This window comes from Pinus tabuliformis, chromosome 6 (assembly GCF_031772625.1).
Source record: "Pinus tabuliformis cultivar Carrire ecotype Pingquan chromosome 6, CPIR1, whole genome shotgun sequence".
NCBI lineage: Eukaryota > Viridiplantae > Streptophyta > Pinopsida > Pinales > Pinaceae > Pinus > Pinus tabuliformis.
In genome coordinates this window covers 1,521,055,149-1,521,127,237 of record NC_142292.1, presented here as the reverse complement: position 1 = coordinate 1,521,127,237, position 72,089 = coordinate 1,521,055,149, and the positions used below count along the sequence as shown (strand labels likewise).

Genomic DNA, 72,089 nt, shown 5'->3' with positions numbered 1-72,089 from the left:
GATGACTATATTCAATCAGGTAGTTTGGAATTTCCTAATATCACCAGTCACATGTGCGATAAATTAGGTTTCCATAATATTGTGAGGTGTGCTAATGATTATATGTTGGATGAGATGGAATTCTCTATGCATGACGTCTTTATCCACTGTGCTAAGGACAATGGAATCTAATGTAGGAATCTGAGCTTTTATAGAGTTTTTCTTTATTGGCTTGATTAAATTATTATCTTCTTAAATATTGATTTCTTCCTTTATCTACAATTCCATTATTTAGCCGATATGCTTGCTTTCTTAATAGATAATTTCTAGTGGTGGTGTTGTTGAAGCAACTTAACGGTGCATAGAGAACTTGGTAACCATAACTCATGGAATATTTCTCACACATTTAACTCATAGTTAACACATTGGATATAGATGCAAGTGTCCAATTTATAAAGCATCATTTATAAAGTTGTGATGCAATTTTAAATGTGGAAATACAACCATCACATTTTTCATGATGTTATTTCTCTTTATTTACCTCATCCATTATAATCTACTATTTGTAATTTTTTATGGAAACTTAAAAAACATCTTAGAAGATCAAGAGCCAATCTTTGTTACAAGCATTATACTAGCTAAAAATTTCAGATAATGTAAATCATATGTAATTTTCTTTATTAATTCTTATTTTCAATGACCATCTACATTTATGACTTACGGCGTTTTCTTTGCAACATTTGGTGCAAATGCTAGTCATACTCCGTTACAAGGAGAACGTCACATCATGTGACCTATTGGAGGTGACAACTTATGTCAAGTATGACGTATAAAATGAGGATTTCGAATATCTAAAGTCACATGTATTGTTGGACAATCCAAATTGAATGTTTTTTTTACTTAAATAAAATAATTTCAAAATTTTGATGCAGTATTTATTGGGGTTATTTTTGTTGCGTCTTTTTTTTAATTTTCTAATTGATTTTACTTTAAGGAGAAAATTAATAATTTCAAAAGAGAAAATTAATCATTTTAAGTGGTTATGTTTATACAATTTTAGTATTTGAGAATTTTTCATAGGGTTAAATTTATTTTTTATTTAAAAATATAATTTAAATAATAAAATATTACAATTTCATTAAAAATTATTTCATCTATTTTTTATAAAAAATACAAAAGGGATACTCTTATAATAATACACAAATCAGTCTTCTATATAAAATAAAAAAAGTAATCTCATTCTTATATATTAACATTTTTTATTTATATGAAATTTTAAATGATACCATGAATACTTCCTATTAGGAAAAATATTCATGCATAACTAAACTAATAAGTGGCTTTAAAATATAACAAAAAAACTCTCACGATATTCTATGCATAAATAGGATTCCCTACTGCAAATTTTTCCTTTAAATTTATAACAGAATGCAAGTCATGTAAATTTTATATATTGTTTGCATTTGTTGGCTGATAAATGTCTCCCCTATCGAACTTTCACACATTAATCTTTCTATTAATTACAAATCTTGATCACATGATCTACAATTAAATATGCTAGCATATTCTAGTCATCTATTTTACATCAATGGATCATATTAGTCATACTAACTTATTTATATGTATTAATCCATGGTTTAATATTTCCCTTTACAAAACATGTTTAAAAAATTACTTGCTTACCTTAATATGATGCTTTTTGGGAAGTAGAATACCACACATCACATTGTTGTGGGAAATAGACAATATAAACAAATATTATCCCTAATTAGGCTTGAGGGTTGAGAAGTGGAATTACTACAACTCATTGTTATCCCTGATTAGGCCAAGTATCAGAGTGATGGAAAGTGGATTTACTACGCCTCATTTATACCCCTAATCATTTCACATGGTGGGAAGTGAAATTACTATGCCTCATTGATATCCCTAATTAGGCCCGATTGGGCCTAATTAGGGAAGTAGAATGGGAACATTGGGTCATGGAGTATGGAGGTTGCACGACACATTGTGCCACCTTGACCTAGCTATCCATTTGAAATTATTGTAAAACCATAAATAACATTCATGTTATTGAATATTAATTTCTTTTTTAACCATGTTGATAAATTTTATATTAAATCAGTGTTAGAAACATAGTTGATCACCTTGAATTACATCATTATTTATCCAATTTTTCTAACATTTTCCTCTTATTTGTCTTAAATAACGCAATTTCTTCATAGACTTCATAAGAAAAATAAAAAAAGGGCTTTCTGTAGGCATATACCCTGCATAATTGGCCCCATAAGACACAAAATTTACAACTCACTTTCCCACTAATCAGAAATGAAGGTGAGACTTCCCATGTGCTGGGCAGGCTCATTCAAAGCTAACATCTTATCAGGCGATGGAGAACTAGAGCTGGTGGATGCATTATGACAATCCTCCATTGTACTTAGTTTTACCTATAGCTCCATGAAATTCAACTGTAATTCCTCATTTTTTTAATGCAAAATCGCCATTTCATTATCTTGATTTGCTAAATGAGGCTCCATTTTTTATTGCTTATCAATTAAGGATGCAATTGTAGCTATTTTCTCACTAATATTCAAGTTCAAATCCAAAAAATTAGTTCGCATTGTGTCCATTCTCTTTGTCAACTGTTCCACTAATACCTCCTTCTTGTATTATTATTTTTATGTGTTAACTTCCAAATTGCTCCATCTTTACCACTTTCAGAGTCCATTAAAGTAGAACTCCAACTCACTCTCCAAATCTAGTTCCTTCCTTGCCTTACATTGTATTTTTCGTGCTTTCCTAACTACAACTTGGTGCTCTAAAAAAATAGGAGAATGGGGAGGTCTCTTTCCACAATTGAAACTAAACTTGTCATCCCCTGACACTATTATGCTTGAGGGGATTCCATGGGATGGATTTTTACTGGTTTAGCTTAGAGAATTAGTTTAGGGTAGTTGTGTCTACACAATGGAGGAGCTAGCGATGATGACCTTGAGTGTAACTATGTGACCAATGTAATGAAACTCTAAAATGATCTACTTTCATGACCACTTATATGTTTGTTGCCATTCCTTTTGAGTTGGGGGCGGGGGGGGGGAGAGATCCTGCCAATTCATGCCAAAGTTGCAAGGGAGGTGATCTATCTTTGTCATTGATGCAATCTGGAAACTTGCTTTATTTTTTCAAATGTCTGCCCCATATGACATTTTACTGTAGTTCAATTTTCTATTTGCCGAAAAAATGAAGTGTAGGAAGCCTAGGGGAAAAATACCACACTAGGCATGCCTTCCAACTTCCTTATATTTCATCAACAACTTGCCCATCAGGATGATGCAGAGACGCCAAGTTGAAATTCCTACAAGCCTACGACTGCCCAAGATTATGTCATTATTTTATTACTCTTGTTGTGAAATCGCAGTGTGCGGTGTGGGGGGCAATGGAATATGATCCCGCATTAGGCGAAATTTCCATTCTCATCTTCATAAAAAAATGATTTTTTAGTCTATGTAATGCAAAGCCACCTAAATGTGGAGGCATTTCGGATTTGCTCTGTACATTTGATTTGTCTCATGCTTGGAGTTTTGATTGATTTTTCCTCAGTCTTATTGTGGGGTATTCACCTCTGTCAATTGATAGATTTGATTGGGGAGGCCACAAAGGTTTGGTTCCTCCTTAAAAAAAAATTCTTCCATTATATCTTCTCTTATGGTAGATGCCCAAATGGGATATTTCCTTTTTGATTACGCTACATAATAACTCAAGGAATTTTAGAAAATATGGTTTTCCCATTGACAACCAAATTACTCATTTCAACATGACATCCTTCATTTGCACACTTATTTACCTCCTTGTTGAACTCCCTAAACACATGGAATAATGTTCATGAGTCCATATCATTATCATAGTCCCAAATTATTTTCATTGTATGATTCAATGCCTCATATTTTAAGTTCCTTTTGTTAGGTGATGCATTAATAAGAGTGAAGCTCCCAACATCGAGAGTGAGGATACTTCATGATCTATTAATATTTGGATCCCTTGTAGTAGAGCACACGCTTCAACATCCCTCCCCCTCCTGCCACCCATTTGAATATGAATTTTATTGCAAAAGCATCACCAAATATGAGTCCATAGTTAGTAAAAACAAAAATAACATTCTTGTTATCCCTAATAAATAACACTAATCTTATCCCTACATGGAAGGGATAAGCTGAATGAGATTACATGCTTTAAGAATAAATGGGTTAAATTGTCTCAATATTTAGTTGATCTTACATTTTTTCACAATGTTGATAAGCTAAATGAGAATTCAAAATTATTTTGTAGATATCCTCATGATGAGTTGTGATACTTAGCCCAAAATGTCGATAAAAATAATTTACCATGCAGGAATCCAAACCTTTCTCCAACGTTCATGTTATTTGTTATGAATGTTACTGAAAATACATAAACCCATATATGAGTCCACCAGAATAAACGGTAGTTTGGGTAAGAGGACATTCATCAAGAAAGTGGGGAAAGAAGATTTTTTTTTGTATATGATTATAAAATTCTGTAAATACATTATTTAATTCTCTTGATATATTCTCTAATCCTCTATTGCTAAACAAAATTTGCAAATCTAAAACATAAAAGCAAGGAATTCAACAAAAAAAGAAAGAATTACATGTCCTTTATCAACATTTAATGATGATGATGATGATGATTATGATGATTAATATAAAAATTTGATGATGATGAATCTATGGATACATCACTAAAGGTGGTTGGAATCCGGGCAAAAAAAGATCAAATTTTTTTGTAGATGTAGTGTTTGATTCCTGTTTTTGATGGTGGAAATGGATTCAACACCATCAAAAACATCTATAGCACCTAAAATTATGAATTTTAACAACTTTTACTTGGATTTACAAAAATCCCTACCAAAATTTTTCAAAATATGACCAGAATTTCCATAACGTTCAAAGAAAAAAACATAATTTTTAGACTACGACATTCCATTGTATTGGTGATGTAACGTGACATACGTGGTTAGGTAATGATGATGAATCAACAGATACATTTGTATTCCATTGTATTGGTGACATCATGTGACATACGTGGTAAAGTAATGACACGTATGTAGGACAACCCAAATTGAATGCAGTCCCTATTTACATAAATAAAAGTTAACTAAATTTTAAGAAGTCCCATGTGAAAGAGGAAATAAACGCTTTCAAAATTATGAATATTATCTACTTACACTAAACCATTAGTTTTCAAACATAAAATAATAATAAAAATAAAAATAATAAGCTACATAAAATATTTGCATAATATTTTTATATACAAATAACACTCCCTCACATTTTATTCAATGTATGCCTCTATTAGTTTGTATTTATTTATACTTATTTATACGAGATTCATAGTCTAAAGTCCACAAAATATTCATTACTTCAATAATTTGTGTTAGTGGGAGCTTATTAACTCCCAATTAAAGATCTCGAATGGAATTCCATCTACACTACTTGTAAAATTCACCCATACCTCCTAAATGATGTATGATTTCTTATTGTAGTCAATATATGCAAACAATTTCATTTAGATATTCAAGGCACAAACAATTGAGTAATTGCATTCCTCTTCTATTTGGGTTATAGGAGTATGAACATAACATGAGAATATTGTTATGGAAAACTAAATTTTCGGGCCTGGAGTTCACATATCCATTTATGGTTTTCATATTCCCCATGGGTATTCAATAGTATTGTAGATTTGGCATTTTTTTATGCTAAAACTCAATATGCGACACATACACATGAATAAAGTGTACAAGTAGAAGAAATATTTAAAAATGTATTTAATAATAGGAAACAAAAAAAAAGTAAGATATTCAAAGGTAGTTTCCAACTCCTTGTTTTTGTCAATTATTCTCCATTAGCTCCTATTCGTTTGTGCTTGTTTGGAAGTTACAAGTGAAATATGCACTCAACAAATCCCCAAGTTTAAGGCCATTTTCCTTGATTCACAAAATGTGCACTCTATAATCCCAATATGCACTCTACAATTTAAAACTTTACGTATGTCCCAAAGGAAATTTTCCTTGAGTCACCAAATATGCACCCAATATTAACAATATGCAAGCCAAAATGTGATTCTGTTTGGTCATCAATAATTTCCCAATGAGTATTATGTGGATTTTTTCTATACAAACTTGATTTAAGGGAAGTTATTCTTCCTCACTCTTTTTTCCCCCCCTCCCCCATGATCATGTAACCAATCCATCTCAGGGTAAATCAATCCTTAGAGGATAGCATTCGACTATGCTTAGTGCTTTCATAGTTATTGATTACTCAATTGAGGAACATGTATTGTAGTCCCGTCGATTTCCCTTGCTAGCCAACTCCAACTCTTGCTGGGATTGAGATCCTTTCTTTTGTTTTACACCAAAACACATCAGTTTTTGGCAGCTTTGTTGCACTTAAAACTTATTTTATATCTTCTCTTAGTTATATATTTAACTTTTATTTAGACATATAATTCTTTATCTCTATCTTTTCATGCTTTTAGTATTGATTTAGAAAATTCTTTAGTACTCCTTTGTACCTAGATTTCATGTAGTATTTTTGTCCCATTGGCCTACTTTTATAATCATTTGTTGGACATTAATAACATTATCTTATCTTATATGAAAATTTATAGTTTCAATTACACTAGTTTTTCCTCTTACTCTTCCATCAAATGTAGTTATCCCTCATCACATGGAAGTTGCTACCCTAATTATGCAAACCACCCTCAATGATCCCTTCAAAAAGAATATATGTAGTTGTTATGAAAAAATAAAGGTCTCTCACTTCACATCATTTTTTTCGTTGGAAATGCTTTCAAAATTACACCCTGAGGGGTTGCATTACAAAACAAACTTCCTTAATTTTAGTATCTAAGTATGAGGATTATATTATTTTCCAAATTCGCATGGGACTTGCACTTGAAATTAGTGTCTTTAAAGGTCTAGATGAATCTGGAACTGACAATTATAATCCACTAATATAAAAGTACTACATGCCTTTAGGCATGAAGGAACAAGCTTCTAGGTTATTGGTTTTGCTGGTGACTTGATGTCTAATTCTTTCATCCATATACTTAGGCTTTTGTGGATCAGAGTCTTCTTCAGAGGATTGTTATACTAGAGGATTGTTACATATGGTATCCGAGCACAAAGAACCTAGTGACTTGTATATGGCATATTGAGGCTAGATTTCATCAAGATGTTCAAATTCTAACTTGGAGGGGATGAATCAGGACTACCCTTAGGAGTTACTTGACATCATAATGAAAGAGATCTTTAATATTTAGCTTTGCATTGATTTCTGGTGGAATGACTACTCGGTGACACTTGATATATACTTTAAATTAGATAATCTTTGTCCCATTTCTATAAATATGTATTCATGTATTCATTAAGATCATGGAAAACATGATGGGGCTCTTGATCCTACACTTTTGTGTTGCCATTAGTTGAATCTTGTGACCAAGATTGAAAACAAACTTCTTTAAATGACATGACTTATTTTATTGGTGTGTTAGTGCTCATTCTTGTTAAGAAGTAAAGATATGCAAGAGAGATATATCATTCATTAATGAAGGATTCATCATTAAAGTACATTTATACACTTTTATTTGTAGTTTAGTTAGTTGATCTACTGAATCATCCCTAACTACCAATACTAAGGACTGTGATTAATATTTTTGGTCACTTAGCCCACATGACCTTTTAATTATCACTTTGAAATACTTTTTGTTTCAACCCATGAATACAACTGTCAACTTTTTTCTGACAACATTATTCAAGAATAATTTTACATAAATATGATATTGACTTCCAAACTTTATTTGATAGTTTCTCTTCTCCTTCAAAGGTTTTCAGCTCTTGTAGATATTTCGTCATGTTGTTGTCACCTTTGTAAAAGCATAATTTCTGAATTTTGGGATTCGCCTAAACCACCAACCATGTCGAGCAAACTTTCCATGATTCCCTCTGTCATGGAGATCAAACCACTCAAAATAAGAAATCATCATCATCATTTTTGTCTCCATCCTTTTTGGTCTCCATGTCAGTGGTATTTTTAATTAAAATATGGCCCATTTCTTCCATTTTCTATCTTTAACTTTTCCTTTTAGAAGTTCAATGGCTCTTAGTTTTAAATTGCGGGTTGTGCGGCCTCATTTTTTGAAATAATAACACTGAGGTCTTAATATTTGTTGTTGACCTTGCTTTTCCAGTATTCTTGCCTTTTTTTTAACATCAAGGTGATCAATGAGGGGGGATCCTAATGCCCACAAAATTTCCTACGAGGGGGGCTCCTAATGCCCCAAAACACTCCTACAAGAGGGGTTCTAAACCCCCCTCCTATGTTTCTACAAAGGGGGCTCCTAATTCCCCCAAAATATGCTACGAGGGGGGATCTTAATGCCCCCAAAGTTCTTATGAGGGGGGTTCATATCTCTTCAAATACGACCACTAATTTATTTATTTTTATTGTAGTGTCACAATATAATATGAAGAGCACTTGGGTATTGACTTCATATGCATTGAAAAAGTCTTCTACTACTTATTATGTGAATTACAAGTGTAATCTTATTTGGATTTCCAATATATCTTAAACCATATTTTCATTTTTTTTTAGTACTATTGGATGTTATTATATCTTACCTCATTTTATGGCTAGCAATGGAACAAAAATATGAATTGTGCTATGAAATTAATACTAACATGTAATATTTTTTATTTTTCCAAAATGCTATAGGTGATGACCGTAGAGATGATGATCCAGAATATGTTGAACATACATCAAATAATAGGAGATGATGATGATGAAGTGAATGAGATTTATCAGGATGGTCACAATGATGATCATGCAATGATCACGAGGATGATCTTGACTATGATCTTCTGGTGCTAGCTAGCCATGCATTGTTTTTTATATTTATTTGTGATGTATTAATATGGTAATAATACATTTGAATTTTAGTTGATTTGAATAAATATGATGATATATACTATCTATGCTATATTTTTCCCTTATGAATACGTTGAAAATTGTCAATATTTTTTTGATGAAGAATTATTATGTGTGATGAGATTCCTGTTTTTAGATGGATGTTGTGAATTTACCATAGAATAATGATATCTATGAAACATTTTAATTTGGTAATCATACATTGCATTTTAGTTGATTTGAATAAAGATGATGATGATATTATCATTATTATCTTGTTATTTTGTGCATATATTGAAAATTATCAACATTATTTTGATGGAAAATTATTGTGTATGATGATATTACTATCTTTAGATGTATGTTGTGAATTTACCTTAGAATTATGATATTCATGAAGTATTTTGATATGGTAATCACACATTTGAATTTTAGTTGATTTGATTAAAGAATATGATGATATTATTGGACTTATCTTGTTACTTCATATATGTGTTGAATTTTGCCATTTTTTTTTTAGGAATCATTATGTACGATGATATTACTATTTTTTATGGATGTTGTGAATTTACCTTGGAATAATGAAATTTGCAATAGGTGTTGACTTGGTAGTCATATATGTATATTTAAAATTGTCAATGATTTTTTTATGCAAAATTATTATATATGATGATACTGCTATTTTTTGGATGGATTTTGGGTGAAAATGTGAAGTTGGGCTACACTTTTGTGTGAATATCTTTAAAAAAAAATCTTGATCGCACAATTTCAGCCGAACTATTTAATTTTTTCAGTTGAGATAATTGATTTTTTCAGCTGAACTATTATTTTTTTCAGTTGAATGGTTAAATATAACTTGCGGCTGGAAGGTTGGACATTTAAGTTAACGACAACCTCGAATATCATGCAACAAATTTTTGTCTTGGGGGGGGGATCTAACGGCTTGTGTTTTCCGCCAACAAAAGAAGTTCGACCACAACTTTTTTAGACAAAAAAGTGTTTATATATAATATATGTGGGTCATGAGGCCCTGGAAAATATTTTGCACTATATACAATTCTTTCGAATTGTCGTTGTGGTCATGTTGTGAGTTACAGTTCTTCAGAATTGTTGTTGTGTCCCTATTGGGAATTCGTTATTGTTGAGTTAGATAATTCATTTTTCATTCTTTTTAAGTTGTTAATTGTTTTTGTTGAGTTTTGATAGGTCTAATTTTTTTTCGTTAATTTAAAAGTGTTGGGCGCTAGAGGAATTTTCTCTGATGCCTCATCCTCCTGTGAACCTGACCCCACAACATAAACCCAACCTCCTAGTTACAATTATTTCGAATTGTTGTTGTGATCTTGTTGTGAATTTTTTATTGTTGGGTTAGATATTTCGTTTTTCCTTTTTTTTGAGTTGTTAGTTGTTTTTTTTATAGTTTTGATGGGTCTATTTTTTTTTAGCTGATTTGCAGTTGTTGGGCACTGTAGGAATTTTGTCAAGTGTCTCACCCTCCTATCAACGTGACCTTGTAGTTACAGTTATGGCCTTGTTGTGATAATCATGTAACTTTCTTGTTCTTGATTGTCGTTGCCATAAATAACTATGTATTGTTGTTGTTGTTGTTGTTGTTGGGGTTTGACTCGAATTTATGCCATTGCATATTTTATTTTGATTTCATCTCTTATTTCATCTCTCTATTGAAACACCACTTCTCAATTAAAAGTGAATGAAACACTAATTCAAATTCAATAGAAATAAAAATGCAAACCCACCTTAAAAAGCAGATGATGTACTTTAGAACCCACCAATGATGTCTTGATATTTTGGTTGTTTGAGGTAGATTTATCGATTTATTTTTTAATGTATTCCTTTGCACATATCTACAAGGCCACCATTGTGGTGGGGGTGGCGGGTGGGGGGGCGGTGTGTGCATTCCCTTGGTCCTAACCATAGCACTCAATAGGTCTAACCCAATATTTGTTTCTTTCAACTATCGCATATGGTATGGCTTAGGGAATTCATCATTTCCATACCTTACTAGGCCGACACACCATTGTTTGAGCCCTCATAGATAGTCTTTGACCCACCTAGGCAGGCCTTTAGGTGATACCTTTCATAACATCAACCTAATATGAACTAACTAACCATATGTATTATTTTTCAAAATGTATTGTATAATTTCCTAAAGACTCGTGAAGAAAGGAACCACCAATGTTTAGATTGTGCTCGATCTGTTGATGTTGTTATTGATGTTGCCAATTTTCCTTTGGTTCCATATGGAGAATATATATGCCTTGGAAACTATAGAAACAAAAGTTTTATTTCTCGAATGTGTGCTTGGTTTTTCTTTTACCGGCTCAAGGGCTTTGGGTCTTATTTTTCATATAACAATGCTCTTGGGATAGGCTTGGTTTTTATTGGTTACATTTTTCCTAAGTTGTCGAGAATTATTCTAACCTACTTATTACGGCGAATGTCAAGTTTTTTCTTGGTTTGGTGCTTTTGGCATGTGATTCCAATGGGCTGTCATGTGTCTATGGTTGTGGTTCTCTTCAACTTACTTCTTTCCCTTTTATTAATGTTGTTTTGGAGGCCTAGTTGTCTTATGGGACTTGATTCTCACTTGCATATCTTTCTATTTCAGTGATTCTGTTTAGTCAAGGAATGTTATGTATCTCCCAATTTCATATGGTTTTTTATTTTCTCTAGTGATAAATTTGGGACACCGGAGATTTCTGATGACATTTTTCTCCACTGCTGGAGTGTTTCTCTATTCCCGGGGGTGATTTTTACTGTTAACTGGGTTTTTTTTTAGTGATTCGAGTTCAATGGCATTCTTGTCAAGCTAATTTTGTAATCTCAAGTTTTTGGAATGATATATAAAATATTGTTATTTACAATAACAAAAAAGAACACATAGTTAAGCCTTTTAATGGGAAAGGATAAAAATGTAGCCTTTAAGAATATGATAGCACCATATAAAAAGGGAGGAGTAAGTATTTCTCATTTTTATATGCAAATTTTTAAGTATCTATTAGATTATGGATTTTAGATAGTTGAAGATTATATTTTCATGTATATTTATTTAAAATGAACCTAGAAAAAATTTATTGAACTCATGTATTGGATGAGTGTCGTTGAATCAATCAAAGTGGATAATTCTTTTATAAGTCAAAATTGGCATTGAATCAATCAAAGTGCGTCATGCTTTTATAAGTGAAAAGCATAAAATTTTACTATGTAAGATTCATTATAATAGGCTAACATTTTTGGTTTTTTTTATAGTTATATGATTATACTATAAAATTTATATAAATGTGACAACAATTCAATCGTAGTGGTGATATATACATATTAAAATGAAGTAGATGGAGGTTGTTGAAGTGGGGTGTGAGGCCAATCTTTCCCATTGTTACATTTTCACTTCATGAGTCTTCTTTTCCCATTGCCATTGTAGTGGTAACCATAGTTAGTATAACAACTTAACATAAAAACATCTTAATCTTTAAAGAGGCTTTACATTTCCAAATTAATTGATATCACCATTTCCTCTATACATCCTCATTAACTACAGTTAAGGACTCATATCCTAATTTAGTTGCTAACATCCCTAGAGAGCGATTCCAATACCAAAATAGAGTAACAACCACATCCAACAACGAGAGTCCAAATCCCGTAAGCACACTAACAAAATCCTTCCATTATGAAACCAACACACCTACTAGCCCAATTTCTTCTGCTTGAATCCAAACCTATGAACCATCATTCCACACTCCTTTGACTCCAATATATGTCGAAGTATACAACCCATAATCTACTCTAGATGTTGTTTCATATTTGGAGAGAGCACCCACAATCACCCTTGTTCAATTTGTAGGACATATGGTTATTACATCTAGGTAATTTTATCACCAAAAATTTGCTTGAAATAGAGATCTAGCAAATTTGATAGTTTTTAGTACTATCTAACAAAATGGTTTTTAGTATAAATTTTATAATGATGCAAAAAATAAATTATTAAAACTCCATAATTTTGGTTTTTTAATGAAGGAACATTTGATTTTGAAGGAGCTTCCTTCTCACCATTTTGGAATCTTTATTCCATTAATATAATGTAGAAGATAAAACCTAAAATGTGGGGTTTTATTTTTAACATTATATTAAAATGATGGAATGAAGGTTCTAAAATGGTGTGAAAGAAGTTGGTGCAAAATCAAATGTCTAGTTAAAAAATTAAAATTGAGAGGTTTTATTGAAATAGAATGTTGAGGAAAAAAATAAAAATTGTGGGTTTTTATCAATTGGTTCTTTGCATGGTTATAAAAAAATTAAATTCAAAATTTATAGTACTAAAATTTGACAAGTTAGATCCCTCCACTTGAAACAAACAATTGGCAATAAAGTTTCCAAAGGAAGTAAAACTTGACTCCTCCTTGTTAAAGTTGAACTAATTTCTCATATGTATTGATACAAGAATAAACCAAAATCTAGGATTATAACAATCTCCTTGATGATGTTTCATATTTGGAGAGAGAAAGTAAATCTCCTCTCCATTGAGCCAGGGATCTTCCCCCAATCAAACCAAGAGCCTCTCCCCACTTTCTTTGATAACCATCTACCCAGCACTCAGAATGTTGTCCATGGTAGAATTCGATTTTAGATACTTATTTTTTCATCATTCTGCCCTAATGTTCTTGATCAAAATTTTAATGGCCAAGGCATTTGTAAAAAGTAAATATATTAGTCATTTTATTGAATCTGTGTTTTACAAGGTTTAGAAAACCGATTAAACATGGTTGAAAAATGGACATTATGCATAGAAGTTCCTTGTTATTCCAATCTAGGACAAGCATTGATTACATATGTGTTATACAATATTGTGACGAAAAAGTCCTCCAAAGGAAAATGGATGTGCCTTGAAGGAAAACAAACAATGAAGACTAATATATTGAACTTATAGAAGGCCTAGGAACAACTAGGGACTATGGATCGAATGGCATTGTAGTGTTCACCAATTTTGAACTTGTGTGCAACCAGATGAAAGGTGTGTACCATGTAAAAAAGGATAAGTTAAAACAATTACCTAGAGAAGCAAAAATTATTATTATTCAATTTCAATCAGTTAACACAAGTAATTGCACAAATTTAATAGGATGTCTAGTGGTCTATTGTATAGGGCAATGCCAACTCAATATTTGCGTGTGAAAGATGAATTGATATCAAGAACCACTCCATCAAAATTTATTGATAGACATTGTAAGATAAATTTGATATATGTGTGTGTGTGTGTTTTAATTATAAATTTGGTGATTTAATGACCATGTGTTTATTTAAATACTATTCTAAGTGTGCCCCCACCATGTAATCACTACCTGGTGAATTATTGGGGTGACAATTTTAAGAAAATTTTGTATTTAATTCTCAAGATGTGCACTTTAGCATTTGTGTTTTTAGTCTTTAGTATATTTGAATTGAACATTTAAATATTCAGTATTTACTTTTTGTTTATATTTATCTTGGGCTGAAGAGAAATACATGCCAAATAATTTTGAAGAAACCCTTAAATAGTTACATTTATCGGACTTATTAATGTTTTGAATTCTTTATTTTTTAAATAGAAATTTTAAAAACTTTTAAATGCATGAGGTAACTTGGGTTTTTTTTAAAGATCATATCACTATATCCATCCATACATATCAATCGAGGGTCAAGGTCATCGGATGAGTAGTCAACACCTGATTGTTCGAGGCGTAAATGGTATATAGCATAAAGTAAGTCTTGAGCATCAACTCAAGCACAAAATTCTATGGATTTCGATGAGATTGGTCGTGGATTGAGGAGGGTATCAAATGAATCAGAGGGGACACCTTCGTTTGTTACATCAGCATTTGGTTTATATATGTTTATGTGCAAACTTAAATGATATTGGTAGAATCATATGTACATACATATTGAATTGATTTTTGTCAATTTAAATTTATTAATTTATAAATTCCATCCGTTTTAGAAGCATCTCTAACTTGGTAGAGGTAAGCATCAGATCAATCAATGGAGGACCATCATTCATTACATAATCATCATGGTATATATATGTTTATGTGCATTTAATTCCTTAAATGATAAATTGGTAGAATCATATGTACATACATATTGAATTGATTTTTGTCAATTTAACTTTATTAATTTATAACTTTCATCTTTTTTGGAATGATCTCTCACTAGGTCATCATGTGAGGGTGTTGAACCTTCTCTTGGTGGTAAAAAATATCAATCAACTCATGGACCTATGCGTGGGAGTCCTCAACCATCTTTAGGTGGTCGTGAATCTAAATCAACTCATGTATCTCCATCCAGTAAATTATATCATTTTATTGATTTTAAAACAAATTTTTGTACATAAATAAAATGTATGTACATATACATGTATGTATATTTTTCACGTATATAAATTCATTGAAACGTTTTAATATTTAAGTTATTATATTGAAGAAAGGGGTGAAAATGTAGAAGAAATTCAAGGTAGGCCAAGGATGGTGTTTCAAGAAGAACAATATACACCATTAACCACCTATTCGCGAGATATTCCTGATGAGCTTCCTTGGGAGACAAATGTCCACAAGTGCACATTATAGAGGTATACATCTCATTATTCAAAATTGAAGAATGATCTTGGGAGGTTGGAGCTCCTTGCAAGGAGACAACGAAGATTAGAAATAGTTTTGCACTCTCTAAATACATTTATTGATATTTTTAAGAACCTTGGTCCAACAACTGATGTACTTATTGATGTAATGAGGCATCGTAAGGCAACAATGATGGGTCCTAATAAATGGGTTGAGGTGGATAGGACGGTTAGAAAACAACAAGCCAAATGTATGTTTAATTTTAAAGTAGGGTCGAAAATAAACATGATGAAGGTGCAATATTTCAAGCACCTTGAAATAGCCCACCATTTGTATGACAGGTTCCTTGCAGTGTATGGAAATTTTCCATGGAATAATGAGGTTCCAAATTCTTTTACCTGATTCTTTTATACAATTTTTTTTGAGGGTATGAAACCTAATTATATTGACCTTCCATCCAAATATTATGGTACTGGAAAAAGTTGAACATATGATTAGAAGGGTGAATTTATGGATACTTCATTACCTTGTCCTTTGCCTCCTTTGGTACCTCAACCAACACGTCCGGTAACTCTACGATCGAAGATGGATGACACTTCTCAGATTGGTCAAGAAGAAAGGGATGTTATTCTAGATAGCATACATACTGCATTGACTAGAATTGATGTCAGTTTAAATCAATAAGGAGCATGAGCTAATGCACATGCTAATTTTGTATATAAATCAAATGTGAAAATAGATAACATGAATATTGAAGAGGTTAGAGTGTATGCAAAGGCTTGTTGTGATGGATAGCAATACTTAATTGGTCATGAGGAAGAGGGTGTGGGATTAGTATGTTGTAATGTTTAGAAGAGGGAATTGGCTTCACATACATTTTGTAAAAAAAATCAGATATAATCTAACACAAACATTTCATATGTTCACTATTTGCAGTTATGTCAATTTTTTAGCGAAATTTTTTGTTACAACTGATGTATAATTTTTTTTTTATACATCAGTTGACTCATCTAATTTTTCCATAGTTAAATATCTAATTTTATCCATCAATTTTTCCATAGATATTTAACTATGGAAAAATTAGATGAGTCAACATTAATATCACATGGATCTTTTGATGAACTAGTAGTTGTACCTAAGCTATGGAAAAATTAGATGAGTCAACATTAATATCACATGGATCTTTTGATGAACTAGTAGTTGTACCTAAGCTAACCGCCTTCGAGTGAATGATTTGTTCACCCAACAAATCATTTATGCCAATTTTATCCATCAGTTGCAGCTGGAGAAAATTATCCATCAATTATGCCAATTTTATCCATCAATTTTTCCATAGATATTTAACTATGGAAAAATTAGATAAGTCAACATTAATATCACATGGATCTTTTGATGAACTAGTAGTTGTACCTAAGCTAACCTTAACTGACAACACCTACAAGTCATTACCAACTCACGTCTTTTATGATGCTAAAGAAGAATTTATAGCCTTATATGTTACAAAAATGCTTCTCCATCAACAAAAGGAGCATTCTACATCTGCAAGTGAATGGATTTCTTTGGATTACCATCACTCACAGTGAGGGGCCTGCAACAATCATAGTTGTTTTCCTCTTCAGAAAAATATACAAGATGAAGACAATTGCAAATTGATTAATTTTACAGATCCTTCTTTGAAAGTGACTTCAATTTTTTTGAATATAATGGAGTATTTTGATAAGAACCAGGATAATCAACCTGAAAATAATGGTCCAAAGCTCTCTGAAAGTGTTGGTATATCAGATATTCCGAGGTTCAAGTCTAAGACTGTTCTAGGTGGGGTACTTGACAACATTGACATGAAAACACAGGATAATCTGCAAAATGTACTTCAGTCAAGAACTAAGAAGGTCTCTTTATTGTTCAAGTCTATGTTTGTATCCACTGATTTGTCATTTTACTTAAATTTGAAAAGAAGTTCTGTAAGATGTGGAGATCCTTCAGCAAAAGAAACAAGTAGCATGCACAATTATTTGCATACCGATCTCAATGAATTCTCAAATACTATTTCAAAAGAACATGATACAACTTCATCATATTGACATATCCAAATCTGTCGTAGACATTATTGATTGCATTCGAACAGATTATGAAATGGTTTATGAGTTATATAATGAGCTAAAAAGAATAGTAGATACATTTCCAAACCTGAAAACGCTTTGTATTCTACATGTTAATCAGGTAGATCTAATGAGTTTGATCAAGGATAGGGTTTCCCAAATAGGTTCCTTGAAATATGATACAACTTTGAGAGGACTAGGCACTATGCATATATTATAGAAGACAACTTTTGATGTTTGTTTCTATGGTGTTCAGGTAGCATATCTGTATTTGATAGAGTTGGTTCAAAGCATAGAGTTTCTTGAAGATTCTATAAAACTGCCCTATTCTTTTCTTAAATATGCCTACCATAAATCTGAAAATGGGTTTGCTAAAGGGAATCCTATGTTATCATCACTTGAAAGAATACTTAAATCATATTTCTTGCCTCGAAGTGATCACGGGGTCTTGGTTGTGTCCAAGAAAAGTGCATTTTTTCATCTACACAAGAAAATATCTCTAATAGGATTGAAGCTTCACGACCTTGATTGGGATCAGGGAGAAAATTTGGACAAGTTTAATCAGGCAATTTTGGACACATTGTGACTTCCTGATGGTATCACACAAGTAAGTGAAATATTCCTATACTTGAAAGTATGATATGAAGTACTTGAAAGTTGAGAGTGATCAGTATTTGGTTTAAGCCATGTTGGGCACATGCACAAAGCATAGCTTTCCATCAGTCAACATGTCCAGGCAGATTCTATGCAGCAATGTGGGAGTCATTGCACACATGGTCTTTTTGAAAACCAGATGGTACTCCCTTCTTTCCTTCTTATGGAATATATGCCCCTCGCTTGAAAGGAACTTGTTTCTTACATTTGCACCATTTCCTGAAGCAGGCGGACCTTCAAGATTTCTGTAAGTCACCAAATCCAAGATCAAATGAATCCTACTTGCAAACTTGAATTCCTTATTATTCGCCCCCTTTGAGGCATTATGCTTTTCAAGATTATACCACCTATAGTTAACAATCCCGTGATCAAGAAGCCTCTTGACTGGGGTCAAAGAAATGTTGGTCCTGCCTAAGACTTCATCTTTATTAGGACCCAACCTGTCCTCCACCATAAGGATCATATGATATTCGAAGGGCTCTACAACTATAAAGACCATCTAAAGGCGATTGGTGGACCTATTCTGAGCAATCCTCATATTCAAAATATGGCTTTGCCTCCCTGTCATACGAAATGAATTCAGCAATGTACAATGTGTGCTATGAAACAATACAGATAAAAAAGGGACAACAATGCCATAACTGAAGGATAACCACGTTTAGCATCGACCATATGGAGGGAAACATAGACATGCCATCTATAGAATAGGACTCACACATGTGTCCTGGTCAGATAGAAAAAAATTGAAAATAATTTGAATATCCCATGGGGGGGGGGGTATGAACCCCCATGTGGAGCCAATTTTAGCACCCAGTTTTGCATGCAGTCTTGCTATTAACGTCAACATCAGCAATCCACTTTCCATTAGTATTATCTTCCAAGGTCTTATTAATCATTTTCAGTTACATGCATGATTGCATGCGTCCATCATTGGATCAGTTCTAGATACAAGTACACAGTTGTTTGACATGGAGAGCAGACATAGATTTCAGTTGCATGCATGCATGCAGTGTTTCCTACATGTGCTCTTCAGGACACCTACACTATGAGTTTGGGAGTGTGTCTATTTTTAATGATGTATGTTTATATGCATTACTATTTCAGTAAGTGTCATCATTGTTCATAATTGTATTTCCGAGGACTTCCTATTTTAGTAAAGCCTATTTTTAGATTTTGCTATTGATAACAAGTTTCTATTTTTAGCTGGGACCATTCATGCTTACTTCTTAGTGGCAGAACTTCAAGTTTTGATACTTCCTGTCTTTTTAGGAGGTCACTGATATTTTTAGCAGGTGCCATTCAGTTACCATGTGTCTTGGTCATTCCTTTGGCACTCCAGACTTTTCACTGGCAATGAGATGTTGTCTTGATTCGTAAAGTTTCCCTGTTGGGATGAAATGGAACTAGAGATCTAAATTTCCCTTCTTTAATCAGTGTCAGCAAAGAGTCTTTTCTTTGTCCATTATATCCGTAGGAAGATGAGCTTGTTGTGACAAAGAAACCACCATTTTAGAAGACTCCCCCGAGATTTTGTATGGCCCCAGAATGGTACCAGTTAGGGGATTTTTTTGCCATATTAAGTAGTATCAAGTGTTGGAGTTTGCCAAAACTGTCTGGTATAATTAAATGGGAATCAACTACTACAACACAAATAGAGTTCATTGAGGTGTCAGACATACTTGATGGCAGCTATATACAAACATTTGAAATCTTCTTAGAATTGATGGAAGCAATAGATGTTACTATGGAAAAATCAGACGAGTCCAAATTAATATCACATGGATCTTTTGATGAACTAGTAGTTGTACCTAAGCTAACCTTAACTGACAACACCTACATGTCATTACGAACTCTCGTGTTTTATGATGCTAAAGAAGAATTATAGCCTTATATGTTACAAAAATGCTTCTCCATCAACAAAAGGTGCATTCTACATCTACAAGTGAATGGATTTATTTGGATTTCCATCACTCATAGGGAGGGGCCTGCAACAATCATAGTTCTTTTCCTCTTTTGAAAAATATACAAGATGAAGACAATTGCAAATTGATTAATTTTACAGATCCTTCTTTGAAAGTGACTTCAATTTTTTTGAATATAATGGAGTATTTTGATAAGCACCAGGATAATCAACCTGAAAATAATGGTCCAGAGCTCTCCGAAAGTGTTGGTATATCAAATATTCCAAGGTTCAAGTCTGAGACTGTTCTGGGTGGGGTACCTGACAACATTGACATGAAAACATAAGATAATCTGCAAAATGCACTTCAGTCAAGAACTAAGAAGGTCTCTTTATTGTTCAACTCTATGTTTGTATCCACTGATCTATAATTTTACTTGAATGTGAAAAGAAGTTCTATAAGATGTGGATATCCTTCAGTAAAAGAAACAAGTAGCATGAAAAATTCTTTGCATACCGATCTCAATGAATTCTCAAATACTATTTCAAAAGAACATGATACAACTTCATCATATTGAGATGTCCAAATCTGTCGTACACATTATTGCTTTCATTCGAACGGATTATGAAATGGTTTATGAGTTAGATAATGCGCTAAAAAGAATAGTAGATACATTTCCAAACTTGAAAATTCTTTTTATTCTACATGTTAATTGGGTAGATCTAATGAGTTTGATCAAGGACAGGGTTTCCCAAATAGGTTCCTTGAAATATGATACAACTTTAAGAGGACTAGGCACTATGCATATATTATAGAAGACAACTTTTGATGTTTGTTTCTATGGTGTTCAGGTAGCATATCTGTATTTGATAGAGTTGGTTCAAAGCATAGTGTTTTTGGAAGATTCTATAAAACTGCCCTATTCTTTACTTAAATATGCCTACCATAAATCTGAAAATGGGTTCGCTGAAGGGCATCCTATGTTATCATCACTTGAAAGAATACTTAAATCATATTTCTTGCCTCGGAGTGATCACGAGGTCTTGGTTGTGTCTAGAAAAAGTGCATTTTTTCCTCTACACAAGAAAATATCTATAATAGGTTTGAAGCTTCATGACCTTGATTGGGATCAGGGAGAAAATTTGGACAAGTCTAATCAGGTAGTTTTGGACACATTGTGACTGCCTAATGGTATGACACAAGTAAGTGAAATATTCCTATACTTGAAGGTATGATATGAAGTACTTGAAAGTTGAGAGTGATCAGTATTCGGTTTAACCCATGCTGGGCACATGCACAAAGCATAGCTTTCCATCATTCGGCATGTTCAGGCAGATTCTAAACACGTTATAAGAGTTTTAGAAACATCGTTATAGTTTCTAGAAGGTTTAGACATGTACCTTACATACATAGCATGGAATTTACGTAAAACATTTTCAATATATGCCAAAACATGTTAAAAACTTTTGTTCTACAAGGTCAGGTTGTCTTTAATAGTGGTGTGAATGACAATTCACTTTCACATCTTGTGCCCTTATTATTGTTTCACCATCAAAAGTTAGCCTTGTTAGATTAGATTCCGCATTCACATCACATCTTTCTTTATTAGAATTTTGTGTTGTGGTGAATTTGATGAATTACAGGTACTACTATCACGAAAAAAAGAATCCCTCTATTAATATTATGGAGCCAACCTTGACTACGAACGCCATTCCTCTGTTGTTGAATGGTTCCACTGAGATTCAACCACTACTCCAAATAATCGATATTGGTTCTGTTACCTCATTAAAAACAACATCCTCACACTTCCACATTACTCTATCTGATGGAACACATCAACACAAGACTTTGCTACCATCTGCATATAGCCCACAAGTTGCATCTGAAGACATCCAAATTGGCTCAATAATTCTGCTTAAAAAATCAGCTTGCACGGTGCTTCAAAACTCTTCGTAAGGCCCAACATTTGAATTTACCCTCTTTTATTTTTTGTCTTTTATACTCTTCCTACATTACAAAAATAAAAAACAAAAATGGAATCTTCATTAATTCATTTCTCATTTGTTTACATAAGGTCCATCCGAGTGGTTGAGCTTGAAGTTGTGATGCGTACAGCAGCATTGACCAAGGACTCATCAACACTACTACATGCAAAGGCAGGTACATCCCAGTATAGCTCTTCATCAGCACAAGATAACTTGCCCTCTGTAGTTACTCCACTAATTACGGCGACAACTACAACTATTCCATTCAAGGCGCTCAATCCTTACTGAAAGTATTGGTCAATCCAAGGTAGAGCATCTGCAAAAACAGCATTGAAGACTTACAACAATGTGCGAGGCTCAGGAAAAGTTTTTTGATTTGACCTTATCAATCGTGATAAGGAAGAGATCCACCTTTCTGCATTTACTGAATTCGCTGAATCTCTTTACAGTCTAATTCAAGTTGGCCAGCTATACATTGTTTCAAATGGCACAGTTAAGGAAGCAAACTCAAACTACAACCACCTCAAGAACAAATAGGAAATTTACTTGTTTATTTCTTCCACTGTCAATCCATGTTCCATAGATGATCCAATGTTTCCTTATCAGAGCTTTCACTTCAAAACTATTGTTGAAATAAAAAATGCAAGTCCAAATATGAATGTGGATGTCATTGGTGTTGTTACCTCCACCTCACCTGCATCAACAATTCGACAAAAAGACGGAAGTGAAACATTAAGGAAAACACTCATATTAAAAGACAAGTTGGGTTTTAGCATTGATGTAACATTATGGGGAGACCATTGTGACTCTATAGGACAAAACCTTGCTGAATTCTACTCTTTTGACAACCCACCCATGCTTGCAATCAAGGGAGGTCGTGTATATGAATTTAATGGCACCACAATAGGGACGATATTAACGAGCACTCTGATCATAAATCCACAAGTTGAAGAAACTCATCAACTACATGCATGGTTCCGTGAAACAGGTTATAACTCTTCTTCTCCATCTTTGAGTAGAAACTATGGTGTTGCTTTGAAACGTGCCCTACCACAAAAGACGTTTCATGAAATTGCTTACATGAAAACCTCTAATAAAGCAATATGGGTTTCAGTTCGTGCAATGACAACCGCTCTTCACATGGACGACTTCTACTTTCTAGCATGTCCATTAGATTTCAATGGAAAACAATGCATGAAAAAGGTTGTGGAGCATTCTAACAATCTTTGGCATTGTACAAAATGTAACGGCGACTTCCCAGAATGTGACTACCATTACAAACTTAAAATTGAGCTACATGACCACACTGGGCACCTACAGAACGTCACAGCTTTCAATGACGCAGGAAATGAGCTCATGGGCATCATGGAAAAAGACTTGTTCCTTCTTTCTATCGAACCAACTGATCTGCAAGAAATTTGTGGCCGAATTTTAGGACGTCGCTTCCTGCTAACACTTTCCATTAAAACAGATTACTTCAACAGTGTTGAGCGCTTGCAACCAATACTGATAAATTCAGAAGAAATTCAATATGCCTCTGCATGCAAAGAAGCCCTCAATGACATTCAAGTAATGTCCACTTCAAAACGACCTGTTGTTCGTTGCCTTTGAATTTTTTTAGGGTTTCTTCAAAAACTATTGTCTGTACATAAACTGACATTTCTGCATAGCTCATTGTTCCTATTGTTGTAAACTACACCCATGTTGTTGTGATGCACACTTTCGCTGCAAATACTCTCTTTCAGTTATTCCAAAATATGTATGTTTACCCCTTTGCATTTTACATGATATAGATATCAACATTTGTAAAGACTTCCTACACGATTTTTTCGTTCATTGTTTACATGGTTATACATTGATCTCTTGCTTGCTAATCTATTCATGCTATCGTTCAATCTTGTTGGAAAAAAATGAAGAAGAAGAAAGCAAAATATTGGTTATCTTGCTCTTCTCCTCTCAATAATAGATGCCATAATAACATATGTTTTTGTAATACTCCTAATTGCATGTTTTTCCTTTTACCTATTCTACCTACACTTCACCGATGTTCAAATAAAAAAAATTAATTCTAAAACTTGTAATACATTCTCCAAACATGCAATACTCATTTATGAAAACTAACAATAATTATTTGTACTTGTTTAGATATGCCAAAAAACACTCAAAATGTGGATAAAAACGAGCGGCATCGTCTTCTTTATGCACAGCACAAGGATACAATAAATGCACGTTGATGACTTCTTTATAAAAACCGCAACAACCCTACTACTTCCTCTACATCCCTTCCCACCTCAAATGCTCTCCCAACTATACAAACCAACCCACCTCACCTTCATCAAATCCAATATAACCCTCCCCTTAATGAAGAACATCGTCGCTTTCGACAAAGGATAGATGAACTTTCTACCATGCATGTTTGCACAATATGCAAAGAATCATACCCAGGAATGAAAACAAAACTTTTACACGGTAGCCTTTCTTGTTTTCGTTGTGCATCATCTAATTCTACCAATCATTTTTTTGAACTAAACAACATGAACCTTGGTGAACAACCATATGTCCTTCAACATTTAACACAAGTTGAAGAAATTCTCATTGCATGTGTAAACCCCATTCTACAAGTCACTCATGCCCGTGGTGGTTAATACAAATATAGTGGCCATACAATTAGCTTCCCTCAAGACATCACTACTATTGCCAAATACTTACCCCGAATGATTTCTGACTTAGACATCCTCATTGTGAAAAGGCACAATCCATATGAAAAGGCTTATGAATTATTCGTTTGCAAATCACGTGTCCTTACAACACTTGAATACAAAATAAAAAATTACCCTTACTACAGTGATGTTCAATTCAATTCATCTGTAATTTCTGCACTACTAGAACACCCTACAGATATTTCTTCTCTTCTCCATAATGTAACCACCTCCTCTTTTGAACCCCATCAAACCACTACTGATTCTATTTATGATACTGATGTCATGCTACCTCCATTACAAATCCAACCCTCTTCTTTCATTCCAATACTCCCAAATTCATGTACTGAACTTGAGCACATTTGTGATTATTTGCACTTGACTCATTCAAATTCAACAAGCACTGTTGATGTGCCTCCAATATCTTTAACAAATATGAATGAATACAACACCGTAGGCCTCTTTGCGATGGCATTCCCCACACTCTTTCCTACAGGCATTGCCATGATCATGCAACCAAGAATTATAAAAGTTTAGATGCATGAATATGCTTTGCACTTGCTACACTACCATGATAACTGATTTGGCCAACACCCAAGATTCCACTACTATCTTTATAACATTCTAATGCGCCACCGTAGCCAAACAACTGCTAGTGTTTTTGTGAAGAAGTACATTGAGAACAACTTGCCAACAATGGTTTCGGACCTACGACAGTGTCTTCGTGACTCTCCAGATTCAAGATTGCCAGAGCAAATAATGCGGTTCAGTTCAGGCCTACGAGGAACACGGTCTTTCTGGAACAAACGACGATCTGAGCTGACTGACATGATCACACAAATAGGAAGTCCGACATTCTTTTTCACTCTCAGTGCAGCTGATACTAAATGGCATGACTTGCACATGATCATGCCTACCAGTGTTCCTTCCAGTTCAGACAACCACTTCCAATGGAGAATTCAAAACATAATTAAAAACCCACATCTAACATCCCAATATATGCCTTGCAGATTTACAATTTTCCTCGAAGAAATCCTACAAAAGGTCTCCACGCAAAAGACTACTGGTGCAGGTATTTTTTAATATCCATTTCCCTTTACATTAATTTTCTACACTACATATATGTTTTAACCAAATTTTACCTTCATATTATATTCAAATACGAATGGCAACATAGAGGATCTGCACACATTCATGGCTTCCTCTGGTTGCAAAATGCACCAAATATGGACACAATTGACTAGAACAATGCATTAGAAGTTGCTAATGCACAGAAGTATTTCGACCACTACGTAACTGCCTGGAATCCACGTCAGGCAGAACACCGAAATCTTCCGCTTCACCAATCAACAATTCATAACCCATGTCTTCTTGACACAACATCAATATTCAAGTCCAACCAGTCTGAAGACTATACAGAGCTCGTCAACTGCGTTCAACGTCATACAAAGTGTCATGAATCTTCTTGTCTTCGCAAGAAAGACAATGTACTTAGCTGTCGGTATGGAGTATCGTGGGAGTTAAACTCCACATCTTCACTTTTCATTGATGATAAAGGTCATAAAACCTACGTCCCTACTCGCAATGATGAAAGATTGAATATTCACAATGCCGATCTACTTTCTATCTGGAGAGCAAATGTTGATTGTCAACCAGTTCTATCTCGCCATGCTGTGTTAAAATATATTTCAAAGTATGCAGCAAAAGAAGAAACAAGATTTGAGAGCTACTGTAAAATGCTATCACGGCTTTCACAAAGTGCCATTCTAGAAGCACCTACTGTTGCCGTTATCTGAAAACTCCTTACAGAAACCATCACAGATAGAGACATTGGAGCATAAGAAATATGCCATATGTTACAAAATCTACCTCTCTCTCTGTAGCCGTACATTTCATTCTTTGAATGTCAACAAGACTATTTTCAAACGTGTTTCTCAAGATACTGAGAATCCCCGTTCGACACCAAACTTTATCCTTGCATACATGAACAGGCCTGTTTCATTGGAATCACTGCCCCTCCTTGAATCTGCACGCTCGTGGTCATATTCTGCCCGTCGGGAAAAAAAAAAAGAACTGGTGGAAACACATATTCCCTCCAATGATTGTACATGTCTTGCCACGCTACAATGTCATTCCTTCCTCTGATGATCCTTCTTATGCCACTTTTTGCTGGAGTGAATTACTATTGTATTTTCCTTTCCGCACACTCCCCAATGATATTGGTTCAACTGATGCAGAAATAATTGCACACTGGGAACAAAAAAAGGGTACATATACACCATGGCATGTCCATCGAGAAATTGAAAACCCACAAACCCCACATAACGAAGATCTATCTACCCCCAACACCCCTCCTAATTCCATGCAGATGAGTGAATGTCAAATCCTCTCTTAGCTGCACCCAAGTTACAATATTGCAGTTGATGACCTCGACATGATTGGCTACCGTGACTTCGATGCCAACCATAATTGGTCACATACTACTATCCCTCTCCACTTGCAAGAAACTGCCATAAATTTCGTTGAACTCAACTACTGAACTATTGAAAACCAACATCACTCTTTTTCCAACCTTGCCCAAGATCACACATTATCTCCTACCCCAAACATAGCTTTTACCACTATTTTTTCACACTTCAAAACCCCTTCACCAAAACCCCCATGCAGAATCATCATACAAGGAACAGCTAGGACAAGAAAATCCCATTTGATTAAATGTCTGCACCATGTATTTGTGGAAAACTCACCAACAAACAAAAATCCTTTGATGTTACTTGCACCAATCGGCGTTGCAGCTTTCAACATAAATTCCCTCATGATTCACTCTGCCCTTCGTATCCCTATCCAAACAATGCATCCTCTTGAAGGCCAGCCACTCCTACAACTGCAAGAGCAACTTCGTCATGTAGAATACATTCTCATTGATGAAATGAGCTTCATTGGTCCAAAAATGCTTTCTCGCATTGACGATCGTCTAAGAGAGGCATTCCCCCTTCACCAAAATGCACCATTTGGTAATTGCTCAATTATCCTTGTCGGAGATTTAGGCCAGCTACCACCTATAAAAGACATTCCTTTATACGCTGGGACATCACGTGGCACTGCACTTTGGCGCAGCTTTGACACATTCATAACACTTTCAACCGTTTTTCGCCAACAAGGAGCTAGCCCATCCCAGGTTTCTTTTCGGCAAATGCTCACAAATCTCAAAAATGGGATATCAACACTTGAAGATTGGCAACTCCTAATGTCAAGGATAAATTCCTCTATTACACATGAAGAGCAACGCACATTTGAAGAATCCATGCACCTATATGCAACGAACAACTGAGTTGTCTTGCATAATAAGAAAATGCTTAAAAATTTGAACATTCCAATCGCACTTTCCTCTACAGAACAACAAAGGCAGAAAACTTCTACTACAATAGAAGATGAGAATTTTCCCACAAAAGTGCTCTTATGCAATGAACATAAAGTTATGCTCACCAACAACTTATGGGTACATGCAAGCCTCGTTAATGGTGCACTTTGGAAAGTCATTTCAATATTTTATTCAATTGACTCAAAGCCCCCAGAATTACCATCCTTCATGGTTGTCGACTTTAGGAAATACAAAGGAACACCATGGGACATTTCACACCCAAAATATGTACCCATTTCTCCCATCACAAGGGGTACACGCCATTAGATACCACTTCGAATGGCATGGGCTTTAACGATACACAAGTCACAACGAATGACATTAGAAAAAGCAACAGTAGACATCAACACCAAAGAACGACAAGGGCTAATGTTCACTGCAATTTCAAGAGTGCGGTCATTGGCAGACATTCAAATCAATCAAGAATTTCCATTCTCACGCATTGCACAAATGCACGAGAATCCATATCTTAAGCTTAGACAGCACGAGGAATCATTGCTCACATCAAAATCTATGCAAGAGAATACACTCTAGCCAATCGTACAACCTGTCTTCCAGATTTACCCACATGGTAAACACCACTTACTACATAACCAAATTTCACATACATTTGCTTGCTATTACATTTAACCTCATATTATTTTATATTAGTTTAAAAATCGTTTATTTTATTTCAAACCTTCAAACAAAATGGTTTCCGCTAAGAACGGCAAGGTCTAGCATTCACTACAATTTCAGGGGTGGTTAAGTAGCAAGAGGATTCACTACTCGCATCAAAATATGTACAGAAAAATTCACTCTAGCCAATCGTACACCCTGTCTCCCATATTTACCCACATGGTAACCACCACTTGCTACTTAACCAAATTTCACATACATTCCCTTACTATGCCATTTATTTTACTTAATTTCTTAAAAAAATATGCTTTTAGCAAACACATTCATTGTCACTTACAATGTTTTCTTTTCTTATGGTCACAGGTATGGATACAAGCTACCTATGAATTTTGTATGAGTATTGCCAAGAAATTCAGCAATAGGAACTTTTATTACAAGATATGCAAGCAAGGATACTACCCCAACAATCATTGCCTCTTTACCGTTTGCGTCCAACCATTGAATTGTTAAAGAAGATAAGAAAAATACTCAAGAAAACAATTCACATCCATGAAAGGGACACACACAGGAAAATGCAAAATCAATTGCAAGAACAATTCACACAATCTGGCACCACAATAAAGATTAAGTGGTGTTGCCGATGCCATGCCCCATCATGCATATATGATTAGCTGCTCATTGTGAATTACATCTATATGTCATAGAATTCTTTTATTATATATATGTTTAGATGTCAAAGAATACTTTCATTGTATATATGTTTAGTCATTACCTACCAAACATGTTACCAAACACGTCTCTATGTATAGACCATATGTAAAATTTCAAGAAATACATTGCAAAGCATGTACTTTCCACTTTTATGACAATACTCGTCAACATTGTATATGATTCAAATTTCAGTTGCTCATCATTATATATAATTACTTGGTAATGTTTTACTTTTAAATATATCACTTAAAGACGTTTCTGGTATGGCTTCATCAACAAAAATGCTCAATTACGCCTCTCTTTTTAGATAATAATATATTATTAATTTCCCAAAACAGATAATTCTAGAGTTCCTACTATTCTGGTTTGTTTCAACCCATTAATATCCTTGCCCTTCTTTGCTCATTTGAAAAATTTTAGGAGCTAAACTAACGCTTTCTAGCTTCACTACATTTGTATGCACAACTAGCTTTTCACTATGACTATGCAGCATGTCTTCCTTTGCCTCTTCCTCCACATCATCCAATAAAAAATTTGTGTCCGCGACATACCCTCCTTCCTCCATCTCCTTAGCCAAGTTGTTCAACATTGTACATATTTCCTCAGATTGAGGGTATGCCTTGACTCCCACAATAAAAATTCAACAATTCCAACTTCATAAGTCTATTGGCCTCTCTTTGTACCTTTTGGGACAATTGCTAGTTTATATTTATTTATACGAGATTCATAGTCTAAAGTCCACGAAATATTCATTACTTCAATAATTTGTGGCAGTGGGGGCTTAGTAACTCCCAATTAAAGATCTCAAGAATGGAATTCCATCTACACTACTTGCAAAATTCACCCATACCTCCTAAATGAAATATGATTTCTTATTGTAGCCAATATATGCAAACAATTTCATTTAGATATTCAAGGCACAAACAATTGAATAATTTCATTCCTCTACTATTTGGGTTATAGGAGTATGAACATAACATGAGAATATTGTTATAGAAAACTAAATTTTTCAGCCTAGAGTTAACATATCCATTTATGGTTTTCATATTCCACATGGGTATTCAATAGTGTTATAGATTTGGCATTTTTTTTTATGCTAAAACTCAATATAGGACACATACACATGAATAAAGTGTACGAGTAAGAGAAATATTTAAAAATGTATTTAATAATAAGAAACAAAAAAAAACGTAAGATATTCAAAGGTATTTTCCAACTCCTTGTTTTTTTCAATTATTCTCCAATAGCTCTTATTGGTTTGTGCTTGTTTGGAAGTTACAAGTGTAATATGCACTCGACAAATCCCCAAATTTAATGCCATTTCCCTTGAGTCACCAAATATCCACTCTACAATCCCAATATGCACTCTACCATTTAAAACTTTAAGTATGTCCCGCAAACCATTTTCCTTGGGTCACCAAATATGCACCCTACAATCCCAATATTAACAATATGCAAGCCAAAATGTGATTATGTTTGGTCATCAATAATTCCCCAATAAGTATTGTGAAGATTTTTTCTACAGAAACTTGATTTGATATATATTTAATATTAATATTAACATTGATATTAATAAATATATAATTATAATAATATTATTATAATATTATAATTATGATAATAATTTATAATAATAATTATTACATTATAATAATTTGCTAATATTATTTATATTATCAATAATATAATAAACCCAAGGGATTAGTATTATAAACCCAAGGGATTATTAACATTATAAACTCAAGGGATTAATATTATGAACCCTTGGGGTTAATATTATAAACTCAAGGGAATGATATTAAATCCAAAGGATTAATATTATAAACACTTGGGATTAATATTATAATACCAAGGAATTATTAATATTATAAAAGTAAGGGATTAATAAACCTAAGGAATTAATATTTTTTTTTTTTTTTTTTTTTTTTTCTTTTTTTTTCTCTTTCTTTTTTTCCTTTTTTTCTCGGTAAAAAACTAAATCTATTAAGAAAACTTATGGTACAATGCGGGATTACAACCAGGAGAAACAAGAACAAAGGCAGCCGGAAAGGATTGGTTGTCCACCTCGGCTCCTAAGAGAGAAAGAGTAGAGAACAATGCTGAACAAGAAGAAACAGAAGGAACAGAGGAGCAGGAACAGAACAGAGGAATCTACCCATCATGTGCGGAATCCACTATTCTGCTTTTTTTCCCTTTCTTTTTGCCAACTTTGACCCACTCAGGGGGGTTTTGCTGTGCTGGTGTGATTTGCAAGCTGAGATGCGCCGACGGAGAGGTCTCCTTGTCCGAGTCCGAGGATGAGGTTTCATGGTTCCTTTTCTGAGAGGCTGGTGTGACAGACGCAACCGTTGGACCTGCCAAGGACGGATCTGGTTCCGACGCTGCTGCCTCACCTTCCTTGTTCTCTTCCTCTTCGTCAGAGCTGAAATCAAAGTCATCCATGGGAGGAGGATCATGAGGCTTCCAGCTTTTGGATTTCTGCTTAGTGTTGGCTTTCTTCTTTTGGGCTGGCATCGTGGGACAAGAACTCTGAAGGTGGCCTGTAAGATGGCAGTAGCGACATCGGAAGGCTGTGTTCTCGTAGTCCAAAGTCTGAGTCCAGTGGAAATCTCCTATTTTGAGATTGATCTGGTCCGGGAGACCTTTGTTGATGTCTATTTCTACACAGATCCTGGCATAAGTGTATAATCCCTTTTCCCCTCTATATACGTCAGTGTCTAAAAGGCTGCCTAGAGTGTTGCCAATCCCTTGAAGAACCGCAAAATGCCAAAGATTCGCTGGGAGGTTTGGAAGTCTGACCCAGATGGGAAGTTTGGTGATGACTGCTGTGGATGGATCGAACTCTGGGAACCAAGGAGTGAGGAATAAGCCAGCAGCACCCCAGAACCATGGGCCACCAGTTAAGGCTTTTTGATAATCCGTCTCAAAGGCAAACACTACAATAAAAAATCCTTTTGAGCATAGCAGAACCTTGCAGTTGTTGGTCCATTCAGAATGGATCCATTGGTAGAGGTCTGCTGTGCGGGGCCATAGCCCATTAAACCTGCATATAATGCCATGATCCAGAAAATGCTGGGTTTGCTCATCCATCGATGGATGCATTATTTCTATGGAGGGGGTTTCCTTCAGTTTATCCACCAGGAAAGGCTTGGGAGCTTGAGCAGGTGGATCTGTTTTCTTTGGAGTCTTAGCATGGACAACATCCTTGTAAGAAAAAGCCTTAGCTGAGGATGACTGTCCTGCTGCGCCTCCTCTTAGACGCAGGATGAGTTCTATGGCGGAATTTCTCTGGATGCTGTAAAAAGACAGGGGGTTGAGATCCTCAAGCTATTTACCTGCGTGGAGAAGTCGATATGCTGCAGAGGGAATCCCCAACTTGATTTCCAGAGCCTGCTTGAGGTCTTGCACTAGATCCGTCGCTCTTACCCATTGCAACAGGGTTTTGCCAGATATGGTTTTGATCTGGATCTGAAAAGAGGCTTTCGAAGGCTGCCTGAGGACCTGCGATTCATCAGTGATCAGATGGACCTGCATTCCTTTGCAGAGGAGCGCTACTCCAGCATTGGCAGGGCCGGGCTGGGGTCTGACGGCGTCCGGTGAAGAGACGACAACTGCTGATCTTCTAGTATTCGTCTTCAGGGCCTTGCCAAAAAACGCGTGACCTCTGTTCCTGTCAAACGGATCCCGGCTGGATCTGCGAAGGTAGGGCCTTGCCATCGAATGAAGGCACGGATCTGCCTTATGCCATCCCCTGAGAATGCCTGCATGTGGCTTTTGACTTTCGCTGACCCGTCTCTTGCCGTATTCGCAGGCTGATCTACCAGATCTGTGCACAATATTCACGGCAACGGGTGGTGCAAAGCGTGCCAGGGTAAGATCCAACCGGTTTTGATTAAGAACCTCCAGGCGAAGAGAAAGGGTTTCTACTGCTGCCATGTGGTTATTGATCTGCATCCAAAGGGAAGAGAACCGCACCAGTCCCTGTATGCAGATCGAAGAATCCGTCCCATCAAAAGTTCTGGCCCAGAACCGGTATGAAGCCACGATTTCTGAGCATCTCGCATCCCGGCCTTTAATCGATCCATTACAGAGCAGAGATTTTTGGATCTCGACGGCGCAGATGTAGATTGAAACCCTAGACTCGCAAATGGCTTCCATTGCTCCGGTTCCTCTGTACCTAAGGAATTAATATTAAAAACCAAGAGATTAATATTAAACCTTAGGATTAATATTACAAATCCTAAGATTAATATATCAAACCTAAGATTAATATTACAAACTCTAAGATTACAAACCCTAATATATTATTATGCGTATCATGGATCAATATTATAAACCAATGGGATTATAAAACTAGGGGAATAATATGAAACCCAATAATTAATATTATAAACCCAAGTAATTAATATTATAAAACCAAGGGAATAATATTAAACCCGAGGGATCAATAAATCTCATGGATTAATATTATAAACCCAAGGGATTAATATTATAAACCCAAGGGATTAATATTATAAACCCAAATATTAATATTATAAACCCAAGGGAATAATATTAAACTCAAAGAATTAATATTAAAAACTTAAGGGTTTACAAACCTAAGGGAATACTATTAAATCCTAGGATTAATATTATAAATCCAAGGGATAAATCATAGGATTAGCCACAAGTGTTAGCTCAATTGATTGAGTTCTCGTCATTAAAGCACCTCACCAATGGGAGGTCATAAGATCAATTCTCCTCGATGCCCTTACGGTTAGGTGCTAATAATAAGTCGAAGGGATGTGATCCCTTCAATTAATGGTCCAACATAACTCAATGGACACCTCACACAATAATATTTTAAACATAACTCTTTATAATGATATTGATGATTAATGTCTATTAAAATCTATATGGTCTACCTACCCGACCTTAAGAATAATATTGATGATTAATGTCTATTAAATTCTATATGGTCTACCTACTTGACCTTAAGAAGGTAACGGATTAATTATAATTCTTTAATATTTTATTTCTATGCTAAAAAAGAAGCGAGAGGAGAAATCTAAGATCATCATAGATTTTCTCAGTTAAAAGGTAAAGAAAGTTGGAAGTGAGACAAATATTCTAAAAATTAGATCGAACATGAGTATAAAATAGAGAATTTAAGATTGTTTTTCATCTTGAACATATTAGGATTATACAAGAGACAAACACTTTAATCCCATGGTGTTTTGGGAATTGATAAATGTTGAGTTTCACTATGAGTCTCACAAGAATTAGTTTTAATCTTGGCAATGTTCATTTTCTTCTTAATGAGCTAGTCAGGAAAAGAGATACTTTAGATTTTTGAGATTGGGGTTGATCACCTTATTATAATATCAGAGTTTCCTTTTTCCCTTTGACTTATTATTTCCCCATAATTTCTCCTTAAATTTGGAAGTAATAATATTTTTAATATTATCTTAATTCTACAAGATGATTCTCTTCTTTATTGCCTAATGGTCTAGCCAAGACTGGGGATCCTTATGCCAACCTCACTTGGTGGGGGCTTCGGCTAGAGTTAAATGCAATTTTAGGAAACGTCTTAGCATCCATGTTGTATAAATTCTTCTTATAGATAAGATAACTAGTCATATTAATGCTTTCAGTGGTGGAATATTTGCTTCAGGATAGGGTGGGGATTATTTCCTTTAATCTTGAGATTGTAGGTTATAAATTAATTTTGGATTTGTTCAATCTTCCCCCACAACTCTCTGAAACCTAAACCTGACAGTCATATAAAATAATAAGAGCCACAAACATTTATTCTCACTCTACTTTTTGAATTTTGTCTAACCTACCAATCCTTACTATCCATAAAAATGTAACTCCTCAAAATCCCAAGCCATAATTTTTTAAAGTAATAAATATAAATATAAAATATTTCACTTACTCTATTATCCAATTTAAAAATATAACTTTATTTAAATTTTTTTATATATTTAATTAAAATATTAATTTATTTATAAATTAAAATTAATTTAAATAATAAAATTTATAACAATAATTATACGACTTAAAATCATAGAAAATTTAAACTTCGCGCTCATAAATTTTAAAAATTTTAACACATCTATCTTGAAAACACATTAAAACTTAAAAAAAAAAAAACACATTATTTGGTAAAACATATGAATCATGAAAACACCTATGATAATTACAAGGGTTTGTTAAACATATCAATACAAACTTTGATACGTCTTACCTAATACTATAACCAGCGTTATTGACATATCTTATTAAACCTGTAATAAAATTTTATTAAACCTAATATTTTATGATAGGTGTTTTTAATTTATTAATATATTTTAATAAATTTTATTATGAAATTTAATTTGGTTTTTTTTCTCAAATTTTAAAATAACTAGCCATATTTCTATTTTAGAAATTTAACGTATACAATTATAACTAATTTTCAAATTGATAACTCAAAGTTTTTAAAAATGTCATAAGTTATATCTTAAAACTTAGATTCACTTTAAATAAAATTATGCCCACTTAGGGTGAACTTGAAGTGTAGGATCAGAGTACGCAACTGAACAATGATGTCTTCCTAAAGTTTTATAAAAAATAATTCATTTTAAATTAATGTATCTTATATTTAAGTACAATTATATTTAAAAATATATATATTTTAAATTTAAATATAATTGTATTTAAACAAACAATTTAATATAAAATTAAAAAATATTATTTAATTATTATATATTTTAGGAGTTTTAGTTAAAATAAGGGAAATAATTTTTAGTCAAATAATTTTTATTTATTATTTAAAATATTTTTTAATTATATATATAGATTTAATATTTTTTTAAAATTTCCAAATAACTAATTCAAAAGTACTAAGATTTTAAAAAATTCATAACTAAAACTTGTAATTCCAATAAATGTTTTCCAAAATTTAAATAAATACAACTAAAAAATACATGCTCAAAATTCCAAAACATCATTCATATATATATATATAGATATATATATATATATACACACGAAGTGTATATATAAAAATGAATGTACCACTATTTTACAATAGAATCGGGATGTATTCATATACCGTTACAATGACAATGATGCATATATTCATACTCCGTTACAAGGAGAACGTCACATCATGTGACCTATTGGAGGCGATAGCTTGATGTCAAGTATGACGTATAAAATGAGGATTTACAAATATCTAAAGTCACATGTATTGTTGGACAATCCAAATTGAATGTTTTCTTTTCTTAAATAAAATGATTTCAAAATTTTGATGTAGTATTTATTGGGATTATTTTGGTGTGCTTTTTAAAAATTTTCTAGTTGATTTTATTTTAAGGAGAAAAATAATAATTTCAAAAGTGGTTATGTTTATACAATTTTAGTATTTGAGAATTTTTCAAGGGTTAAATTTATTTTTTATTTAAAAATATAATTTAAATAATAAAATATTACAATTTTTTTAAAAATTATTTCATCTAATTTTTATAAAAAAATAAAATAAAAGGGATACTCTTCTAATGATACACAAATCAATCTTCTATATAAAATAAAAAACTAAACGCATTCTTATATATTAAGATTCTTTATTTATATGAAACCAAAATCATCAAAATCATAAATTATATTTTTTTTAAATGATACCATGAATACTTCCTAATAGGAAAACCATTCATGCATAATTAAAGTAATAATTGGCTTTAAAATATAACAAAAAAACTCTTGTGATATTATACGCGTAAATAAGATTCCCTGGTGCAAATTTTTCCCTTAAATTTATAACAAAATGCAAGTGGTGTAAATTTTATATATTGTGTGCATTTGTTGACCCATAAATGTCCCCCCTATCGAACTTTCACACATTAATCTTTCTATTAATTGCAAATCTTGATCACATGATCTACAATTAAATATGATAACATATTCTAGTAATCTATTTTACATCAATGGATCATATTAGTCATATTAAGTTACTTATATGTATTAATCCATGGTTTAATATTGCCCTTTACAAAGCATGTTTAAAAAATTACTAGCTTACCTCAATATGTTGCTTTTTGGGAAGTAGAATGCCACATATCACACTTTTGTGGGAAATAGACAATATAAACAAATATTGTCCCTAATTAGGCCAACAGTGGTCGGAAGTGGAATTACTAAGCCTCATCAATATCCCCAATTAGTCTTGAAGGGTGGGAAGTGGAATTACTACAACTCATTGATATCCATGATTAGGCAAAGTATCAAAGTGATGGAAAGTGCGTTTACTATGCCTCATTTATACCCCTAATCATTTCACATGGTGGGAAATGAGATTACTATGCCTCATTGATATCCCTAATTAGGCCCGATTGGGCCTAATTAGGGAAGTGGAATGGGAACATTGGGTCATGGAGTATGGAGGTTGCATGACACATTGTGCCACCTTGACCTAGCTGACCATTTGAAATTATTGTAAAACCATAAATAACATTCATGTTATTGAATATTAATTTCCTTTTTTAACCATGTTGATAAATTTTCTATTAAATCAGTGTTAGGAACATAGTTGATCACCAAGAATTACATCATTATTTATCCAATTTTGCTAACATTTTCCTCTTATCTATCTTAACTAGCGTAATTTCTTCATAGCCTTCATAAGAAAAACAAAAAAAGGGCTCTTTGTAGGCATATAGCCTACATAGTTGGCCCAATAAGACAAAATTTACAACTCACTTTCCCACTAATCAGAAATGAAGGTGAGACTCCCCATGTGCTAAGTAGGCTCATTCAAACCTAACATCTTATCCGGTGATGGAGCACTAGAGATGGTGGATGCATTCTGACAATCCTCCATTCTACTCAGTTTTACCTAGAGCTCCATGAAATTCAACTGCAATTCCTCATTTTTTTAATTCAAAGTCGCCATTTCATTATCTTGCTTTGCTAAATGAGGTTCCATTTTTTTTGCTTATCAATTAAGGATGAAATTGTAGCTATTTTCACACTAATCTTCAAGTTCAAATTCAAAAAATTAATCCGCATTGCGTCCATTCTCTTTGTCAACTGCTCCACCAATGCCTCCTTCTTGTATGATTATTTTTATGTGTTAACTTCCAAATCACTCAATCTTTCCCACTTCCAGAGTCCATTAAGGTAGAACTCCCACTCACTCTCCAAATCTGGTTCCTTCTTCCCCTTACATTGTCTTCTTCGTGCTTTCCTAACTACACCTTGGTGCTCTAAAAAGATAGGAGAAGGGGAGGTCTCTTTCCACAATTGAAACTAAACTTGTCATCCCCTGACAATAATATGCTTGAGGGGATTCCATAGGATGAATTTTTACTGAGTTAGCTTAGAGCATTAGTAGGGTAGTTGTTTCTATGCAGTGGAGGAGTTAATGATGACGACCTTGAGTGTAACTATGTGACCAATGTAATGAAACTCTAAAATGATCTGCTTGCATGACCACTTATATGTTTGTTCCCATTCCTTTTGAGTGGGGGGGGGGGAGTGGGGGGGCTCCTTCTAATTCATGCCAAAGTTGCAAGGGAGGTGATCTATCTTTGTCATTGATGCAATCTGGAAACTTGCTTTATTTTTTCAAATGCCTGCCCCATATGACATCTTACTGTAGTTCAAATTTCTATTTGCCGAAAAATTGAAGTGTAGGAAGCCTAGGGGAAAAATACCACACTAGGCGTGCCTTTCAACTTCCATATATTTCATCAACAACTTGCCCATCAAGATGATGCAGAGACGCCAAGTTGAAATTCCTGCGAGCCTATGAATGCCGAGGATTGTGTCATTCTTTTATTACCCTTGTTATGAAATCTTAGTGTGGAGTGTCGGGGTGAATGGAATATGATCCCACATTAGGCGAAATTTCCACTCTCATCTTCATACATTAATGATTTTTTAGTTTGTGTAATGCAAAGCCACTTAAATGTGGTGGCATTTTGGATCTACTCTGTACATTTTATCTGTCTCATGCTTGGAGTTATGATTGATTTTTCCTCAGTCTTATTGCGGGGTATTCACCTCTATCAATTGATATACTTTCTTGGGGAGGCCACATGGGTTTGGTTCCTCCTTAAATTTTTGTTTCTTCCATTATATCTTCTCTTATGGTAGATGCCCAGAGGGATATTTCCTTTTTAATTACAGTACATAATAACTCAAGGAATTTGAGAAAATATGGTTTTCTCATTGACAACCAAATTACTCATTTCAACATGACATCCTTCATTTGCACACTTATTTGCCTCCTTGTTGAACTCCCTAAACACATAGAATAATGTTCACGAGTCCATATCATTATCATAGTCCCAAATTATTTTCATTATATGATTCAATGCCTCATCTTTTAGGATAGTTCCTTTTGTTAGGTGATGCATTAATAAGAGTGAATCTCCTAACATCGAGAGTGAGGATACTTCGTATCTATTAATATTTGGATCCCTTGTAGTAGAGCACATGCTTCAACACCCCTCCCCCTCTTGCCACCCATTTGAATATGAATTTTAATGAAAAAGCACCCCCAAATATGAGTCCATGGTTAGTAAAAAAAAAAAAAAAAACATTCATGTTATCCCTAATAAATAACACTAATATTATCCCTACATGGAAAGGATAAGTTGAATGAGATTACATGCTTTGAGAAGAAATGGGTTAAATTGTCTCAAAATTTAGCTGATTTTACATTTTTTCACAATGTTGATAAGCTAAATGAGAATTCAAAATTCTTCTGTAGATCTCCTCATGACGGGTTGTGATACTTAGGCTGAAACGTCAATAAAAATAATTTACCATGCAGGAATCCAAACCATTCTCCAACGTTCATGTTATTTTTTATGAATGTTATTGAAAATTCATAAACCCATATATGAGTCCACCAGAATAAATGATAGTTTGTTTGATAGGACATTCATCAAACAAGCAAGGAAAAAAGATTTGTGTTTGTTTATGATTATAAAATTCTGTAAATATATTATTTAGTTCTCTTTATATATTCTCTAATTCTCTATTGCTAAACAAAATTTGCAAATCTGAAACATAAAAGCAAGGAATCCAATAAAAAAAAATTATAAGTCCTTTATCAAAGAATAAAATTAACATTTCTTAAAAGGTGTGATTGTATTTTGTTTGTATAAATATTTTCATCACTCATTTTGATACCATAATTTAAATATAATTTTAAAATAATATTAAAACCTTAATTTTATATATATATTTATATACGTATGTGTATTATACTTTATTATATTTTATTGAAACAAATTTAAACCTTTTATTAAAATATGGAATTCCATATTAATATATTAACATGTCACCATATTCTTCCCTTTTCTTAGTTGCTATGAACGTTCACGCGTTTATGTAATAATTCTAACCATTGTATACTATCTCTTCATCCCAGCAAGGAGACTCTTGAGGAAGCACTCATGAATAAATCATATCATTCTCAATGCCTTAAATTACCACAATATGATGAGAAGAAAAAAAACATACAATAGAAATACTTTAGTTATCATGAGATCAACACTAATGTACAACCATAATTATAATTATAAATCTTTTATATAGTAATTTCAATATATAGAATGTTAAAATAACATTACATTAATTTATATATAATTATAACACTCTCTCCCCACACATATACCTTTTTCGTATAATTTTGATCTAATATAAAACAAATATTTATATAATAATATAAAACAAATGTTGATATAATAATGTGATACAATATATGATCCAATACACTTCACTTTTTTTTTTAATGTAAGAGAATCATATATATAATACACCTATTTATATAAAAGTTTTGACATTAACATGTCTCTTTATTATTACATAATAATAATAATTTTGACATATAATATAATAGTTCTAATCAATTTTACTATAATATGATATGTTATTTTTAATATACTTTTTTATAATAATGGTAAATATAATAGTTTTAATATGTTTTTTTTATTATGTAATTGTGATATATGAAAATTTTAATATATTTATTTATTATTATATATAATTAATAATTGAAATATATATAATAGTTTTGATATTAATACGTTTCTTTATTATTACATAATAATAATAATTTTGAAATATAATAGTTTTATTCACAATGTTTTTCCAACCAACAAGTGTGGTTCATTATCGATACTTGTTGGTTCGAAATGTATCGACAAATGAATTCTGATTGATTATCACATCAGAATTCATTTGTCGACGCTTTTTGAACCAACAAGTGTGGTTAATTGTCCACAACGCTTTTCCAACCAACAAGTGTGATTCATCATCAACACTTGTTGGTTGGAAACGCATCAACAAATGAATTCATTGATTATCGCCGAAATCCTCTCTAATGTTTTTCATATTTCTTTATTATTTACTATAAATCTTTATATATTAGTTTTGATGTTAATAAATTTAATACCCTACAATTTCATAATAATAATATTTTCAAAATAATATTTTTAATAATTACATTGATGATGATGATGATGATGATGATGATGATGATGATGATGATGATGATGATGATGATGATGATGATGATGATGATGATGATGATGATGATGATGATGATGATTTTAATTTTAACATATTATTATTTCAATAATAGTAACTTTAATTTTAACATATTATTATTATATTTAAATTTTATAGCCTATAATTAAAACTATTTGGCATTTACATCGACAAGCTAGAAGGTTGTTTAGAGGAAGTAGGATGTGCTGGCACGATCTTAGTTGGGATAGTCATCATCCTTCTTCTCTACGCTGACGATATTGTTCTTCTCGCAAGGTGCCCATCTGATCTTGATAAACAACTTATACTTCTTAAGGATTTATGCTCTACCATGGGTATGATTGTTAACACTGACAAAACAAAAGTTATGATTATCAAATCCAAGAAGGACACTTATGCTAATTTTATGTATGACAATAGTAACTTGGAGGAAGTGTCTTCCTACAATTACTTAGGATTGGATATTCATCACAAGCTCAACTGGAACTATAGCATTGAGAAAATGATTAATGGGGGATGGAAAGGTTATTTTGGTCTTGAAAATAATTGTAAAACGACAAACCTCATAATGTGGGATAGAAAGAAGTTCCTCTTTGAAACTTTAGTCACTCTAGTTATCTTATATGGATGTGAGGTTTGGGGCTGTAGCATCTCTAGAGAATCAGAGAAAGATTGAGCAAATCCAGAAGTATTTTATAACGTATAACCTCAAAATTAAAAGCAACACACCCTATCCTATTCTCCTTATAGAAGTGGGTCTTTCCCCTATCGAGAGCCTAGCTATGACTAGGCTTCTGTTGTACAAGCACAAACTCAATAACATAGGAGACCATAGACTTCCTAAGCTAGCTTTAAATTCCAACCAAAACCACCTAAGGCTCAAACAAGGTTGGTATAAAGACACCAGGGCCTAGGAGATCGACGAGAATGTTGCATTGCAAAACATTAATAACATTAAAAATATTGTTACTTCTAAGTTCAGAGACAAAACGTGGTGTGAGAAATATTTAGCAGCTAAAAGAAAATTAATATATTATAAAGAGGTCATGATGCAGGAGCATCCAGGTCAGGGAGGTCATGGCTGGAGTGTTTGTCTTTGCAAACAGATATATTTCAGTTAGTTTTTTTATTATTTTCATTTAAATTTTTAGGAACGGCTGTCTCAACCCACTGCTAGTTTTTGTTTACGTTCTTTTTATTTTTATTTAAAGTTTACTCTTAGACTACAGTTAAGAAAGAACAGTTGTCAAAGTATAACTAAATGTAACTACTGATAGTTTAATAACTGTATAGTGAATCTTTACAAAAGACAGGAAGGAAACAGTTACTGTAATATTTTAACCATCATAGTGTTGAACAAAAAGAAGGACGAAAACATTCTGAAGAACAAGAAATCTGAACTCATATATTGCAGCTTAAATATTTTTGCCTAATCTAGTTAAATTCATTTTCTTTTCCAAATCATAACAATGACAGAGAGTGACTAGTAAACACAAAATTATAAAGAGGAGCATCCGGACAAGTTCAAGAAGACAATGGAGCGAGTTTACAGAAGAAACAAGAAAATCACTATTGAAGGAATAAGCAAACATCTACAAGTACCAGTAGAAATCAAATCTTTTTCATTGCTATTTAATTATAAAATGAAATCACCGTGTATATATATAAGTATTGAATATCATCAGTCCAAAATACAGTCACCAAGTACAGGCAAGCCTTGTGAACAGAATTCATCCATTAACAGTGCCAAACACAAACATCAGGTCACCATAGGACCGATACAATTATAAATCATAAGTTAAATAGCCAGAAGCATAAATACACAATGAGGCCAAGACACGGTGAAGCCAAACAAACCCTCAACGACAGACCCATAAATATTGCCTACAACAAACACCTCGGAGAGACAAACAGAGGAATAACAAGTAGCAATCCTACCCGATATGAGTGTAGGAGTCATGGCACGAGACCAGTGAGTGGAGAGCCTAGTCACACACCTTCACAGCCACAAACAGGCCATTAGAGCCTGAAAAATAAAACCATAAATACAGAACTGTAAGCAGAGGTAAGGGTTTGCAGAAGAACTTACTGAAGGAGCCGAGCCTGTGCGAACAAGCGAGGAAGCCACAGACCAAGGTCACGGCCGCAGAGTGCTCATTGCCAACAAGGAGCAACAACAGTCAGTGATGGAAGAAAATGAGACAGATACAAAAGGCAAAGAGAGAAAACTCACCTCTGGTTGAACGCCGAAAGAGAGCCGAGAACCGAGCCACCCTGCAACCATGACCTGTGACAAATGCCAAGCAGATAATCAAACAACGGAGCAAGCACAGTGAGAACAACAACATAAATGAAGCCAGCAAACAACAAGAACCCACAACCGAAATCATAACCAGGGCCGAACAATATTGAGACCAGAGATCGAGACTAGGGGTTCCAGACCTAGAACCTAGACACGGTGCCCAGAACAAGAAGCATCGCCAACGCATGCAGGTGGAAACCCTCATGAGAATTCATGCGCAGAACCGGCGGAATGAAACCCTTGTGAAGCAACATGAACTAGAACCAGAACCCTCACCTCGCAGAACAGAAGAGTGAAACAACGACGAAATGACCAAGCTTAGGGTTTTGTGGGCATAGTAAGAAGCGAGAGGAGCGAGCCCCATGACTAGGAAACTTGTCCTCAAAACAATTAAACCACAGTACCGCACCATAAAGTCAACCAACCACACAGCTATCAAAAATACCATCAGCATTTAATTATTAATCCGTAGGTGTACAGGGCTGGTCCCATCAAATTTTTGTATTAGAGGAGGTTGGAGTTAATTTTTTTTCTCTCAAAATGGAAGTCGGAAGAAGAGGTTGTGGCAAAGCTATTCGAAGGGTAGTAGATGAAGGATTGAGGGAAGAGATTAGGGCCCTGAATTCCCGTTTGGCAGTAGTAAAAGCAGGAAGGAAAAGGGATCCTGAAGGAGGAGATGACAGTGATGAAGAACCTGCAGTTACGACAGATGGATCAGATGAGGAAGGATCTGAAATCAGATTATTAAGGTCAGTTTTATTCACTAGCAGTAAGCCAAAGCCTGAGATTTCAAACTATGATGGTAGTTTGTCCACAGAAGTGTTATTGGACTGGATTAGTGAGTTGGACAAATACTTTGAATTTGAGGAGATCAGCGAAGATAGGAAGGTTAAATTCACTGCCACCAAGTTAAAAGGACACGCGGCCTTATGGTGGGACAGTGTCCAAGCAAAGAGGAGAAGATAAAATAAGTTACCTATTAAAAAGTGGACCAGAATGGTCACCAAGATGAAGGGTAAGTTTTTGCCCAAAGATCATAAAATTTCTTTGTATCGGCAGGTGTAGAATTTGAAGCAAAGAGGAACGACAGTGATAGAATACACCAAAGAATTTTATTGGGTGAATCTGAGATCTGGTTACATTGAAGACACCCTGGAAAAGACAACAAGTTTTGTGAATGGGCCTAAGGCTAGAGATATTAGAAGAGATAAGTATTATTTCTCGAAAAACCATAGAGGAAGCATACCAGAGTGCCTTAAAGGTAGAAGAAAAGATCGCAACGAAGCAAAATGGAGAAAAGGACATGGATCTGGCAGAGGGAAAGGACAATCCTTTGGCAGAGGAAGGACTACCAACAACAGTGAAGAAGGCAACAGTTCAAAGACCTCAAGGACAATAGAAAAAGAAGGTAGCACTAGGGAAGGAAGTCCATACCAAAGAGGAAGGGGTAATGACAGAGGCAGAGGAGTTTCCTACTAGTGTTACAAGTGCCACAATTGCAGACACAGGTCCTTTGAGTGCCCTGAAGGTGAACAGGCTAGACAAAGAGGAGCATATGTTGCTCAAATAGAGGAAGCAGAGGCACCACCCCAAGAGGTAGAGAATGCACCGGAGACAGGAGAGGCCTTAGTCTTGAATAAGGTACTATTGAAACCGGCAAAGGAGATAGTTGAACAAACCCAGAGAAAGGCATTATTCCAGATTGTGTGCAAGTCACATGGAAAATGCTGCAAACTGATTATGGACAGTGGAAGCACTGATAATCAGGTTGCAACAAAGATGGTAGAGAAATTGGGTTTGAAAAGGTTAAAGCACCCAACTCCCTATAAGGTGTCTTGGTTACAAAAAGGTCACCAATTGCTAGTTGATGAGTAGTTTGAGGTGGAGTTCCATATTGGCAAGTATAGGGACAAGGTGATTAGTGACATCAGGCATATGGAAGTGTGTCATATTTTGCTAGGTATACCATGGCAGTATGACCGAAAAGTTGTTCATGATGTAAAAACAAATTGTTACAAGTTTGTCAAGGATGGGATTAAGCATACACTGGTACCCATCAAGAAAGAAGAAACAACAGAAACTAGTGGGAAAAAAGTGTTGCTGATGGGTGGGAAAGAATTTCTAAAACAGATTGAAGATAACGAGATAAAGTATGCCATTGTAAGGAGACCGAGAGCAGTGCTATTGCACACTAAAATTTCTGACTTACCTGAAGAAATCCAGGATTTGTTGCAGGAATTCAGCGACATTGTGGTGGATGATTTACCGGATAAGTTACCACCAAAGCGGAGTATTAGTCATCACATAGATTTCATCCCTGGAGCTAGTTTACCAAACAAAGCTACTTACCGGATGAGTCCTAAGGACAACGATGAGAACAGGAAGCAGGTACAGGAATTTTTGGACAAAGGATTGATACATGAAAGTTTAAGTCCCTGTGCAATTATGACAGTTTTAGCTCCCAAGAAAGGAGGCGAGTGGTGGATGTGTACAGATTCAAGAGCAATAAATAAAATTACTATCAGGTACAGGTTTCCATTGCTACGAAAGGATGACATGATGGACTACTTGAGTGGAGCAACATATTTTTCAAAGATAGCTCTGAATAGCGGATATCACCAGATTAGAATAAGAGAGGGGGACGAATGGAAAACAACTTTCAAAACCAATGAAGGACTGTATGAATGGTTGGTGATGCCATTTGGGCTGAGCAACGCCCCTAGCACTTTCATGTGCCTGATGAACGAGATGTTGAAGGAGTTCATTAGGAAATTCGTAATTGTGTATTTTGACGATATACTGATTTTCAGCAAGAACAAGGAAGAACATTTTCAACACGTTATATATGTTCTGGAGAAGTTGCAGCAATACAAGTTGCCGATAAATTTAAAAAAATGTTCTTTCCTTCAGAAGGAGTTAGTCTATTTGGGTTTTGTGATTGCAGGAAATGAGCTGAAAATGGACCCAGAAAAAGTTGCAGCTATACTTAGCTGGACATCCCCTAGGAGTCTGTTCGAAGTTCGGAGTTTTCACGGGTTGGAAAGCTTCTATCACAAGTTTATAAAGAATTTTAGTGGAATCTACGTAACCATGTTGGATACCATCAAAAAGGCAAGTCAGCCTTTCCATTGGACTGAAGGTGCAGAGAAGAGCTTCCAGATATTGAAGAAGAAGATCACTGAAAGGGAAATTTTGAGGTTGCCTGATTTTAACAAACTTTTCCAAGTTCGTTGTGATGCCAGTGATACAGCCATTGGAGCCGTACTCAGCAAGGAAGACAAACCAGTAGCTTATTTCAGCAAAAAATTAAATTAAAGTAGGCAAAAGTACAGGTCTTATGACAAGGAGTTTTATGCCGTCATCCAAGCATTGAATCATTGGAGACACTATTTATTGGGTAATGAGTTTGTCCCATTTTCTGATAATTCTGCATTGCAGTATGTTATGCAGCAATAGAAACTGAATCATAAACACACAAAGTGGGTGGAGAACTTGCAGAGTTTTACATTTGTATTGAAGCATATCAGTGGTCATGCCAACAAGGTAGCAGATGCACTAAGTAGAAGAGTTTTACTCTTGCAAGAGAGCACAATACAAGTGTTGGGTTTTGAAGACCTGAAGGACTTATATCAAACAGATGCAGATTTCAAGGAGGCTTATGAGGCCTGCCAAAATCCTTTGTTGAGGAACAATAGTCCATGGCTGGAATATAACTTATAGGAGGAGCTACTATTCAAGGGAGGACAGCTGTGTGTTCCAGAATGTTCGATGAGGGAGAACATCACCTGGGAAAAACATAGTGGAGATCTAGCTAGACATTTCGGCATTGATAAGACCTTGGATCGACTCAGTGATTTCTATTACTGGCCGAAGATGCGAAGAGATGTGCAACAGTATGTGACCAAGTGTAAGATATGTCAGTTGGCGAAAGGGTACATTCAGAACACAGGGTTGTATATACCCTTGCCTATTCCAAACAGACCATGGATTTAGTCAGTCTAGACTTTGTCCTAGGTCTGCCCAAAACACAACGGGGTTTTGACTCCATCATGGTGGTGGTGGACCATTTCTCCAAGGTGGCACACTTCATCCCTTGCAGGAAAACTAGTGACACCACCCATGTAGCACACTTGTTTTTCACTGATGTTTTCAGACTGCACAACTTACCCAAGTCCATTATTTCTGACAGGGATGTGAAATTCACAGGACTCTTCTCATGCACCTTATGGAAAAATCTAGACACAAAGTTAAATTTCAGCTTTGCTTATCACCCACAGACCGATGGGCAGATGGAGGTGGTGAACAGGAGCTTAGGAAACCTGCTACTAAGTCTAGTTGGAGAAAATTCATGAATGTGGGATCGTGTACTTGCTCAGGTGGAATTTGCTTACAATGATTCATCAAATCGGAGCACATGAAGTAGTCCTTTCCAGATCTTGTATGGAATGCATCCCCGAGGAGTGCATGAGCTACAAGATTTGGGACAATTAGAAAGAATAAGTGCTGACGGGGAAGATTTCGCAAGAGCAATCAACAACCTACATGAGCAGGTGAAGTCAAAATTACGGGACAGCAGTCAAAGGTACAAATAGAAAGTAGATCTGAAATGACGAGAGGTACAATTTAATGTAGGGGATCAAGTTCTAGCGCATCTGCACAAAGAAAGATTCCCTAAGGGCGAATACAATAAGATGAAATTCAAAAAAATTGGACCTTGCAAAATTCTGTGCAAGTTTTCTGCAAATGCCTATGAGCTACAATTACCTCCAGGTATAGGAATATCGTCCATATTTAATGTGGTGGATTTATTCCCATACACTGCCAGTCTTGAAGAGGACAGTTCGGCGCAGCCAAAACGGGATACCCAAGAAGAGGGTAGTTCGTGGATGAGCCAAATGCCTTCAGCTCAGCCACTTGAAATTGAAGGAGTCCTCGATACATAGGTGGCCAGGTGGACTCAAAGAAAGGAGTACCTACAGTACCTCATCAAGTGGAAGAAATGCCCTATTGAGGACAATTCGTGGCTAGACACAGGACAGATACAACGTGGAGGGTATTCTATCGAGGAGCTCATGGACCAGAGCCATGAATTTTCATCTACCCCGGGTGCCTGATGCAGGAGCATCCAACTCAGGGAGGTCATGGCTGGAGTTTTTGTCTTTGCAAATAGATATATTTCAGTTAACTTTTTTTTTTTCATTTAAATTTCTAGGAACGGTTGTCTCAGCCCACTATTAGTTTTTGTTAACGTTCTTTTTATTTTTATTTAAAATTTACTTTTAGACTACAGTTAAGAAAGAATAGTTGTCAAAGTATAACTAAATGTAACTACTGACAGTTTAATAATTGTACAGTGAATCTTTACAAAAGAGAGGAAGGAAACAGTTACTGTAATCTTTTAACCATCATAGTGTTGAACAGAAAGAGGGACGAAAACATTATGAAGAACAAGAAATCTAAACTCATATATTGCAGCTTAAATATTTTTGCCTAATCTAGTTAAATTCATTTTCTTTTCCAAATCATAACGATGACAGAGAGTGAATAGTAAACACAGAAGCAAGAAGAGCATCCGGACAAGTTCAACAAGACAACGGAGCGGGTTTGCAGAAGAAACAAGAAAATCACTATCGAAGGAATAAACAAACATCTACAGGTACCAATAGAACTCAAATCATTTTCATTGCTATTTAATTATAAAATGAAATCACTGTGTATATATATATATATATATATATATATATATATATATATGTATATATATATATATATATATATGTATATATATATATATATGTATATATATATATATATGTATATATATATATATATGTATATATATATATATATATATATATATATATATATATATATATATATATATATATATATATATATATATATATATATATATATATATATATCTATATATATATCTATATATATATATATATATATATAAGTATTGAATATCACTAGTCAAAAATACAATCACCAAGTATAGGCAAGCCTTGTGAACAGAGTTCCTCCATTAACAGTGCCAAACACAAACATCAGGTCACCATAGGACAGATACAATTATAAATCATAAGTTAAATAGTCAGAAGCATAAATACATAGTGAGGCCAAGAGACAATGAAGCTGAACAAACCCTCAACGATAGACCCATAAAATACTGCCTACAACAAACACCTCGGACAGACAAACAGAGGAATAACAAGGAGCGACCCTACCTGATACAAGTGTAGGAGTCATGGCACGAGACCAGTGAGTGGAGAGCCTAGTCAAACACCTGTATGGCCACAAATAGGCCATTATAGCCAGAAAAATAAAACCATAAATACATAACTGTAAGCAGAGGTAAGGGTTTGCAGAAGAACTTACTAAAAATGCTGCAAATTGATTATTTCGTACTGTGTGCAAGTCACATGGAAAATGCTGCAAATTGATTATAGACAGTGGAAGCACTAATAATTTGATTGCAACAGAGATGGTAGAGAAATTGGGTTTGAAAAGGTTGAAGCACCCAACTCCCTATAAGGCGTCTTGGTTACAGAAAGGTCACCAACTGCTAGTTGATGAGTAGTGTGAGGTGGAGTTCCATATTGGCAAGTATAGGGACAAGGTGATTTGTGAAATCATGCATATGGACATGTGTCATATTCTGCTAGGTAGACCATGGCAGTATGACCGAAAAGTTGTTCATGACGGAAAAACAAACTGTTACAAGTTTTTCAAGGATGGGATTAAGCATACACTAGTACCCATCAAGGAAGAAGAAACAACAGAAACTAGTGGGACAAAAGTGTTGCTGATGGGTGGGAAAGAATTTCTAAAATAGATTGAAGATAACGAGATAAAGTATGTCATTGTAAGGAGACCGAGAGTAGTGTTGTTGCACACTGAAATTTCTGACTTACCTGAAGAAATCCAGGATTTGTTGCAGGAATTCAATGACATTGCGGTGGATGCTTTACTGCCACCAAAGCGGAGTATCAGTCATCACATAGATTTCATCTGTGGAGCTAGTTTACCAAACAAAGCTGCTTACTGGATGAGTCCTAAGGACAACGAGGACATTAGGAAGCTGGTATAGGAATTGTTGGACAAAGGATTGATACGGGAAAGTTTAAGTCCCTGTGCAGTTCCAACAGTTTTAGCTCCCAAGAAAGGAGGCGAGTGGGGGATGTGTGCAGATTCAAGAGCAATAAAAAAAATTACTATCAGGTATAGGTTTCCATTTCCACGAATGGATGACATGATGGACTGCTTGAGTGGAGTAGCATATTTTTTGAAGATAGATCTAAAGAGCGGATATCACCAGATTAGAATAAGAGAGGGGGACGAATGGAAAACAGCTTTCAAAACCAACGAAGGACTGTATGAATGGCTAGTGATGCCATTTCGGCTGAGTAACGTCCCTAGCACTTTCATGTGCCTGATGAAAGAGATGTTGAAGGAGTTCATTGGGAAATTCGTAATTGTGTATATTGACGATATACTGATTTTTAGCAAGACCAAGGAAGAACATTTTCGACACGTTAGATTTGTTCTGGAGAAGTTGCAGCAAAAAAAGTTGCTGATAAATTTAAAAAAAAAAATCTTTCTTTGAGAAAGAGTTAGTCTATTTGGGTTTTGTGATTACAGAAAATGAGCTGAAAATGGACCAAAAAAAAGTTGCAGCTATACTTAGTTGGCGATCCCTTAAGAGACTGTTCGAAGTTCTGAGTTTTCACGGGTTGGCAAGTTTCTATCTCAAGTTTATAAATAACTTTAGTGGAATCTATGCAACCATGTTGGATACCATCAAAAAGGAAATTCATCCTTTCCATTAGACTGAAGGTGCAGAGAAGAGCTTCCAGATCTTGAAGAAGAAGATCATTGAAAGGGAAATTTTGAGGTTGCCTGATTTTAACAAACTTTTCCAAGTTCGTTGTTATGCCAGTGGTACAGCCATTGGAGCCGTACTCGGCCAGGAAGACAAACAAGTAACTTATTTCAGCAAAAAATTAAATGAAAGAAGGCAAAAGTATATGTCTTATGACAAGGAGTTTTATGTCGTTGTCTAAGCATTGAAGCATTGGAGACATTATTTGTTGGGTAATGAGTTTGTCCTGCTTTCTGATAATTCTTCGTTGCAGTATGTTATGCAGCAACAGAAACTGAATCATAAACACGCAAAGTGGGTGGAGTACTTGCATAGTTTTACATTCGTATTGAAGCATATCAATGGTCAAGCCAACAAGGTAGCATATGCACTAAGTAGAATAGTTTTACTCTTACAAGAGAGCACTATACAAGTGTTGGGTTTTGAACACTTGAAGGACTTGTATCAAACAGATGCAGATTTCAAGGAGGCTTATGAGGCCTGCCAAAATCCTTTGTTGAGGAACAATAGTCCATTGGCTGGACTATAACTTACAGGAGGAGCTGCTATTCAAGGGAGGACAGTTGTGTGTTCCAGAATGTTTGATGAGGGAGAATATCATCCGAGAAAACATAGTGGAGTTCTAGCTGGACGTTTCAACATTGATAAGACCTTGGATCAGCTCAGTCATTTCTATTACTGGCCGAAGATGCGAAGAGACGTGAAACAATATGTAACCAGGTGTAAGATATGTCAGTTGGCAAAAGGGTACAGTCAGAACACGGGGTTGTATACACCCTTTCCTATTCCAAACAGACCATGGGATTCAGTTAGTCTGGACTTTGTCCTAGGTCTGCCCAAAACACAGCGGGGTTTTGACTCCATCATGGTGGTGGTGGACCATTTCTCCAAGATGGCACACTTCATCCCTTGCAGGAAAACCAGTGACGCTACCCATATAGCACACTTGTTTTTCACTGAAGTCGTCAGACTGCATGGCTTACCCAAGTCCATTATTTCTGACAGGGATGTGAAATTCGCAGGACACTTCGAGCAGACCTTATGGAAAAAGCTGGACACAAAGTTAAATTTCAACTCCGCTTATCACCCACAGACCGATGGGCAGACGGAGGTGGTGAACAGGAGCTAAGGAAACCTGCTACGGAGTCTAGTTGGAGAAAATTCACGAATATGGGATCATGTACTTGCTCAGGCGGAATTTGCTTACAACGATTCACCAAATCGCAACATGGGAAGTAGTCCTTTCCAGATCTTGTATGGAATGCATCCCCGAGGAGTGCATGAGCTACGAGATTTGGGATATTTAGAAAGAATAAGTGCTGACGAGGAAGATTTCACAAGAGCAATCAATGACCTACATGAGCAGGTGAAGTCAAAATTACAGGACAACAGTCAAAGGTACAAACAGAAAGCAAATCTAAAATGACGAGAGGTACAATTTAATGTAGGGGATCAAGTTCTAGCACATCTGCGCAAAGAAAGATTCCCTAAGGGTGAATACAATAAGATGAAATTCAAAAAAAATGGACCTTGTAAAATTCTGCGCAAGTTTTCTACAAATGCCTATGAGCTGCAATTACCTCCATGTATAGGAATATCGCCCATCTTTAATGTGGCGGATTTATTCCCATACACTGCCAGTCCTGAAGAGGACAGTTTGGCGTAGCCAAAAAGGGATACCTAGGAAGAGAGTAGTTCGTGGATGAGACAAATGCCTTCAGCTCAGCCACTTGAAATCGAAGGAATCCTCAATACACAGGTGGCCAAGCAAACTCGGAGAAAAGAGTACCTACAGTACCTCATCAAGTGGAAGAATCGCCCTATTGAGGACAATTCATGGCTTGACGCAGGACAGATACAGCGTGTAGGGTATTCTATCAAGGAGTTCATAGACCGAAGCCATGAATTTTCATCTACCTCGGGAGCCTGATGCAGGAGCATCCAACTTAGGCAGGTCATGGCTGGAGTGTTTGTCTTTGCAAACAGATATATTTCATTTAGGTTTTTTTTTTCATTTAAATTTCTAGGAATGGTTGTCTCAACCCACTATTAGTTTTTGTTTATGTTCTTTTTATTTTTATTTAAAATTTACTTTTAGACTACAATTAAGAAATAACAGTTGTCAAAGTATAACTAAATGTAACTACTGACAGTTTAATAACTGTACATTGAATCTTTAAAAAAGAGAGGAAGGAAACAGTTACTGTAATCTTTTAACCATCATAGTGTTGAACAAAAATAAGGACGAAAACATTATGAAGAACAAGAAATCTGAACTCATATATTGCAGCTTAAATATTTTTGCCTAAACTAGTTAAATTCATTTTCTTTTCCAAATCATATCGATGACAGAGAGTGAATAGTAAACACAGACGCAAGAGGAGCACCTAGACAAGTTCAAACAGACAACGGAGCGGGTTTGCAGAAGAAACAAGAAAATTACTATCAAAGGAATAAACAAACATCTACAGGTACCAATAGAACTCAAATTATTTTCATTGCTATTTAATTATAAAACGAAATCACTGTGTATATATACAATAAATTTATTGAATATCACCAGTCCAAAATACAGTCACCAAGTACAGGCAAGCCTTGTGAACAGAGTTCCTCCATTAACAGTGCCAAACACAAACATCAAGTCACCATAGGAACGATACAATTATAAATCATAAGTTAAATAGCAGGAATCATAAATACACAGTGAGGCCAAGATATAATGAAGCCGAACAAACCCTCAACAACAGACCCATAAAATATTGCCTACAGTAAACACCTCAGATAGATAAACAGAGGAATAACAAGGAGCGACCCTACCCAATACGAGTGTAGGAGTCATGGCACGAGACCAGCGAGCGGAGAGCCCAGTCACACACCTGTCCGGCCACAAACAGGCCATTATAGCTAGAAAAATAAAACCATAAATACAGAACTGTAAGCAGAGGTAAGGGTTTGCAGAAGAACTTACCGAAGGAGCCAAGCCCGTGCGAACAAGCGAGGAAGAAATGGACTAAGGTCACAGCCGCAGAATTCTCACTGCCCACAAGGAGAAAGAATAGTTAGTGACAGAAGAAAACGAGACAAAGACAAAAAGAAAAGAGAGAAAACTCACCTCTGGTTGAACGTCGAAAGAGAGCCGAGAGCCGAGCCACCCCGCAACCATGACCTATGACAAATGCCAAGCAGACAATCAAACATCGGAGCAAGCACAGTGAGAACAACAAAATAAACGAAGCCAACAAACAACAAGAGCCCACAACCGAAATCATAACCAGGGCCGAACAATATTGAGACCAGAGACCGAGACCGGGGGTTCCAGACCTAGAACCTCGACATGGCGCCCAGAACAGGAAGCATTCCCAACACATGCAGGTGGAAACCCTTAGGGGAATTCATGCCCAGAACCGACGGAATGAAACCCTTGTGAAGCAACATGAGCTAGAACCAGAGCCCTCACCTTGTAGAGCAGCATAGTGAAACAATGATGAAATGACCAAGCTTAGGGTTTCGTGGGCATAGTAAGAAGCGAGAGGAGCGAGCCCCAAGACTAGGACACTTGTCCTCAAAACAATTAAACCACAGTACCATGCCATAAATTCAACCAACCACACAACTATCAAAAATACAATCAGCATTTAATTATTAATTCGTAGGTGTATAGGGTTGGTCCCATCAGGTCATCAGCCCCACCCTAGAATATTAAAAGTATCTCTCTGTTTTAACTAGCTCAAAGAAGAAAATTAATAAAGCCAAAATTAGAACGAACTCTCATGAGCTCCATAGTGAAAAAGGTTGTTGGGCAATTCCTAAAACACCATGGATGGAAAGGTTCTGTGATCTCTATGAGAATACGAACATCGAGGATGAAAATCACTTCCTCCTAAAGTGCCCCACATATAACCACATTAGATCTCAGTTTCAAAATCTTTGTTGCAATACTGACCTTCCTAGCCTTTTACATTGTCAAAATTACAGTGAGCTTGGAAGACTTCTCTCCAAGCTTTTTGAGCATAGGAATAAAATCTATTTTAATTATATTTACACCAAGAATATAAAAATTAACTTATATAGAAATAGTTTGATGTTCTAATTTTAAAAAATAAATAAACATTCTCATTACTAATATACCATATATATTATTAACATTATACAATAATAAATTTAATATTCAATATGTGTCATTAACATTCTACAATAATAAGTTGATTGGTCTCATCAATAAGAACTCTATCTCTTTTTCAAATTTTCCATTTTGGTCCACCCAACTTTGTTCTGAAAACTTCAACATATATAAATAACAAATATCCTCGTTATATTTTGTTTTGAAGCATTCATGATGTGATGCTTATGTAGTTGCAACAGAGTTCCAGTGTTGCTATCGACTTACGACTGTGTTCAATATATCCAATCAATAGATTTCTAAGTTGTAGGGCTTGAGAAAAACTACATACAACAGAGTTCCAGTGTTGTTATCGACTTACGACTGTGTTCAATATACCTAATCAATAGATTTCTAAGTTGTAGGGCTTGAGAAATGTTTTTCCAATTGTTCCCCATATGGATTCTATTGATAAAATTCTATTATGGGATACAGACCTAAGGTCTTAACCTATTAAGCGTTTTGAAATTTGTTGACTAATATTTTCATTTTATTTATTTTCAAACATCAAAATCACTATTTTGATATAATATACTTCCAAATCATTATAACACTTACAGCACAGGGTTCTCATTATATGGTTGTTTAGTTTATCTCGTTGACTTGATGATGGATTTATCCCTTCCTACTTTACTATTTACACAATTCCCTTTTGAACTTGACAATACAAGGTCAGATTCGATAGAGAGATCAGTTTCTACGTTAGAAAACCTTTTCTTTTTTTTAATTCAACAATAAATGATCCAGAATCAATAGTAAGTAACTGTATTTGCGATTACCGAATCAGGGTGGATTTTTCCCTTAATAAGGCTTTGAAGCGGTTTGAAATCTAAATAAACTCTGCGACACTACACTGCAGATGCCCGATGGCCAATATTAATAGTGACGCCGTGGACCCCTTTAATGTGATCGAGTGACTCGTGGTGATCTGTATGCGACTCTTCGATGATTCTGCTTCTCTCCGGCTGAACCCACCGACCCTCGGAGTTCTGGATCAATCCTTTGTTAGAGTCTTGTTTCCAGAAGGGAGGAACTAGGTAGTCGTCCTTCAGGAAATCGCACGCCTTATTCACCAGAGCCGGATCGCGGCGAGAAGACAGATAGAAGCGCTGCCCTCGCCCATGGTATCCGTCCAGCAGGTGGAGATAAGCCTCCAGATTATGAAAGCACGACGGATCATTCGTGGGCTTCAGGAACGGAGAATGCATGTGATCAAGAGCCAGCTCCACCCCAGCGTGACAGTAACTCCACGGAAGCTTATGGATCCACCGCTTCATCATCTGCAACTTTTCGTTGAACAGAATCCCGGGGACCTTCGGCACACTGTCGTGTACATTCACCACTCTCAGAAACTTGAGTCCCAGCTCCTCGCATCGATCCTTGAATGCTGCGTTGCCCACCCTCGGCCCTACGAACGAGAACACCGTTGTCGGAATCGACTCCACCTGATCGCCGTTCCCCGAGCGGTTCAACCCCAACTCTGCGATATCGTATGCGCTAAGCATCGCGAGCGCGCTCCCCAGGCTGTGGCCCGTGATCGTTATGCTCAACTTCTCGCCCCCTGTATTTCTGCAGCAAACGCCTCAACTCCGAGAGGACTTGATCCCGTGCACTGCTTTTACAAAACCGACAGTCGTGTTCCCTGACCGTATACATATTCAGGAATCCTGCCTCCACCTTCACGTCAGGGTGGGGATGCACGTTGTTCAATTCTGCGGGTCTCAGATAATCCATGAGGTCTGCGATCCACTCCAGATTCGTCACTGTTCCTCTCCACGCGAATACGATATCTCGCTGCCCGAGCCTTTTTGTAAGGCCTTTGGAGTTGTGCGGCGGTTGGGCACCGGGCGACCGGGCGCGCGCGCACGACGGGCGCGTGTTGGAGGTGCGACGGGCGGTTGTGCGACCGAACGGAGGAGCGACCAACCGGGCGTGCGATGGATATGCGACGATAAGTGCGAGCTTGGTGATGAACGACCAAGTGTTGTGCGTGCTTATACCCATGCCTTGGAATGTTTGTGGTGGAGGGTTGGCCGACCAGCGATGAGGGTGTGGCCGACTTGTGGAACGCCCGAACGATGCGAGTATGGGGTGTGTGGGCGGTCGGCTGGGCAGCCCACCCACACACGAAGGAGGTGTATATATGTTGGACATTGGAGCGTTCAAACCAACCAACGAACTTCGCACTTCTCATACGCACTTCGCTCTTGGAGGAGAGACACTTGTGCGCAGGTTTGAGGAGAGATGAGCGCATAGCTCATGCGCTCTCCTTGGTAGAACGCACTTGGTGGAAACGCTCTTGGTGAGAGGTGAACGCGTTGGGCAAGACGTGCCCGGGTTGATTGTGCGGAGGTGTTGTTGTGCCGAGACTTGGTGAGGGTGTCTTGGTGGCTCGGGTGAGCGCCCGCCCATCGTGCAAGTGTGCACGAAGAATTGTTGAAGTGTTGGGTTGTGAACGGAGGTGTGTCTTGGTTGGAGGCGCCCGTGTGTGGCGACTTGGAGGCGCGCCCAAGTTGGGCAAACGACACGATCATGAGACGAAGGTTGGAACCGGAGGTCGTAGAGTTGGGCAGGCGGTACTACGTGTTGTTCACACGATTTGGGCATTTGTCAAGAGTTGGCAAGTGGGACTGCGTGTGGGCAGGTGTACACGGTTTGGGCGTTTGCAACCAAACGAAGAGCGAACTGGTGAAGACGTGCGACGAGGTGAACGACGGGTTGGTGAGTCGTGCGGCGACCGTGCGGAGGTGCCGACGAGCTGGGCAACTGAGTTTGCCGAAGTTGGAAATTTGGATAAGTATAAATTTGGGGTTTTCCAAGGACTTATTCTATACTTTGTAAAAGTGGAAAAATTATATATATTGATATTCGGGCATACTCATATTGCAAGGAGTTGCCCCTCCCTTTATACTGTTGTGCATTTCTCTTATATAATGTTGTTGATAATGAATGTGTGTGGGTGTTCATTGGTATAAAGGCACATTAATAATACTTGGTAACGAAAATAAAACTAAGTATGGAATGTTAAGGCGTAGTCCACGAACATAAGTATTGGTGAAAAGAAAGTGTTCGATGGTGCCGCACTTCGCTATAAGCAGTTAAAAGACTACCGTAGGTGTAGGGGCGTGACAGTTGGTATCAGAGCCGATTCAGGGTTGAAGAAGCTTGACGAAAAGCTGATACCAACCTTGACAGTTGGTATCAGAGCTAGTACGTGACGAAGTGCAGGTGTGGATGCACTTGATAGTTGATGACAGTGGAAGCAGGTACTTGCAGGCGAAGGAAGCTAGTTTCACATACAAGTGGAACAAGGGCCGGTTCATGGTTGCAGGGAACTTGGTGAAGTTGGTGAATGGTGAAACGGGTTTAGCAGAGGTGAAGCTCAGTGCTTGGGCCAAGCTGAATGACAAGGCATGGCAAGTTTGGAAGAATGCAAAGGGAAGCTCTTGCTTACCTTATACAGGTTGAAGAGGTTGAAAGAAGAGAATCCCCAGATTCGAAAGGAACTTGAAGTCTTGGAAAAGAATGTTGAAGACGAACTTCTTCAACTTGGTTGGACAATGGAGCAAGATGAAGTTGCAGATTGTGCTATCAAGGAAGAGGAAGCGGTGATGTTGAAAATGTTGCGGATATGACAACGATGGAGGATGAACTTGACATTGATCAAGTTGGACCAAGATCGTGCGGTTTGCAGACATGGATGAATGAGGATACTCATTTGGAGGAGCCTCATGATGATGATGATGAAGTAAGTATTGATACTTGTGTTTCACTTGAGCATTTGGTAGATGGACCGTATGCAGGGAAGGGCAAAGACAATTTGCCAATGCTAGGGAGCATCTTACCATGGATGTCTATGATGAGACCTTGTATGGAGAAGCAAGGATTGTTGACTGTTGCAGGACTTGTTAGAGTTGTTTGTGACCTTATGGTAGAAGGTGCAAAGGCCCATGACAAGGGAGGAACATAATGATCGTTGTGGATGAATGGGTCATGCTTTAGCCATATGGAAGATTGGCTAAGTGCCCGGCATGACTTGTGGACACATTGGAGTAGGGCACACACTTGAGGTATGATGTTACTTAGGTGGACTTCTCATGGCCGAGACCAAGAGCAAGTCTTGGTGAAACCTTTAGTGGGGAAGCTATGATGGAAGGGACTCGTGATGTGATGATGATGATATGGTTGGGTGACCGAGTTCACTAGAGCGAAGATTGAGACTTGGATGAGGATGATCGATTGTTGTGATGGGTCTACATGGTTGGACCACATGGGCAACTTAATCATGGACATCAGGTTGGAGACATGGAGCATGGCAGTCTTATGCAGGGACATTATGTGGGAGCACTTGTAGAGGTGTCACTTATGGGCATCCAATGAGGAATGCCAAGGCAGGGATGTTGTGCAGATGAATTTGCTGATGTGACATGGAGACTTATTATTTATGAGCCGATGGAGAGGTTGTGCACTTTTGTACAAGAAGGCCATGGATTTGATGAAATTGTGAGCAGACTATGGGGCATTCCTACTACATGGAGAGTTGAGGCATCTTGCAGAGACCTTTAGGCCGAGACTTGTATGCTTGCTGAGATGTTTGTTGGGGATGGTTTATGGAGCTCATGATGACATGAGGTTGTGACTTTTAGGGACTTCATACATGGTAAACTTAGAGGATTTGATGCATTGAGGAGCTGAGGTCAGAGACTTTGATGCAAGATGGGGTGCATACTTTCAAGTGCATGTATGGGAATGGCTTGGAAGAGTGACTTGATGTGGATAATTGATATGAGACACTTTGAAGTGATGGAGTTACAACGATGATGATGCCTTGGTGACTACACTTGGGCATGAGTTGAGCCGAGACTCAACTACCTTTTGACATGGGTACTGATTGATCTATGATCATGGGTAGCACATGGATAGATGAGACAGGTGTATACTTGTTTCTATGGCTGACTTGAGGGATGACACATTGCAGATATGATGGAGGATTCTTCATGGACCTGGATGTGTCACATCGAGAGCCGGTTTGATGAGATGGTCTCTTCATATGGAGGAGATACACATATGAATGATGTTGGAATAGATGTGGCTGATTTCATGTAGCACATTAACACCAAACATCATGGACAGCATGTTGTAGATAGGATGAGGACTACTTCATGGACCTGAGCATGGCTTACACTTGTATGGAGATGGATTCTTGATCGAGTTGAGGATGTAACGAGATATTTTGAGAAACAACTGATGATGACATGTGGATGTTCACTCTCATGATTTGAGCGTGACAGTTGGACTAGCTACCCAACTAGTTCAGACATGGGGGCATGCAGTGTGCAGAGATGTGTTAGCATTATGTTGGAGTATCATGGCAGCAGTTCACATGATGACACATGAGGAGGTCGACATGGGATGTTGCAGTGAGCATGTAGCTTGGATGGAGGGGCCAGCCTTCCATGATGGGGAGCAGCATGTGGAGATTGTGACAGGGTGATCGATGGTCATGGATTGAGATGATCTCTGATGTATGGCATACCGATGAGGTGTATACCTTGGTATGGTTATCTTGGTGACAGATGGTTGCCGAGGCAAGACATGGTGGAGATGGAGTTCTACATATGTTGCAGGGATGTTTGCAGTATGTGGAGGAGTTGACATCATGGATATTGATGATCTTGGTGGATGGCTACCAGGATGGTATGTTGTCGAGGACGAAAACGATTTCAGGTGGAGGAGGATGTAAGGCCTTCGGAGTTGTGCGATGGTTGGGCGCCAGGCAACTGGGATAGTGTGCACGACGGGCGCGTGTTGGAGGTACGACGGGTGGTTGTGCGACCGAATGGAGGAGCGACCAACCGGGCATGCGATGGATATGCGACGATAAGTGCGAGCTTGGTGATGAACGACCAAGTGTTGTGCATGCTTATACCCATGCCTTGGAATGTTTGCGGTGGAGGGTTGGCTGACCAGCGATGAGGGTGTGGTCGACTTGTGGAACGCCCGAACGATGCGAGTATGGGGTGTGTGGGCGGTCGGCTGGGCAGCCCACCCACACACGAAGGAGGTGTATATATGTTGGACGTCGGAGCGTTCAAACCAACCAACGAACTTCGCACTCCTCATAGGCACTTCGCTCTTGGAGGAGAGACACTTGTGCGTAGGTTTGAGGAGAGATGAGCGCATAGCTCATGCGCTCTCCTTGGTAAAACACACTTGGTGGAAACACTCTTGGTGAGAGGTGAACGCGTTGGGCAAGACATGCCCGAGTTGATTGTGCAGAGGTGTTGTTGTGCCGAGACTTGGCGAGGGTGTCTTGGTGGCTCGGGTGAGCGCCCGCCCATCATGCAAGTGTGCACGAAGAATTGTTGAAGTGTTGGGTTGTGAACAGAGGTGTGTCTCGGTTAGAGGCGCCCATGTGTGGCGACTTGGAGGCACACCCAAGTTGGGCAAATGACACGATTGTGAGACGAAGGTTGGAACCGGAGGTTGTAGAATTGGGCAGGCGGTACTACGTGTTGTTCACACGATTTGGGCATTTGTCAAGAGTTGGCAAGTGGGACTGCGTGTGGGCAAGTGTACACGGTTTGGGCGTTTGCGACCAAACGAAGAGCGAACCAGCAAAGACGTGCGACGAGGTGAACGACGGGTTGGTGAGTCGTGCGGCGACCGTGTGGAGGTGCCGACGAGCTGGGCAACCGAGTTTGCCGAAGTTGGAAATTTGGCTAAGTATAAATTTGGGGTTTCCCAAGGACTTAGTCTATACTTTGTAAAAGTGGAAAAATTATATATATTGATATTCGGGCAGACTCATATTGCAGGGAGTTTCCCCTCCCTTTATATTGTTGTGCATTTCTCTTGTATAATGCTGTTGATAATGAATGTGTATGGGTGTTCATTGGTATAAAGGGACATTAATAATACTTGGTAACAAAAATAAAACTAAGTATGGAATGTTAAGGCGTAGTCCACGAACATAAGTATTGGTGAAAAGAAAGTGTTCGGTGGTGCCGCATCTCGCTATAAGCGGTTAAAAGACTACCGCAGGTGTAGAGGCATGACACTTTTGATCTCGTCCTCGTCTGTGGCCATGGCTATGAAGCCCATCCTGTCACGCCCCCAAGCCGACGGTAGTCTTCCAACCGCTCTTAGCGAGGTGCAGCACCACCGAACACTTTCTTTTCACCAATACTTATGTTTGTGGACTACGCCTAATTCACTTTCTCCTACTTAGTTTGTGTTTCGCAACCAAGTATTATTATGTTTATCCTTTATACCAATGAACACCCATACTCATTCATTATCAACAGCAATTATAACAAGAACACAATTGCACAGTATAAAGGGAGGGGCAACTCCCTGAACAATGAGTCTGCCCGAAATATATGTATTATTCAATCTTCAATGTTTACAAGCTTTTACAAGTATACTTGGAAATCCAAGTTTCATACTTAGCCAATTTTACAATCAAGGCAAACCTCTGTTCACCTTCGTGCACACCTTGCACGATGGGCGGGCGCTCACCCGAGCCACCAAGACACCCACGCCAAGACTTGGCACAAACGGGCACTTGCACGATCGTCGTGCACGCCTCAACCAACCCACGGGCACACCTTGCCCAATGCCTTCGCCCAACTCCAAGTGCGAGCTACCTCCGTGCACTAACCAAGTCTTAAGCGCACGAGCTATGCACTCTTCTCCTTGCCTTCCTGCGCACTAGATCTGCGCACTTCTTGTGCGAAGTTGTTGTCGAGTGATTGCTTTTCAAATGCCTCCCAAACGCATTGTTTATATAGCCTTCGTAACATGTGGGTGGGGCTGCCCAGCCGACCACCCAACCATCGTTTACACACCCTCAAGTGCTTGCAAAACATGTCGGCCCGCCCTCCATCATGGGTCGGCCTCCAAATGTCTTGCCCCACGCTCCATGGGGTATAAACTCTCCATCGCTCTTCATTTGTCACTTTGTTTCGTCGCAACTCTGTCGCTCCACCCGCGTGTGCTCCAACTCGCCTGTCCACCCACGCGCGCCCGTCGTGTGCCTCAACTCGCCTGTTCACCCACGCGCCCGTCATGCGCTCCAACTCGCCGTTCACCCGCGCGCACCCATCGTGCGCTCCGGCTCGTCGCATACCCGGGCTGCGCCTGATCTGCCCGGCGCCCAAATGCGTCGCACACCCGAGGACTTTACACATCCAGTTGGCGTGCCCGGTCTGTGCGGCGCCCAAACGCGTCGCACACCAGAGGACCTTACACATCCAATTGGCGTGAGTACTCCACGTCTTCTGCACTTGAGGCTTCTGGAAAACCCGAGGGAGATTGATGTTGGAAGTGGCATAGAGATACTTGGTCACTTTGTAGCCGTAATCGGACATCCCAACGCCATGGAAGAGCTGCCTGAAATGATACTTGCAGCTACCACAGTATTTGGAGAAGGGGTCGAAGTCGAAAGCTTCATAACAAGCCTGGGCGAACTCTCCATACCTGATGATTTCCTTTCGCAATATGTCGTCCATGGGATCAAGCAGTCCTTCCCAGTTTCTGGCCCCCTGGATCTCCCCCCATATGTCTGCCAGTTCTCTCTTGGGCGTCGACGCCTTAGAGATCTTTGTCTCGTTTTTCTCTTCGATGTGTGGTGCGTCCAGCGTGGTTGTCAGGGACTCAACCGCCCCACTTCTGATGGGCAGCGCCCTTCTTTTGATGGCTGTCGGGTCGCGACGACAACTAGTCTGCTTCCTGAAATGATTAACCGGATGCTGATCACGCAAAAACTAGCGTATGCAGGGTGTCCGCAAAGTGCGATGGATAAAGCTGGGTATGGCAGCATAACATTCCAAGGTTCGAAACCATAGAAATCCCGGAAGCGGAAGGTAAAGCCGCAAGGAAAGAGGTTGTAAGCAATGCCGGGGAATTCATGGCTGCAACCGAAGAACAGATGTTTGAAGAGGAGCAGCAGCAGAAAAGAAAACCAGGGAATGGAATGGGATGACAGGGTTGAGGAACCAACTTATTTATTCTACACATCGCCGCGTTGGGACGTTGATTTCTAAACACGAGATTTGCGTGTATGTCAAAACTTCCAGTTCGGGTCATCGTATATCGTTTTGATTTGTCCTACAATTTCATCTACTTTTGATTTCTCCTCACCTGGAATCTCATCTACTTTTGACCATCCTCCTCCTACAAATTACCCTTAAAACACAAGCGTTTGTAAAGTCATTGTGGGCACTCTCACATATTCTTCGTCGATTGATATGTTTTACCCAACAACATCACTGAGTTTATTTATGTATTTCGATTTTCTAAGTTGTATGTTGTTTCAAAGATTCCCAAAAAAGAATTAGTTTGACCATCTTACAATTTACAAAAAATTTCTCCGAAAATATAATTTCAGATACATTTAGATAAAATTGTCCTACAATATCTACTTTTGATTTGTCCTACAATTTCATCTACTTTTGATTTCTCCTCACCTGGAATCTCATCTACTTTTGACCATCCTCCTCCTACAAATTACCCTTAAAACACAAGCGTTTGTAAAGTCATTGCGGGCACTCTCACACATTCTTCGTCGATTGATATGTTTTACCCAACAACATCACTGAGTTTATTTATATATTTCAATTTTCTAAGTTGTAGGTCGTTTCAAAGATTCTCAAAAAAGAATTAGTTTGACCATCTTACAATTTAAAACTTTGGGTATCTCTGTCAAGCCGGCCCACAAATTACCCTTAAAACATAAGCGTTTGTAAAGTAATTTCTGACCTTGGCGTCCAAATTTACGTAGGTTAACAAAAGGTATTTACTTGAGGTGTATATTATTGGGAGTTAAGAATGAAATTACCAGTGGAAAATTAGAATTCAACAAAATCCTCATATATTTTAAATTATATCAGTGAACTTTGAAATTGAAATTGATGATTATTTTACCATAAAAGTTAATTAATCGGTTCACCGCAATTCAATCGACACGTCGCCCACGAATATATTTCACATTTTCAAAGGATCCGGTCGGTTCTGGCTATCTGATTTGTCCAACCTACCCGCCCTTCTTTTTTTTTTTTTTTTCCGAAGGTGGCAAAACCTATCAAACTCAGGTGTCAAACCAACAGTGAGGACAGCCATCTCTGGCTGCTATCCGCGAATGTCAGTTTGACTCATCACTGTTATCAAGGAAAACCACGCCACCTGTAATAACCCGCTGGTGGTCCGTAAGGGAGCAGGCTTTCACTCCTGCCAGATGCCTCTGGGTCTTGGGCCGTTAACCTGTTTCCTTACGTCCGAGGAAGACGAGCTCTTAGCCAAGCAGAAGCAGTTTTACGGCATACTCCAGGCCGCCTACCCGCCCTTCTATGTGGACATTGTAGCCCATGGAATCTCATTTTATGATTTTTCTGAAGTCAAAAATACAAAAAATAAAATGTATACCACATCAAGAAGTCAAAAATACAAAAAATAAAATGTATACCACATCAAGAAGTTTAAAGGTGAACGTGGACTCTCCCACAAAGCGTAATATTGATGCATTTTTTTTGAATAATTAAAATTTTAAAAAATTAATTAAATATATTTAATATAAAATTTCAAACAATATAAAATTTAAATTGTATCATAAAAAAGCGTAATATTGATGCATTTTTTTAAATAATTAAAATTTTAAAAATTAATTAAATATATTTAATAAAACATTTCAAACAATATAATATTTAAATTGTATCATAAAAAAGCGTAATATTGATGATTTTTTAATAATTAAAATTTTAAAAAATTAATTAAATATATTTAATAAAAAAATTCAAACAATATAATATTTAAATTGTATCATAAAAAATTATTAAACATTGTATAATTGATATAATATTTAATTCTTTCCAATATTATTTAAATTAAAATTCTAAAATTCTAAATCTTTCTACTTAAAAATTTTGAAATGTTTGAAACAAAGTAAAATAAAATCTTACTAACAAAGTAAAACTTGATATCATAAAAAAAAAATCTTACTGACCAAGTAAAACTTAGTATCATAAAATAAAACCCTATCGACCAAGTAAAACTTAGTATCATAAAATAAAATCTTACCGACCAAGTAAAACTAAATATGTTTTTTTAACCTGTCTTATTGATTACCCATGATATGATAAGAAAACTTATTTACATATTAAAATTTTTATTATAAAATAAAAAATAAATCCTTATAAATTTTATTTCATATATTTTTAATAGTAATAATAATATTACAATTTAATTATAGATATATTATTTTTAATAATAATAATAATAATTTAAAATAAAATTACAATTTAATTAATTTTTTGTAATGTCCCCAGAAATAAAACTGTAAATATTTTATTTACTGCTGTAAAAGAAACAAGTTAAACAATATTGTTATTTTCTGTTATTGAAATAATATTATTAATTTTTCTAAAGATCAGGAAATGATTGAAGAGTAATAGATTTTGTAACTTCTCATGAAAGAAGTGGAAAAGACAGTTGTCTAAAAAACCCTAACTACCTCCCCTAACTGGAAGGCTCCAGAGAAAAGGAGTGTGGGGGATGGAAAAACCGTGTTGAAAGGTCAGACAGTAAGGGAAGGGCATGCTAAGTCTGGTGAGGACCAGATAGTGTGGGCACATAGTGCAAAACTTGCGATAGACTGTGGTCTCGCAAGCAGGCTTGGGGGGAGACTTGGTCGCGAAGACGAGTCTCATGGATGGGAGGAAGACAAGCAAAGAGCAAAAGGTGACAAAGTTCTGAGAACCCATTGCTCAAGAAATTACAGGTATGCAGAAGCTATGACAATTTCATTATGAAAAGAACCTCTATTTTTATTAAAAACTGAGAATGTTGTAGAGGAAGCGGACTTCCACTTATTAAAATACATAGTATGACTGGTAGCAGAACTATGTGAGTTGTTAATTAAGTTAAAGGAAAGTCTTTATGCAGCCCTCATAACCTATTAAAAATGTACAGTGTAAATTAACCCTTTTCGTGTAAGCCACAACTCGGTAGAGAAGGATTATTCAGACCAACAGGCTATCTGTATTCTGATAACCCAAACGAAATATCAGTGAATGAGCCAATAGAAAAACCAAAAGGGAATTTTCCTGTGATTATACGCTGCATGCACATCCTTAGCTTAAGAATTTCAAGGATATGGATGAAGAATGAAAAACAACCCATACTTATATTAACTCCGTGCATTTTATCTTCACATAGATTGTTATATTTTCTCATAATTATGTGATGTTTTGTTTTAAGAAGTATTATGTGTCTAAAGTAAAAGCAGAGTATTCTAGACAGTCAGAGCACAAGCTGAGTGGCTGAGAGCCACCTGTTTAACTTAAGTTTATTCTGTGGGAAGAGTGCTGATAAATTTAGGAAGCCATGTAAAAGTCGAGACGCTGTGTGGAACACATCCACATAGAAGCAAAAAAAAAACAATTTATCTATGAATAGCAGGAAAACGTTAACTCGAGAACTGTAATGTGTATGACTCTGTAATCACTAGAGCGGAATAGTAGAGCCTCCCCTCAAAGGAGGCATAACCCTAGTCAGAAATCATAAAGTTAACATTAATATACTCAAGCCAAGAACCCAGAGGTTCCAGAAACATGGACATCATATTATTGACCTGTAAGTTAAATCTCTTCTGCTAAGCAAACACAAATAAATTCATTTAACCCAAAAACAAGAACAAGATTGCCTCAGCGAGGATTACCTTGCACATTAAAATAAACATAAGTGCAAACAGAATCTCGTTTCCATGAAACTTAGTATATATATGTATGGAAATAAAAGAGTCGTAAACAGAATCAAATAGTCCAGAGCTTTTAAGAAATAATTTTTCCATAGTCGGTACAGACACAGGAGAATAGTCGAACCATAAAATCAGCATAGCGGACCCCTAGAGATGTATCACGAGGTAGGTCAATTATACAGAAATAATATGAATAAACTGAAAGCCGCAGTGATGTCGGCATTATAACAACCAGAGACTCTTGCTTTATAAGAACAAGGCAAAATCCAAAAAGATTTGATACAGGGCCAAGGCTTGCTTGCCCTGGACTATCTAAGCTAACATCATATACAACTACTACAATGAGGAAAAGCAAAACCCTCCATCGGGCGACAAGAAAACCGGTAAGAATCTCCAACAAAGAAATTTGCATGTAGTACCACGTCTGAAAAAGAGGATTTATCCCTGGAACGATAAAGAGCAAAATCATGACTTAAAACGTATGAACCCTTCTTCTTACAAAACAAAATAGTCGGAGAGGCAAAGAGCTTACCTTGAATTTTGCTGAAATCCATGTCAGTAATGATGCCACCTCGTTGTCATGACAAAGTGTATTGCGGCGTCTTCGCCATCCAAACTGCAAAGGATTATCAAATTTGTGAATTAGGAAAACCTGGCAGGACTTTTACAGAGATAACAAACATGAAAGACATAGAACAAATAATACCCTCACCTGGTAGCTAGTATGAATACATTTCGACCTTGGTCCGGAACCCCTCGACCGTCGCTGCAACATGTTGAATGCATCATGTGATCAAAACTCAGAACGACCTACCCACAGGCAGAGCAAAGATGTCGGTCATAACACCAAAGCAAAGGGTAGCAAATGACCCTCAAACCCTGTTTGAGAGCATGATAAGCCACCCGCAACGACTACAACCATGTGATCAACAAGCCTAAGTCTACACCGTCGATGAATGGAGAATCCCGAGAAAGCCTGTCTCAACTACATTATCCATTAAATCGGCGTGACAGTAGAATTAAATAACAGAGGTCCGGAGGGTGGTAAGTTCAACGCACAAGCTGAGTTGTCCCATTGTGGCGGGGTGTATGTATTAGGGCCATAATGGATTGACAGTGTCATAAATGTCAACCTTGACAATACAACCTTTTAATCTAGTCTCATTTTGTATAACAAAGTTCAAATAATTTGATAATTCGAATTAAGGTTAGAGATAGGTAAATTCATCATGGCCAGTAATGGTATAGTAAAAAAAAAAATATGGTTTACTTTTACTTTTAAAGTAAGAATGGAGATATGACATGTGGTATCAAAGCCTAGGTTTACAAAGCTAGGGCCTCTGGCAAATGTGGTCAAATCATTATTATGTCTTGTTGTTTCTTGATTAACGTTAACTCACTAATGTGTGGAGTACAGGAAATAACAGGTTGTGGAACGAATGAACAGTGTCCCAAACAGAAAAATGGCTGGCCCAGGAGCTGCTACATTCCCTGGAAATAATCCTGAACTATGGATATAACTAGGAGAAGAGGCGCGCAGTACTAATAATATCCCATTAGAGACAGTATAGGAACTAAAGAACGAAATGGCCCACGTGCGGGAGCATAATGCAAGGCTAACTATGGAATAAGAGAAGATTTTGAAAAGCTTGTCTGATAAACAGAATCAGCGCCAAGCGATTCCTAGCCCTAAGCGGGGCCGAATGTCGGAAGAACAAGGCTACAATACGAAATGTGAAGGAATTGGAGGAGGGGAAGAACATCAGGAAGAGAAGTCGGACAATGTTTCAGAGCACCTCACATCAAAAAGGCAACGAGTGGAATTACAAGGAGAATTCCAGAAAATTAAACCACCACTCTTCGATGGAGAGCTGGAAGAAGCAGCCGAAGCCTGGTTAATTAACATGAACAAATACTTTCAATTATATGAGTACGATCAAAACCTAAAGGCTCGACTGGCTGTCTTTCAACTGCAGGGAAAGGCCACTTTATGTTGGGAAGAGGTCAAGATTGTACGCAGTGTAAGTGAGCAAAATATAACTTGGGAAATGTTCCAAAAAATTTTCAAGGAAAGATAACTGACAGAATGGTTTTATGATGAGAAATCAAGGGAATTCCACGATCTGTGGCTTGGACAACAAACCATGGATGATTTCATCACCCATTTTACCTCTTTGCTTTGATATGTACCTTACATATGTGAGGAAAAGGCCAAGGTACAACGTTTTGTCAGCAGTTTACCTGTGGCAATGAGGGAGCGAATTGAATTCGATAACCCAAAAACAATGGATGAGGTTATACGAAAAGCTAGGATATGCTATCAGCAAAGCAAGCAGAGGGGTGAAATACCGAGTAGGAAATGGGCTAATAAGAAAAATAATAGAATTGCTATGGGTAATAAGGGAAATCGAAGCAGTGTTGGCAAAGGATTTTCCAAGGGTCAAAACAATAGAAACCAGCCCAAAAACCCGCTCAGAATTAAGCCACCATCTGAAACAAAATTCAGCGAGCAAACTGGTAGATTTGATAACGAAAGAACAACAAGACTCCCGGTACAATGTTGGGGATGGGGGGAGCACACTATGTTAAAAATTGTCCTCATCGTAAAGGCATCAAATAGGTCTCACAGATCCACGAGGTTTCAACAATAGGCGATGTGGCCTGGAGCATCCCAAAAATTAATGCTGCTCTTGATGATCATCAGGAAGATTATCAGCCAACTATGGTGGATTTTGAAGGTAAGATTTTTAATCACGCCGTATCTGTTTTAATTGATCTTAGTGCTACCCTAAGTTACGTTAGTCCTAA

At 36.6% G+C, this 72,089-nt stretch overlaps 1 pseudogene; it reads right to left on the bottom strand.

Annotated features, from left to right (window-relative positions):
* Positions 1-57,290: 57,290 nt before the first annotated feature.
* LOC149264489 (phospholipase A1-Igamma1, chloroplastic-like) lies at positions 57,291-65,617 on the bottom strand (annotated as a pseudogene).
* Between the last annotated feature and the right edge of the window lie 6,472 nt (positions 65,618-72,089).